This window comes from Struthio camelus, chromosome 1 (genome assembly GCF_040807025.1).
Source record: "Struthio camelus isolate bStrCam1 chromosome 1, bStrCam1.hap1, whole genome shotgun sequence".
Classification (NCBI taxonomy): Eukaryota; Metazoa; Chordata; class Aves; order Struthioniformes; family Struthionidae; genus Struthio; species Struthio camelus.
Window position 1 is genome coordinate 162166786 of NC_090942.1, and position 72089 is coordinate 162238874.

The window sequence follows — 72089 nt, forward strand, 5'->3', positions numbered from 1 at the left end:
CCTTTCTTGTTACACTTTATATCCTTTGCTAGTTCTAGCACCAACTGGGCATTAGTCTTTTCCGTCTTTTCTCAACCTGCCTAAGCGAAGTTTACATTCCCTGACTCCTGTAGCATTAGCCCATGCAGACCCTCTCAGCTACTTGTGGATACAGAGCAGGATGCGCTAAAGCACTGAGGCGCTTATTAAGGTATCCTAGTCCTCTGGTCCATAGGTTCACTGCTCCCTTGAGTGAATATTTTATTGTTACCATATATCCTTAAATCATGCTTAACTTAGGCCCCCTTACGGTAAATAGGCAAATACCAACACTTAGCATCCAAAATAGACAACACAGTGATAAATCTTTACAAAAGATAGAATGAAAAAAAAACTGCATCTATTCAGTCTGTACTAAGGTTGCATCAGAAGCTCGCTCTTTCTGTAGTTCTTTAGACTTACCGTCTCTCTCAACAAGCTATATAGGGTTCAGAGTCCATGTATTTTCTCTCTTTTGGTGGAGTGTGTTGGTTTTTATAGATAGTCTTTCCTTTGAAGCCTTCCAGGGGATCTAGGTTAGTTTTATATTTCATCCTCAAAATTTGTTTCACTTTCTCCTTCAGTAGGAAGCAGTTTGGCCAACCTCTTATTAGGATAAAGGTTCTGTCCCTTCTAGCAAATCTCTCCTTGTTCTACCATTTGTTATCTTCTAGGAGTTAATGGAGTAGTAACAAACAACTCTGTTTCAATTAATTGTAAAACTCTGACCTCCATTTGGCTTTCTTCCCTGGGAAGTGATCAGTTCATTGAGCCTTATGTTCTATACCTTTTTTCCTGTACGTTACATACCTAATACAAACATCTGCAGCCTTACTATATGCAGCTTGTAACTGGATTTTGACCAAGACTAGCCAAACAGAAGTCAAATTATTTGGGGTAAAAATCCTTTGGGGGTAACTGATCCTTTGAGACACACTATACAAGTGGCTCTCATCGTCACTTGAAATGAAGAATTGAATAATCAGAGGCACTGTTCTCCCTGAAGTCGAGAGATCAGATGAAACCTATTACAGAATCAAGCTCTAGACTGGCAAACTTCTGTTGTGATACTACGTGAAGGCTTCAAAAATTTAATTTCTGAGTCAGACATGACTTTTCTTTGTATATGCTGAAATCTACTACAGAAGATAAATGCTAGATATAAAAAAATATGTTATGTAGTTTGTGAATGAAAGGGCCTTCACCTCAACCAGGCTTCAGTATGCAGAGATAAAGATAAATTAATATGGTCCTTTTAGAAGAAAAAAAAAAAAAAAGGAAGGAAGTTGAAACTAGAACTGATACCAGAAAGATAGTAGTTCTCTAAATTCTAATCCAGGACATCAGTTTTGTCTCTCTCACAAGTAGAATTTATGGGGAATAAAAACCTCCCTCCTACAAGATTGGAGGAGAGTCTAATTCATTGTTCCAGGACCTGTGAAAACCTAAACATTTTCTAGCTGTATCTTCTAATGGTGCAGGTCCCTGGATGGGAATAACAAAAATGAAAGGAGAAATGGGCAATCTGAAATTGAAAGAGTGCAAATTAGATGCTTGGGCATTACACGAAAACAAAATGAACAGAGCTTTACTAGACATCATGAAAAAAACTTCTTTCAAGGATTGCAAGGAAAAAAGGGATATAGAAAAAGAGAGAGATGATAGATAATATAGGTAACAAAGATATCAATTGACTTATTGACTCTTGTTTATATTCAGTGGAAAAAAGATGGGAAATATAGACTCAAGGTAAAGGGTATAGGCAAAGTCAAAATCATTACTGGCAAATATCTATCTTTGCCTTAAAGGATTCATTCAGCATGAACACAAGCATTTAAGGAAGATCTGTAAGAACAATAACACATAAGAATAAGTAAACTAAGAGCTTAACTAAGCCCAATCATATAGAGTTTATTTTGGGGTTTTTTTCTTGTTTGTTTTTTTTAAGAAAAGGTTTTACATATGTCATGAATGATCCAGCTATGCTAGATCCCAAATTAAGAGCAGGTTAATGAATTAAATGACTTCAGCTTCTTTCCAGCCTTACATTTGTATGACTGTGATTTTGTTTCATAGAATTAAGGCTGAACTACATAATATATTTATTATTTCTTTTTTCTTAAATAGCTGTCCTACCAAAGTCTCCTCTCCCTAACAAACCCGTTCGGAAGAATAATGGTAGTCAGCCCATCTATACTGATTCCTGTACAACACATTATGCTCTTGTTACTCTATTCATGTATGTTAATTTTAACATATGGATTGTACTCTTTAAAGAATTTCTGTATTCTTAGCTTTAAAAAGGAGGATAGGTAAAGGATGTGCTAAAATAAAAACACTTTTTAAAGAGCTTGCTAAGAATATACGTGAAAAAAATACTGTCCTGTGAGGTAAGTTGAAAATGTAAAAATTATGGATGGCATCTATCTCACCTATTTCTTTCACCTCATTGAAAAGAGAGTTTTAGTAAAATAGTCGGGAAATAGTTAACCAGACCTTAAATGCTTGTAGCAACATAAATGAAGTAAAATATTCGTAAGTATAAAAATTTGGAGAGTGAGGAGGGTAAATTCAGAAAAATGCAAACACCTGTGATTGCTAGTGATACCACAGAAAATGATAGGTGCTTCTCTAAAAGAAGAGAACTGGATTGCATTAAGCATTATAAAAAAGTTAAGTGAAATAAAAACATTGGAAGATACTTAGGCTAAAAAAAAGTGTGTCACAAAGTTAAGGATGGGAATGGAAAACAGCAAAGGAGGAGAAAGAATGTTAGCAGTTAACAAATATTAGCATAACAAATCATGTTCTCCCTGAATCACTATGTAATGAGCTTTTGGACAACACATCAGCAGTGAATTATAAACCAGAAGAGTAGCCAGATAATGTAGTGTGAATTTTTTTCAAGGATTTTTCTCCCTCATAGAGGACACTTCGGGTAAATGCTAGAAGAGTATGGTTGGTAAGATTTCTGTGACTTAAGAAACCTAACAATGCTGGCAAAAATAGTGATAAAAGGCTAAATTAATATAATAATATTTTGGAGAAGAGTGACTCAGTCTCAAAAAAGCAACAAGGTTTAACAAGGATGCAATGCAAAGATTCACAGGGTGGGTAATACTGTCTAAATAAAAACGAGGAAGATATCAGTATCTTCTTCCAGATCATTCTAAAAGATTGCACAAAGTGAAAGGCTGGAAACAAAGGCTGCCAAAAAGAAGGATGACGTTGCAGAACGTCAGATAAGGATTTTAGCACTCAGTTTCCTGGTATTGATAAAAAGCCAGACCTCAGATATTAATTGGGATGTATCAAAGAGATATAAATAAAGCCTACAAAACCAGGTCGAAATGGAATCCCATCATTACCTTAAACAATGAGTCAACACACATAAAAGGAGTAGCGTTGCTTCTATTCAGCACTCTAATCGATTCCCAGGAATCTGACACTATAAAATATTTCAGGCTTTTCCTTCTGATTTGGAACTCAGCATTACAGTGGTAACAAGTCTTCTCCTTTCTGTCATAAGGGATACAAACTCGGTCTCCATCTACAGCAGTTTTCTTAAGAGAAAGCAAAGTTTCTCATATAACAAAGGTTAAAAGGTGCTGAGACTTTAAAACTCTGAAATATTACAAGGCAAAGGTAAAGTTACAGAGGTTGGCAACACTGATAAAATAGTTCAAGTGTGCAGCCGTTTGCTGACTAGGAACTCCAAAGGAAGAAAAATGAACCTAATAGAGTTGCAGTGGTTTATAGTATAGACATTAGAGGAGAACTGACCTTGATGAGCATTTGGGGTTAACTAGGATGAAAATAGTATACAAGGAATCAGTCGTTATTAAAATGTTTTTGTTCATTCTCTTTAGGTCAAGATATCAAAACAAAGTTACTACTTCATTAAGACTGTGATGCTGAGGAAACAGGCATTCTGCAGCAGTTTTTGCATACGTATATGTATGCATGAAGGAGATCAGACCAGACCTCATGTAGGAGACCAGAAGAAACTTTTTCTGTGGTCATTTCAGAAGGTTTGAGGTTTTGATTTTGATTAGATTTCAAAAATTCCAAGAAAGGCTCACAGGATCACACAGCCATAGAAAGGCCAATGTTGGAAGAGACCCCTGGAGATTGTCTAGTCCAACCCCCCTGCTCCAGCAGGCTCATCTAGAGCATGTTGCTCAGGATTGTGTCCAGATGATGTCTCCAAAGACTCCAGGAGGAGGAGACTCCACCTCCTCTCTGGGCGACCTGTGCCAGTGCTCTGTCACCCTCACAGGAAAGAAGTTTTCCCTCCGATTCAGAGGGAACTTCCTGTGTTGCCGTTTGTGACCGCTGCCTCTTGTCCTATCGCTAGGCACCACGGAGAAGAGTCTGGCCCCACCCTCTCGACACCCTCCCTCCAGATACTTGTACACACCGATCCTTACGCATAAGCTCTTGATCCACTCATCATCCACCCCTAGGCAGAGCTCCATACTTTCCAATTGCTCTTTCACATAAAGGGCAACTCCACCACATCGCCTTCCTGGCCTGTCCTTCCTGAAAAGCACACAGCTATCCATGACAGCATTCCAGTCAGGCGAGCTATCCCACCATGTCTCTGTAATTGCAATGAGATTGCATAGTCCTATGACCGGCCAGAGATCTCTAATTCTTCCTGTTTACTCCCTATGCTGCATGCATTGGTGTACAGGCAGTTCAGAGAGGCAATCGAGCATGCAGACTTTCCAGGAGAGGTGCAAGAGGATCCTCCATAGCCACATCTTGTAGGCACTTCCTTGGCTTCATGCACCCACTGAGGGCACTCTGACTTGAGTAGTGTTTTACTGACGACCCCATCTCTATAACTCTCCCCTTCCCCCATCTTTGCTAGTTTAAAGCCCTCCTTACCGGGCTGGCCAAGCGTTTGGAAAGACACACATGCCCCACTTAGTGAGGAGGATCTTATTTCTCCCAGTCAGTTGTCAGTCTTCAGATAGGGTCCCATGGTCACAGAAAGCAAAACCCTTTTGCCAACACCAGAGGCGCAGGCAGTTGTTAACCTCAAACATTCTAGTCCTCCTCCCAGCCTTACCCCTGACTGACAGGATTGAAGAGAAAACGACCTGAGCTCCCAGACCCCTGACCACCATCCCCACAGCTCTGAAATGCTGTTTGATGGTATCCAGTTTGCCCTTGGTGTCATTAGTGCCTACATGGAAGAACAGCAGAGGACAACAATCCCATGCATGGACAAGCCTTGGCAGTCTTTCCATGACATCTCTTATTCGAGCCCCTGGCAGGCAGCAAACCTCTCTGGACAAGAGGTCAGGTCGGCAGATAGGTGCCTCTGTCCCCTGCAGCAGGGAGTCACCCACAACAATCACTCGCCGCTTCTTCCAGGGGTTCCTGCATGGAACAGGATCTGTTGGGCCAGTTGCTTCCCTTGAAGCCATGCCCGGCTCCTCCTCAGCCTGGAGGGCACTAAACCTGTTCCTCAAAGGCAAATCTTGAGGAGGAGCAAGAGCCTTTCTCCTTCTATGAGAAATGGCCAATTTCCAGCCTTCTTCTACAGTGTTATGATGTACTGTTTCACATGGCACAGAGCCCTCCAGCAACTCCACTGCTTTGGGGGGAGGAGTCCTCAAGCAGCACAGTCTCTGAGAATACCCTGTCTATCTCTTGCTCGCCTTCTCAGACACTGTGCAGTCTACTGACTTCCTGCTGAAATTCCTTTACCTGGTGACACAGCTCATCAACAACAGCACACCTTCTGCAGGAGAGCTGACTGTCAGCCCAGGCCTCAGAGAGAGGCCCCAGGCACTCCCTGCAGCCTGACACCTGCAGAGCTGCATCTGACGTCAAAGGGTCTGTCTGGGTTGAAGTTTCAGACACCGCTGATGCAGCAACTCCAGCAGCCACTGGGGAACATGCTCTGCAGTGTGTCATGACCATACCTGAGGAAGCATACACTACTATGAGAAATGAAGATACATACCTTCTACCACCCTACTGCACAAACTGCTACCTCTAGGAACTGAACCCTAGGCCTGGCTCTTATATGGGCCTCTCCCCAGCACTGACTCACAGGGTGATTGACCTGCCCTCATCAAGGGCCACCTGGATCAAAGGCCCCAACTCCCTCTCATCAGGGGCAACCAAGAGAGCTCGTCTGCAGCAGCTACACCTAGCTAGAGCTTCCCAGGAGAAGTTAAGGCCTCCTGTAGTTGTCCTTGCCTAGCTCCCCTCTCCTGCTAGCAGCAAGCACTGACTAGCTCTTCGGAAGAAGATGTATTTGTACAGTTACTATGTGTTGAACAGTGATCATCTAAAAAAGTATTTTTTCTCTTCTGTCAGATTAACTGAATTTAACATATCTAAATAGAATTAATTTACTTCACGGAAAGTTTTTGAATATCTACTGTAGCAAATAGCAGGAAAAAAGGACATGAGGCCAAAACACCTTTGTTCCTTGCTCCTCCTTGATTCCTTGTACCAAAAACCACTCAGACAAATGCACAATAAATGCATTTTTTTCTTCTTACTCAAACAAAACAGAAAAGAAATATAATAGTTACTGTGCTTCTTTCCCACAGTACTAAACTGATGGATAAAATGCTGTTATTAAAAAAAAAATGCTCAGCATAAACCATCTTAAATGAAGCCAGTCATGAACCTACAGTGAAAGAGTGGGGTATCTTCTTACCAGGTAAAAAAACTCTTCACTTTGGGAGATTTACATTCTGAAAATACTGAGTGCGTCAGATCTGCATTTTACTATAATTATTTAGTAGACTTCTTGTTCACGATGACTGGATAATTTAAGAGATTAGCAGGTCATTTGTAACCATGGAAATCATGTTGCCTGCATATCTAATAGACTAATTTCCACATGAAGCAAGTCAGTAGTTTTGTTTATTTACTCGCTTGTTAAATGTTATTTTGAACTACTTTGTTTTCCTCAGGGGAATTGTCACTCAATTTCTGAAAAAAAACCCAAAAAAGTCAGGCTATGTCCTTATACAACTACAATAAAAGCGTGCTTTCCCATATTTTCAATACATATATATTTGATCTCATTTCTGTATCCATATTGTTTCATGATTCTTGTCTTTTACATTTTAAGCAAAGACATTAAGTGTCAAAGGTGTAAATATTTAAAGAAAATCTATAGGTTTACAGTATTCCCAATTACAAGCCTCGATATTTTAAGGGTATGGATAAATGATTGAGCAGGGGCAGCTTAATGGCAGTTCCAATTCACTATCATACATGTATTTCTTATTCTGTCCCATCTCCGATGTAAAATATTTAATTCAAATCATCTTCATTTCAGCATAGTAAAGTACTATGAAACTAAAAGTTTCCTAAAACTAGGAAGATTTTGACTTACTTCATATTCACAAGTGGGGAGTGGTTGTGTCAGGCTCTTGGCTCAGAGGAGAATAATGCAGGCTTTCAAGGATAGAGAATAAAATGTACAAATCCTGTGTAATAGAAATTCTTAAATTTTTTTTCTTTATTACACTAAAGGATTCCTACACTAAAGAGGTCTGGCATCCTAAAGTCTTTGCCTTCTACAATTACTTGATACATATTAAATTCAAAGGATCTTGAGTTTACATTTGAGATGTATAGCAGATATCTGTGATGGGTAACAAGAAGAGGTATCTTAAAAGGTCATTCAAGACAGAGACGCAAGGTGACTCACCTGTCCTCTAAAGTATTTTCTCCACTCTCATAACTCTATCATCTTCCTGATTTAGCATCAAGCTTTCCTATGAATTTCCAACACTCCCCATCAGATTAAACTCACATCATATTATGTTTCTTCTCTCTTTACCTAAAATTTGTTAATTTTTCCATACTACTTGCTTAATTTGAAGTTCATGTCATGGCCAGTTGACAGCCAGCTGTCTTCATCCTTATGAATTTCAAAGCTGTCTACAAGCTGTCATCAATCACTTGTTAAAATAATCTTCCTCTGTTGACATCTTAATTATTTTAACAGACAAATTATATAGCAATGCGAAGCTGAAATATTAAATGAAAAATGAAAAACAGGTGAAAATTAAATGAAAAATATTTTCCAGAATTTGCTTCCCAATCTTTCCTGGCTTTATAAGCACCTGGGAAATGAAACACGAACTGAAGAAAATAATAACTAGATACAAAGTTTTAACCAGAAAGAAATAGTATCAAAATTGACATATCTATACAATCAGGTAAACATTTCTAATAGGGCAATCAGAATAACGTCAATCAAGCAACTACTCTTAAACAGATTAACTAAAAATACATTACTTACTTCCCCATCGAAATCTCCATTTAAGAAGGAATAAACATCACTTTGAATGTTAAACAATATAAAATGCTTTTCAAGGACAATAGGTCATTTTTCAGTAGAGTCTCGAAAAACTTAATAGTAGACGTATTTTCATCTTTATTTTACCTGCTTTGCACTTTTTTTCTTCTAATATACAGCCAAGTGGTACCAGCTGAGATCTTGCCAGCAAACATATTGAATGCAATGACAAGCCAAATAACAAGAATAGCATTGATCTTCCTGTCTCAGGTAAATTACATTGAGGAGAAGTATTGTGGAGTATTTGTGATAGTAGTGAAGCTCACTTTTATAAACAATATTAAACAATACCCGTGAACTTTAGTTAAATAGGAATAGTTTAGGATAAATTTCATTGCACTTTTGGAAATCAATTCATCTTTCATTAGATACTCTCTGATGGTGGGAACGATCCACTCTGTATAGCTCTTTCCACAGCTATGATGGGAATCTAAACAACTAAATTAGCCCATACACCTGAGAAAGGAATCAGCTAAGTAACCCAACCTGAAAAATTTGCAGTATAGGTATCTATCTCTGAGATATTCATCCAAACCCCTTTTACAATCAGTGGAGATCTATGACAATTAGATTGACCTAGTTTAGCCACCTACAGTTGACAAATAAGAGATGATTCATGCCCTAGTCTTTCTATTGAGTATAAAGGGAATTTAGATAATAAGCTCAGATAAAGATATCTAAAACTGGCTGAGATAATTCCAGTTCCCAGCTTTGATAATGTTACAATGATCAAAATGATGCAATGTGCTCATCACATTTTTTGCTATTTCTGAGGTTACAAAACACAGCTGTGACTCGCCATGGCATCACGTCTGAGCCATGCAGGAAAACTGAATTTTTTGATGCTGCCATAGTGAATTCTGCAGGAAAGAGGAAGACTGGGCAAGTCCAGTGAGATTACAAGTTGCTCAGTGAGGTTGTGCAAATTGTGTCCTTGGAGGTTTTCAAAACCCAGCTTGACAAAGCCCTCAGGAAACTGTCCTGACTGCATACCTGACTCTGCTTTGAGCAGAAGATTGGACTAGAAACATCATGAGGTTCCTTGCAGCCTGAATGATCCTATGATCCTATAAAAGAAGATAAACAAGGTCAATCAGAGACCAAGAGATGAAGCTTTGAGAAAACATGCGTCATTTGAGTTTCTGCAAAAGTTGAATGTTTCCTTGGACAGTGGGAGAGGGCTCGCACTCAGTTTCTATTCCTCTTCTTCTCCAGCTAATACCTCTTTCTCTCCTGTCACTGTATTACTCTGAGGAAAAGATCTTTCCTCCTCGTTCTGCCTTACTTGTTCTCGCAAAGTAACCACTGCTGAATCTCTCATCTCCCAAAAGTTTCCTGTGAGGTTCTCCAACAGGCACTACTGTTCTCCCATGGAAAAAAAAAGTAATAAAAATAAAAGAGAGAGAGAGAGAATGAGGGGGATGAGATCTGGCTGATGGAACCAGAACTGGCAGGAGTTCCTACCCCACCATAGTTTCCACTGACATTCGTCTTAATATACATTTCAAAGTTTTCAGTGTGCTGTTAATATAAGGAACACAGATGAGTCACCAGTATTTTCACAATACCTGTGCCATAGAATTTGTTTATATTACTAGTTTATGTGTAATATGGATAGCAGATGATAAATAATTATGCTGCATTCTATCAGTATAAAGGAAATCTAAGTCGATTATTTCCTTACAGTTTATGCTTTTAAATAAAATGATACTCCTACCACTTGAATCTAAATTCAGCACAGGGAAAGATAAAAATTAATCTTCACATGTTTTAAGGACTATTTAAAGCTTTTAACTTTAATCATGGTGGAACCGTGATTTTCAAATTCCTCCTTAATTTGAGTTCACATATTAATAGATAACATACCTCTGTTGGACCATCTCCCACTTGTAATCGCATACATTATTTCTCTTCCCTTTTTAGTCTTACATAATATTGAGAAGCTACACGAAATATTTTAAATAGCATTTCCATCCCTGCGAAAATCAAGTCCCATGTTTTACTTTTTTCTCCAATTGAATTAGTACTGATTACACAAATTAGGAGGTGAATATGGGTTACATTACTTTAAATGATATTCCACTTATTTTTGGTAGCAAAGTTACTATCCCATGAAAAAAATCAGTTAACTCTATTTGAAAATATTTTTTTTTTCTCTTACTGCTTCTGGGATGATGCCTAACTACATTTGTAAAGATTCCCATTACCAGCATCGAGATTTTCTATGTGATTCATCTCTACGGTGGTGCCAAAAAAGCATTGATAATTTATACCTGCTTATCAGGCAATAACTTAGGTTGTAAGTTACTTAGGTATGTTAGGTTGTAACAAAGTTAATATTCTAGAAAACAAGCAAACAAAATGAGACATACTTGTTTCATCTTGCTCTATTTGACTTAGCTGACACCATTCTTTTAGTTTGTAAGGTCTTTATGGTCTTTTTATTGTATTTGCTCACAGGTTAATAGCTAGCGTAATAAAGCCATGCAGTACCACCACGATTTAATTTTAAAATTCAACTTCTCTCCTTATGCAACAAAAAATATGTGCATATATCACTATGAATATTTGTTTTAAATTTCTTAGAAAGGAATTAGTTACTTTCAGCAAAAGAATTGCATGCAAGAGATATTTTAAACCTTTGCTTAACAAAACAGCAGATTATTTAAACCCTATTCTTTATATATTCAAAAATTAATATTTTGAAATTATCAGGAAATGTATCATTCTGATGACTCATGACTTGCTTTTGTGGCCCATGTTTTCATGGACAGTCCAATGGAGAAGAGATTGTATGTGATTTTGGGTGGAATCCAAGATGAAAAACTATTTAGGGAAAGAAAAAAAATAACAAACACTAAAACACCAAAGAAATAGTGGCTATCCAAAGAAAAGAAATATGCTATCATCTGAATATACAGAGAGAGAGAGAGAGAGTCAGAGAGAGAGAGAGAGAGAGAGTGTGTGTGTGTGTATACGTGTGTGTGTCTATGTGTGTATCTATACACTTATATGGAAGGTGCATATTAAAATTTGGGAAAGCAGAAGCTCACTACCTATCTTCATTGTACTTTCTAGATAGTTATCTCTGAGGTTTTACAATGGTAATAAAACGTGTGTTCTGTTAGTACATATTATAAAATATATCAAACTGAAGCCACTCCTACGGTTTCTGCTGTCAGAGGAATAATAAAAGAGAATTAGTGAGTTCTAATAAGCAGCTAGAAATCCCATTTTTTCCTTAAAAAAAAAAATGTATATATACTCATTTTTCTATATAATCCTGACAGGCTGACCTGTTATCTACACTAAAAAAAGGGAGAGGATGTTTCTTTGATTGATTCATTTTATATTTTAATGTAGAAAGTAGCAGTAACAGCAAATGTGTGTATTAAGCAGTTCAGCTTTTCCATATGCTATCTATTGTCTTGTTTGCTAGTAATAATGACCTGAAGGAAACAACTCTGGGTTTTTTTGCATTATTTTGTATGTCATGTTGATTCTTTCATTGGTATGAGTCCTGAGATATGGATATGAACCTTAGCTGGATATCGGAATTTCTGAAATAATCTCATATACACAAAGAACTAGGCTGAATTTAAACTCGTTACACACAATTCAAGAAATAGTAACCTCCAAATAACTGTATTTTGTTTCTTTCACTGGATTCAAACTTGCTATTAAAGGCATATAGCAACTACGAAATAGAAAGAGAAATTATAGAGTCTGCAAAGATTGAAACACTGATAATTTGAGATTTAAATTACTTTTATATATACTAGGTAAATTTCAAATCAAGTTGTGATATGGATATTACATTTTTAGACATTATAAATTACCTCTTCTTGGAAAAGTACACAGAGATATCACAAGACAAAAGCAATTCCTGATTTAATCCTGAGTATTGCACTAGTTCTGGTTCAAAACATAGCTTTCAGGCTTTATATTTACCACAAGACCTGGGAAAACTTCCCAGATCTTTTCACCGCCTTGCCCTTACTCTTTCTCAATAAGCTCTGCTTTCTGCTGGAAGAAAACTTGGACACATGAACAGGAAGGAAGATGTGATACACTTTGAGAGCTGCAACCAGACAGATGAGGACTGGAAATCTAAAGAGTACAGTGAAATGCACTTGCCCCATTTTATTCGAAACTTCAAAATGTTAGTGGTGTGTGACAAAGTGTCTTGACATATTCAAATACAATCTCTTGTGGAAATGAAAGGGTTAACATGATTCACTGAAAAGGGGAAACTACATAAATATGTGGAAGCTAAGCATAATAAAATTGAAAGAGTGGAATGTGTGATTCTTAAATTAGCCTTCAAATTAAGATGGTCTTGAAAAAGTGAAAGTTGCATCCAAACATGGGAAAACATTGTAAACTGGGAATTGAAATTTAAAATCAGAAGTCAGGTAAAAAATAGGTTGAGAATCAAGATGTTAAAGCTAATAGGCTCATAATAAAATCCTTTTCAAACAGATCAAAATCAAAAGGCTTCTCAGAGAATCAGAGGGATCAGCTGATGATCGAAGTATATGAGGGACACTCAAAGAAGATTGCAGAAAAGATGTGAATTACTCGAATTGTGCTCCCTGCAAAGGCAATCCAGAAGATTCACATCAGGTTTTCATTTTGCAGGATGAATTTGAGGAACTACTTCTGATTGAAGCTTCCATAAGAGGAGTGTTAAAACAAGGTCTAAATAAAGAGAGATACTGAACAGGACTAAACAGTATTCAACAAAGACACTTACAGAACTCTGATATGCTGCTATAAGGATATTTGCTATCATGTGTAACCTATTTCTTGAGTCAATCTTGTAGCTAGAGGAATAGAGGTTGGTAATTATGACATCAATATTTAAAATGACCGTTGGTAGGAAGAAAAGTTTTGTCTGGCATCCATCAGTCAGACTGGTGAAACCCTTGTTTACAAATAGAATCAGTAAACACACAGAGAGCTACATTATATTGATAATGAGTTAATATTGCTTTTCTTAAAGGAAAGCCAGGCTTTACAAACTTATCTCTTTTTTTTTTTTAAGTGTCATTGAGTAGGTGGATAAGTATGATTCAATTATATTTCTGTTTTCAAACAACTTTCAACAAGGTCTCACACAAATAATTTTAAGTTTGGACCTTAGCTGCTCAATATATGCATCAATTTTCGGGAAACAGGGTCATTACTGAGGCAGTTATGTTTTCATATAATGTAGAATTACTCCACATAATCAAATTCAAAGCTGCCTGGAAAAGCTACCAAAGGCTTTCTCCATAGTAAGGGGTTGAGAGATAAAATGGTATATGAAATGTAAAATTGATATGTAGAGAACAATGTATACAAGCAGGACAAAAAAAATCCCACAAACCTTATTTATACCTATATAAGCATAAGCTCTAAATTAGCTATCATACAAGAAGAAATCTTCAGTCGATCTGGGCAGGTCTCTGAACAAATATGCTTAATGTGCTTCGGTAGTCAAAAAATGAACAGCATCTTGGGGAATGCTTCGATGGAATGGAAAACAGAAACTTGGACACATAACCGTAAATCTAGTTCGCTATGTGCAGAAGTTGATCTGTTATTTAAAACTAAAATGTAGTATAACTAGAAAAAGGTACGCAGAAGAATAACATATTGATTGTTTGATATATGCAGTGGCATCCATGTAGACTAGAACTCAGTTTGGAAAGGGATGACTGAAGAAGACTAGGATCAGGTTCTATAATATCTTGAAAAAGGAATGATGAATGTAATTAGGAACCACATTTTGTCTGTTTGTTTTAGCATGAGAACTGTGGACTACCCCAAAAAGTTGTCAAACAGCAGATTTACAATAAGCACATTTTTTTCCTCACACAGTGAGGAAACTATGGTTTTAAATTCTTTATTATATATGTTTTGGAGGTCAAACACGTAATCATATTCAGAAAAGGGATTCAGCAAGTCCCTCAGACGTTTAGGCCTGTAATGGATATTAAATGCATCAGTTCACATGTAATCTCCTTTTTGGGGTGTCTTTAGATAGCTGATTATCAGAAATGGAGAGTTTACTAAAAGGAGGATCACTCCATATTTGTTATGTTTCTTAACTTTTTTCCTAAGCATTACAGTGTGCTACCAAGGAAGGATGCCAAAATACATGGAACGTTGGTTTGATTCAGTAGAGCAGTGCCTGTACTATTTAATGGCAATGAAATTTATAAACTAAGGGGCATTGACAAGAAAGGAGTTAAACATAGACATCCAAGAAGGATAAAAGACATGCTTTTTTAGCCATTACATATAAGTAAAACCTGAGTACTTGAGCCGTTAAAGAATTTTGTGACTCGGACTTGTTTTTTGATTCAGAAATTTTCATTTTTATGAGGGGGGGAAAGAGGCACCTATTTTAAGGTGAGATGAACTGTTCTCCGAACATGCAAAATATTCATCATTTACTGTAAAGGAAATCTAAGGTGATTAGCATAGATTTAGACAGCTAACTTGTAAATATTTTTATTATATACAGTGAGGCCTATTCAAAGAATTTGCACTTTGGAAATGTAGTAGAGAAGATGGAGACAAAAATGATCTCAGGAGCCTACCGAAATCCAGAGAAACTAAAAGCCCCACAGACTTGCTGTGCCAGGACCCAAATACTTCAATCTTGGGAGCCAGAGCTTTGTACAGTAGCAAACTTATACAGCAGTAGAAAAAAACCAAAGAAATAAATGTCATAAATCATTTGTAGCATTGATTCTTCTGCTATCTCATATTATGAATGTCTCAGAGCTGCCAAGACACTTGCTGAGAAAGTAAAAGCAGAATACCCTGTAGCATGGTCTCTTTTTTTCCGAGTATTGCTCAGCAGATCTTGAATGATGAAAATTGGAATGACATAAAAAGGATAATGGAAGAATAAATTGTCATTTCTAAGTAAAAAAATTCCTCTGAGGTTAAAATTCCCGGAACAAAACAAAAATGAACCTCTGGAAGTTACGTTCAAACCACTTTCTATCCCTTACAAGCACTGGCTAAAGGCTTGTAAGGCTAAAATTCAATGTCCATAACATATCTGCATTAAGAAGAGGAAGAAGAAGAAGAAGAAGAAGAAGAAGAAGAAGAAAAGGAAATTATTTACTCAGTCTATGATAAGTCAAAAAAAAAGGAAGAAAAATCCAAATTGTAAAAAAGGTGTTTAGTGTCTTAATTATGATTGTTCTGAAGGTAGGGAATCATCTTCTTTCTTGCCCAGCTAAAATTGCTACCTTTATAGTGTAAAATGAAGAAATAAAAACATCCATTGCTCTTGCCACAGGCATCAGGTCACCTGAACGGCAGGAAAATGACTGTTCTCAGTATTCAATTCCAAATCATCTGGACCATTTGTACTCATAACATAGTGGTCAGCTATGCTATTCTTTAACCTTGCTTCTGATTCTTTCACTCATGCACCTTTGGAGGACTGTAAAAAAAAAAAAATTTGAAATAAGACAGAAGGCACCATAATTTTTTAAAGTGTAATAGTATTAAATTTGTTCTTTCCAACTTATGGTAAAATTCACACCTGGTGATCAACAGACTTAGCAAACACTAAAACCCTACTTTGAGTGCTATGGGTTTGGAACCGCAGTAACACATACTTTCTTATCTTGCACAGCAATACATTTTGAATTATTAGACTCAGTACATTTTATGGTATATTTCTGTATCCTGAATTCATATTCTAGAGCAGTGAATCTCTATATTCTTGAATACTGTCATTTCCAAGTGAATATAATTTAACCATTCAGCTCTGAGTGGGATAAAATTACTACTGCTATTACTAACATCATAGAATAATCCAGATTGCAAAGCACATCTGGAGGTCAGCTAGTCCAATATGCCAAGTCAAAGTAGGGCCAGCTTAGACCAGATTAGTACAATGTGATTGGGAGATGGTACAGGCAATGTTCATTTATTTCTTAGCACTTAATCAAACTAGAATTACATTTTCTGTGGCTATACCTATACTAGTAAACTAAACATGACCAAGGCATGGGTCCACACATATCGTGCAGGACTGGTCCAAAATTACCCGTGTCATTTGATAATTATCACATTGTCTAACATGGTTTTGGTTCAAGCCAGGAAGCACCCTTGTAAACAATAGCTAACTATCATCTGGAGTACTGCAGAGGCCAGGAAATGTAGATAGATGGACAGTAAGGATGACAGGCCTTTTGAGGGAGAGAATTTAGCCATGTGGACTCAAATTGTTTTGCACAGCTTGTTCTCAGGGCCACAGACCAGCCTTTGAACTTTTCTGTACACCAGCATAAATTCAGCCAGTCCAGCTGTCTGAGTGACAGGAGAATTGCTTTTTTTCCCCATTACCAAACCTAATATTCACCCATTTCATTAAGCTGGCATGGTTGTTCACATATTTGTTGATGGAGTGCATTTACTCTGGAGCTTAAACAAGATTAGTACCATTTTCTACTGCTCAAGTTGTATTCTGTGCATGTGCACGTGCGTATGTGTGAGTGCATGTGTGTGTGCGTGTTCGTATGTCTGTGTATGTGCAAACAAGTGTGTGTTTTCACTACCATCTCATACAAGACAGCATCTTCCACTTTGTGCCAAAATGACTGTGCTAGTTGATGCCATCTGAAGAAAGGACAAATCTCTACTCAGGATTGCCAAGATTCCCTGTTGCATCTTATATGAGGACAGCTTTATCCAGACACAATCCTTTGAATAACAGCACTTTTAGTAGCAAAACATTTGTAATAAATACAGGAGAAACTCAAAGCGCAGCCCTTCCACTCATATGAGAAAACAGTAGAGAAGAGATTTCCATTTTTCCAGTGCCAAGAAAACCTTCCCTCCCTGTCCTACTCTGTCTGCATCAATACTACATTGACAACATTGACACATATCATCCTAAGTTATTAGCAGAGACTGTAAACATTCAAAATAACAACTTAAAATGCATGCTTTAACTTATTTTACATCTGAGCCAGAGAAACTACTCCTAATCAAAGAATCAAAGAATCAAAGACCAGCCTGGTCTCACTAAAGAAAGCAAATGAATCATATTAGCCTCAAAATTTTCTAAGTACATTTTTGTTTTCCCCATTGGAATACTAAGGACATCTATTGTTCTGTCTCACACACTACAAACAACAAGCTTACTTCCTTTTTTAGAACTAAGATTTAAGTGTGACTGTACAAGAAGTGACTAAAAAAATATCAGTCAGGATAACCACCTGTCTCCAGAAAAGAAGGGTTAAAGCTTTAATATACCTTAACTTCCTCTTCTGAGCAATAACATCTTCCTTCCTCAAACTCAGTAGGCAGAGTAAAATAATCATGCAGACCAGATGTCCACTCTGACTTGGGAAGTTAGAGAGATAAAAATCCAAATGCACACAAGAACATATCCTCAGCTTTAGGAAAATGTAATAGAGACATCTGATAACTGAAAACAGATGTTAAAATGTCAAGTGCAACAGATGTGCAGATATAAGACAAGCTTTGAAAAAATTAGACTTTGATCCAGGTTAGGCTATAGGAATTTATATCAGTCAGGTAGAAGCTCGGATTTACTTTGAACCAGTTTGTGCCACCTTTATTGTAGTATGCTATTACTTACTACTCTTAGTGGGACTACCTCTGAAATATTAACCAGTTGATCATGAGTGGTGGTAGCATCTCTGCTCTGTATGCTCTGTGGTGTGCTCTCATAAACCTAATCTTATGAACAGCCAGCGTATTAAGTAAATTGTTTCCTGATCACACACCCACATTGTCTTCCAATGGAAGGAGTAGGGCTCAGGGGAAGAACTGAGTATGGCAAGACACCCTCACATCTCATCCTGATACATAGCCAGCGTGCATCCAGACACCGTGGAGTAGTTCCGTGTCCCACAGCTCCGATGCAGCCCATGTTTCTGATGTCTTCCATTGAAACAAGCAAACATCCCTCCTCTCCATTTAATATAAAGTCATCCGGAAATATATTTGGATAGAAAGCTCTCTTTTGACTTCAAAATCTTGACCAGAGGCTTTCCACTTACCCTTTGTAAGCTTTGTTTAACCAAAGGGAAAGTACATTTGTGATCTGTGTGTCTGTCTTTGAAGTATCAGGGCTGTATCATGCCACTAGTCGCAACCCTGAGCACCTGCTACCAGACACCTGCTATGTATCTGCAGTAACTAAAGGAAGCACTGTATTTCAGAGGTGCTCTGTAGTACTCTCTCCGCAAGAGAGTAGAAAGCTCTCATGCTGTCTTTTTACAATTGTCTATGTTCTTTTTTCATGACATAAAACACCTTTCTCTGCATTCAGACCCAGTGTCTATGTCACTCAGCAGTAATACTGATGCGATGTGGAACCAAGAGTCATCAATGGCTCTTAGTTTTCCGCTAATGCTGGTGGAGCTGTAGGCTCAGCTATGCACATTTGTGGCGTAAAAATTGCTGCAGCATGACTGTCACAGGGACCTCTTTGGGGCACAGTTCTTCTTTCATTTGCTTCAAAATCAGTAGAAGAATTCGGTTTTCCATACCTCCCAAACCTCTGCAGAGGTGGAGTCACGGTTCCACCAGGTCTCAGCTCTCTTCTCTTAGTGGCAGAGGGAGCAGCATTTCATCAGCTGGTATGTTCTCACACTCACCATCTGGATAAGGCACCTGAAACCACCACAAGTTTAAAATACAGCTTCTGTCCCCCTAAGACCAAGTCCTACACCCAGCTGAGGTCCAGATTAATAACAACAAAATATATTTCACAAGCTTTGGGCGTTTATTTCTTGCTATCATTAAATGTTGTTGTTAACTGAGAAGCACATCCATAGCTACTTTTTGGTACTAATTTGTCCTTGGTTTATACCACCGAGGACAATAGAACCCAGTCTTTCTCCTCACATTTGTTTTTTTAAATAATTGAAACTTACAGTAGATAGAACCTACTCCCTCCAGCCTTACATCACCTGATTATAATTTTTAATATTCTTTTTCTTCTGATGATAACCACTGAGAAAAAAAAAAAAAAAGATGTAGTAATCCCATTTTGCCTCATCTTCTGCTTATATTGTTCAATAAAAATGTTTTTTAGGTAAGATCTTATACTAAAGCCGATGGAAGGACTCTCTAGTGTTAATGTAGCACTTTGACACTTCAGCTCTTTGTGATCTATTGCTGAATAAAGCTCTAACCTTTAAAAGAATTTTCAATAACTGCTTTTTCTTTTGCAGAAACAATAGCCTCACGGAGTTTTGTTCTGAGTTCCAACTGTAAGATTCCCTATTGCTTTTATGGGCTTTAGAGGCTTAATAAAACAGTTTTGTTTTATTACTCAGCTCAGAATCTTCTCATCTATCCCACTCAGTTTGGCTTACACTTGGCTTATACTTCAATTTTTTTCTACCATTTTTACACTGACTTAGACATCTTGCCTTCTGATTGTACCAGAAAGGACAGTTAAGCACTGATCTGGGGACTGATAATCATGCACATTTCTAGCAGGCTATTATCACCTTGTAAATGTTATATTAATCTCTGTTTTCATGATACTATTTTTGCCTTGTTTGATAATGTAATGGAACTGCATTTAAGTAAGTGTTTAAATGCTTTCAGTTAATACCTTATTGAACATGGATGTCTCCTAGGTACTTCCACCACGTACTTCCATGAATTGCCCACCCACCCTAATAAGGAAGTTAGTGCAACCATCCTTCATTTGAAACCTCATACTGTTATTTAAACCACTCACTCTGCTCTAGTCACCATGAGAAATAAAATTACAAGAAATTAGGTTCCAAACACTTTTTTCAGGGGCCTTTCCAATGAAGTAATGCAAATATTACTATCAAACTAGAAGAGGCAGAGTTGCTCAGATCAAAGCAAGAACTGCAGCAGATGTTCATCAAGTACTTTTAGGAGCTTTGGAAAGCTCTTGCAGTTTTCCAAAGCAGCTGCTCATGTACTGAAGCAAGGCTGTGAAATGCCACGTGTCAAAACTAGTACAGCAAGTAGAAAGAAACTTTGAGGGAGGAGAGAATTGTGCTTTACAGCTTTAAGCATTTAAAAATGAAGAACCTAAGCTTAGTTAGCTGTCTGAAGTCTCGCTAAATAATCAGAAAAGAGAAATAGGTGCCTCCAGAAGAACAGGATGGATTGAAGATATTTCCTTTTAAAGCTATTTTGCTCTCTCTATTTTTCAAAAAGGTAACTTAAATCAGCGATTTAGGTAAGACAGCTATTTTGCAGATAATTGAAGTGGCACAAAGCACTTTTTTATTTTTTTCAAAAGCCAAAAGATCACTAACATTACATATTTCTCAATGACCACTGGTCTGACAGACAATTCTGTTTTAACTATCAACGAATATCGGTAATTCACATGTGTCCTTCCCACAGTGACAGTCTTCCTCAAAATAATGGCCAGGGTCAATGCCCCAAAGCAGCTATTTGTGACTATAGTTTAGTAGTTTAACATGCTAATGCAAAGACTAATGAGTTCAAATGATGTAGATATTTAAATATAAAATAAACCAATTGACTTTAAATGACACAGAAGTGAAGCAATCTATTCAAATATGATCTGATTACAAGTTCAAAAGATTTCTGGTTGTATTACATGTCCTCCTTCAGTGTATTAGTTATCAAGAAAATAATTTTTTGAAATATGTGCAGACACTAATAACTTATTTGAGGAAGTGTCTTTTGGGTGTGTTATTCTTTTATAATAAACATAACTTGTGCAATAAACATATCATCAACACTTGGAAAGTACATTAATAAACACAGAAAGAAAAATAAGGGAACATTGTCTCTTCCCTTCCTTTTTGAACCCTACAGTCTTTACAGTGGGACTCTAGGAGTTTGATAAACAGCTAGTAAATCGTATCTCTGCATCGTTTTGGTCTGTCTCTGGGCTTGTTAGTAGCCACTGTTTAAGCAGCCCCATGACAGCGTCCCAAGACATCACTCTGCTGGAACAAATAGACTTTCTGCTGCTTGACTGATAATTCAGTAGAGGCTCAATGGCACACGTGGCCATGCAAGCACCTCAAAAGTCAGTTTCTCATTCCTGCTTATTTAAGCTGGATGGTTGAATACCATTTGCTCTTCACTAAATTTGACAAGATACCTCACTGGAAACGTCATGTTTAAGGGTGTATCTACCTGGCACAATGCAATATGAAGCACAGAAAACCAGAGCAGATTTGAAACATCTAGTGCAGGTACCAGAATCCATAATTATGTGAGCATGGCTCTTCGCCTAAGCAAAAGTAGTGTTTTGTCAGCAATGCTAATAAGACTAGACAAGTGCTGTGTTTATATGTATATACTGCTCTGGGTCAGAAGCAACTAAAATGGTGTCAGAAGCAATAAGCATGCATTCATACGGTACTCTGCTTATGCAGTAGTATGCTTTTCAAATGTCACACTCAAGTGCCTCTTAATGTGGACACATCTTGCCTAAAACATCCAGTCTGCCTCTGCCGAGGATGAGGTTAGAGCACTGCACTGTCCAATATTTCAGAGATTTGGCACACACAGTGAAGGTGAACTCTTTGAAGATATCAGCTGTTATTCTCCAGTAGTAAGCTTCTACTGAATGTGTATAAACCAACCATTCAAAGTATATAACTAAGTTAAATTTTTAATCACTGTCAGCGACGGTAGAAGGGTCATCCTTGACACAAGAGCTAATGCCTGCAAAATATTAAATTACTATTTCAATGCATAGGGACATTAAAGCATTTTTCTTAAAGAGTCTCAAGGAGTATATCTAAGAAAATACAATTTACTTTTTCTTTGGCTTCATTCTCAGAGCTATACCTTTATGACTGAAACTTTTTAAAAACATTCAGGAGGATATTTACCATGGTAATTTTCAGCACAAACAGGAAAGTTTGGCAAAGCTGACGTAATAGACACAGCTTTGCACAGCAGGGAGTATCAAGCAACTCTAAAAATAGAGAGTGCTACTAGTTCTGCCTAGAATAACATGACTGAAAGAAGAATGCACATTTACACAGCTGGTTTTACATGACTGCTATTCATGCAATAAAACAAAAGGAAATTACCTTTACTGAGATTTGATTTTTTTATTAGGCACTCATTAAATAAAAATTAATTCAAAGTGTAAATGTGTATCATGAATTGTTTCTACACATACAAACTTACTCTGTTTGAAACAGCAATTGTTTCCCTGAGGTAATGTCGAGCTTCAGTGAGCTGTGGACTGTGTTAACAATCTTAAAGTTTAGCGGAGGCAGCCATATACTGATTTTTTTAAGGAAGACATAAACCTAGCGTTGTTAGTAGCATAATCCCCCTCCCCTCTTTTTTTTTTTTTTTTGGTCTTAAATCGATTTCAAAGTTATGGGTCCTCCCCGACTGGATTTGATCAGCTCTGTTCAGAAGCTGTTAGCTGAACACTGAAGTTTTATTTAGGTCAATGAAAATTTCACTGCTTCTTTCAACAGGAGAACTTTATTTCTTCCTGAAAGCTCTCTCCCCCTGCTCTCATAAATTCTCCCCCTTCTCCAAAGCCATGGACTAGTACTTCTGTTGGTTCCCCTTGTTCTAGAATTTTTCTAAGCAGAAACTGCCCAGGAAGATTCGCAGACAGTGCTTTTCATTTAATTCTTCCCTTAAATTCCAAAAATGGAATTTAATCATGTTTCCCTTGCCTGCAACTTTTCTGCTCCCTTGAGGATTTTTCCTCTTCCTTCAATATACTAGAATACTTCCTAGTATTACTACGATGGGAATCTCATTTATGTCCTCTTCTTCTCTAATTGTTTCATACATGCTGAAGTGACAAGAGATCTTTCTGCTAACAGCCGTGCATAAAAACAAGATATTTTTCTTCTAAAACTGTAGGAAAAAACAACGATCAAACAAATACTTTTTTAATGAGAATTCTTTTTATTTTTGTAAATAAAAAGCCGTGTGAATAAGCGTTTATAGCCTTGTGAACAAGAAAAAGTTAAATCATTGGTAAAGGTTGTAATTAAAAAGAACAACACATGCAGCCTGAAACTTTAGACTGCTTTACAATTACTTTTATTTAGGCAATTTACTTTTTCTTAGCTGATCATTTACTCAATGGAAAAGACTTATTGCTACAGTAAACCACAAAACTGGAGAAAAGGTTGCTATACATCTTTTTCTCCAAAAGCTGAAAGAAACTAAACTAAATTTCAGTTCATCGGTGACTACATATATGGTGGTCTTATATATCAGTTCTTGTCCTATTTATTTTTATAGATTCAGCTCAGAGTCTACCATACCTCCAAAAATAAATTAGAAAGAAAATAAAGATTTGTATGTGTGAGGCTTTTTCAGCCAATGTGTCAGATTGGCAAAATGCCCTCTCAGAAGATATAGTAGAGCTGACACATAACTGTTGCCCTTACCTTTGTTGTTACTGACATCACAGTTGGAACCCTCCTTGGAGACGTAAAAACAATTTTGATGTGACAAACTGAGAAGTTACCACCGGTATTTTACAAATACTGTAAGGTCAGAGATTTCGACATATACCGAGCCAGGTAAACCTCTGGAGGGTGTTATGGTTTAGGGGAAAAATGTTTTCATTGATTTCAAATTACAGATTTTACTGCGGCAAAACAGCAGCCCCAAAAAGCAAAATTCAAAATCCACTAGCAAAAAAAGCAACAACAACCCAAGAAGAGTTTAAAACCTAAGCTATATTTTACTACTAAGTTATATTACTTAATTTTCAGAGTGATACCTGGAAGGTAAAACAAAGATAAAGGGGAGCAATAAGAATTTCTTATTTGTTAGGATATATAAAATTGCAAAATGGTAGATGTGATTTCATGTATTTCTCTCTGATAACACAAACAAATTAAAAGATTTCTCACACCATGTTTTTTCTAAAAAGCATATAGTATCCTAAGGTCAGAAAGGGCTAACACAGGTCCTTTAGCTTTAATTCTAATTTCGTCTTTAAAAACAGAGTGATATATAAGTAATGTTTATTTGCCTGTTTGTTTGGTTGTTTGTTTGTTTGTTTGTTTTTCCCCTGAATTTCTGTAAGGATAACAATTTTAAAAAATGTTTCCCAACAGTAAAAGCCAAATTTACTTTCCTGACTGAATTTCCAAACACTGTCCTGATATTCTCTTAATTTCTTCACTGTTATTGAATAGCGCATGGCAGAATTGTGTAAGGTAGTTTACTACATAAAAATAATTTGTTCCTAAATATAGTAATTCTAAGGCTACTGTTTATCAGCAAAAGAGGTCACTGCCTGCGTAGGCATATGTTGACCTCTGGGGAAATAAACTGAGATTTCAGCAATTGCCTTTACTAATTTGACAGAAACTGAGATAAAAAAGGGGTGACGGTAATGAATGTTTTGTCCCTCACTCCAAAAGAGTGTTATCTGTACTCTGTTCTTCTAGGCAATGCCTCAGCACTGCATCAGAGCATCAGTTTTCTGACTTTCAGCCTCCTTCTTACGAATAGGAGGGTCCTCAACACTCAAGAGAAAGCACATAAGAATTTAATTGGGTCATTTTACAAGCTACTTTAAATATTTTTTGCATTAGATAGGAGTATTAAGTCCATGGATAAGATTAGCCAAGGCATTTCCTGTTGTTGTTGTTGTTATTGTTATTATTATTATCACTAAAAAGGGTCAGTTCACTAAAAACCCTTTCTTTCTCCCATTAAAGATTTTTTCTTTGTTGTAGAAAGGATTAAGAGTTCTCACCACAGAAACTAATGTGGTACATTTTCAAAAAATCACAAATACTTCATTTCTGAAAGGTTAACTTTGCTATGGTTTATTTATTTTAACGTTATATATGATACCAAAATAGGGAACTTCCACAGTCGTCATGCTCACTAGACATCGGGAAGATATTTCAATATATCCATGATGTTGTACAATCTGGTTAGACAACCATAAAGTTTGTCATAATTAAAAAAAAAAAAAACACTATGCAATATCTTTTAAAGAGACAGAATTTTTTGAAAAAAAAGAAGTCTAGAATATTTTTCAAGAGATATTGAAAAATATTTTCCTTTACAAAAGGCTTTTGCATAAAGTTTTCTCCTTTTTCCATCTTTTATTTGTTGCTTCTCTCATTTTTGCCATTGAAAAAGAGAAGAGGAAAAAAATAATTTTCTGAGAATTTTCAAGTGTACATCATGTTGTAACTGTAAATGTCGTCAAGTTGTAAGCGTTGTACAATAAAGCTCTTAACACAAGCTTTACTTTCAGAAAAGCTCTGTTAATTTTTTTTAGTTTAGAAGGCACTGATTCAAACATAAAAACTCATAATATGTTATTACGTATACCCACAATATATGTTCCACATAACTAACAAAGGTTTACATTTTTATTATTAATTATCATTAGATCTTAAGCCTAATTCAAATGGTAGATATTACCAAGTGCTTATCTATGTGTAGGAATCTTGATTTTTAAGGATAAGCTTTACACAAAGAAAAAAAAATTATCTACTATCCTCCAAGGAAATAAAGATTTTAACTGAGACTCATATGCCTATGTTTTTCCAACATCTGTTTCTGTATTACAGTACACTGTTCCTTCAAATATAAGCAATTACAAGAATTCATATATTTTCAAAATTAGCTACTAAAATAAAAATAGGCCTAAGGTATATGGAATATTTTTATATAGCCAATACTATGATGGTAGTTTCATAGATCAAGTGAAATTCTCTGAAGTATCTGTCAAAACCTGGAAAAGAACTAAAGAACTAGGAATCCTGGTCCATAGCCCAATACCCCAGACCACAAAATAAATACTAGGCTTAATTCATCCACTCTAGCAAAGGCGTTTTAGTCGTCCACATGACGGGGCTACCCAGAACTGACAGGATGTTAATCCTAAAACTGATCCCGATCTGCCAGGATGTTAATCCTAAAAGCGATCCCGAACCGCATGATGCACGATTTCCATCTGACGTCCGCATTTCCTCACGCACACGTCACTCCCTTAAAAAAAAAAAAAAAAAAAAAAAAAAGATGGTGGTGTTACGTGAGATCAGGTGTGCAGTTTTCCTTTAGCACCGCCTCGCTGCTGCGGGTGAGGGGCGGGCTGCGCGCCCGCCCGCCCTCCCGCACGGAGGAGCGCGGCGGAAGGCGGCCAGGAGCCAGCGCAGCGCCGGGCTGCTGCGGCGGGCGGGTAGCGGCCGCCGGGCGCCCCCTCGTCCCCCGCTGCGAAGCCGCTCCGCTCGCCGGGCTGCCTCGGCCGAGGAGCGCGCCGAGCCGCCACCTGCCCCCTACCTGAAATCCTCCCTTCTCTCCACCCCCCTCCACCACCTCCTCCCCCACTGTGGAAATCAGTAATAGAAAGCTGTGATACTGAACGGCACGGGGCTCATTCGTAAGCCTTGAAAATAAAATCAGAGGTATGTGTAGTGCTCCGTATATTGTAAGACTGCTCACTGCTCGCATGTTTACTTAAAAAAAAAGGCGGGGGGGGGGAATCAAATCCAAATTAATCAAGCCTCACGTAGGCCTGGCATTGGTGGATACAGTTAATTTTCATCTCCTACCAACGAGATTAGAGTTCGTGTCTCAACGGCAATTGAAAGCCCGTATTTGAAGGAAGTAATTCCCTCAGGTTCAGAAGCAGGATTTACTTAACCTACAGTGAATGAAGGAGTAGCACAGTGAATTCAGCTAATATAACAGCTTTATGCTTTTCATATATTTTTCCACTGAAATTTCCCTCCTGCTTCCGGTGTTTGACATTTTAAGGGATACATTTAGTTGAGGTTTTCGACGAGTCTCTATGGTAACAGCAAAACTGCCCAATCAAAAGACTTTACCTTCTCTGACTGCCTGCCTGTTCACTCAGCAGAAGCTGCAAAGCAGGGAAGTGAGATGCGCTGGCTCTTTTAAGCGTAATAAGGGTCTTCTGTAAAGTAGGAAGAAATGATCTTTAGATTTCAGGACTAGTAGTGATTATATTAGTTAGAGAAAGAATTAATCATTTGTCAGGGAACAATTTCAGCACTGGATAACTTTAGCTTTCAAAAATAAATGTTTTATTTTATGTTAAACTGAAAAATTGTTCTTTAAATTTTTCAGCCAACACTGGAGTACAGCAGCGGGTGTGGTGCTATTACAAAGTTCTTATATCGTAAGCACATGACTGAATAACACCTTACTGGCAAAATTTTCAGTAATAATCAGCAACCCCGGTGTCACAGCTGTAAATTAAACAAATGTGCTAATAAATTGCCTGAAGTCAGTCAGAATGAATAAAGTCAGAAAATATACACGGGATTATGCATTCCTGTTAGGAAAACATAGTAGCCTACTAAATCAATAAAAGCAATTTTAGTGAATGCACACATTTGTAGCAAGTTTGGCTTTTACATACACTTCCTTCAGATGGTATCAAATGCTCAGCAGAAATCCCCTAAAATGTAACTGGGTCGGAATATCAGCATTTCTCCTAAAATGTAACTGGGTCAGAATATCAGCATTTCACATACTAACTACTTAGTTTCATAATATATATTTTACAAACATATTTATAAAGCCTTGGGATCCCCCATTGTAAGTCCACGATATTTCAGAGTCGGGGGGCCAGACTACATTTTGCCCACATTTGTTGGCCAAGAAAGCCCTTGGGGCCATATATTTGTTAGCCGGTGATGGCAGGGTTCGAGCTGGACGATGTTAGAGGGCTCTAGCAGGGTCCCAGTTTGTTCTAGCAGGTCTCAGCAGCCTGCTTTACACAAAGAGTGAAGGCATCACAGAAGCAGATCTATTTTACTGTTCTGATCAACTGAGTGCAGACACTAACATGGTTATTCATAGCTTAACCTTTCGAAGATCGTCCATCATTAATAAAAAGTCATGCGTATGTGGAAAGACACTCATAATTAATAGTCTTTTTTGCAATGCAGAAACAAGCTGCGATGTTTTAGCATGATTAAGAAAAATTTTCTCTGGCATTTGGTACTCAGCGGACAGCTTTTAGAAAACCTGTCAGCTTGTTTCTAATGAACCCTGACCATTACCTTTAAATCAGCTGAGACTCTGTTTGGCCAGGGATGGTCAAAGTTCTTTAGGGGTAAATAGAAAGGTTAACCATGGACAAACTTGTCGTATCTCAAAGAGGTTTGAAGTCAACTATCCTGCCTTTGTATTTTTGCCTTTTCAGGAAGGACTGAGCGATCCAAATATAGGAATCCAAAAACTGAACTGAGCGAAATGTGAAATCTCAACTGAAATGTTTGTGTTTGGCTTCTATTACTAAAGGATTAGAGTTTGTACAGTTTTTAAGCAGTGGGATAGGCTGGCCAAGTTTTATGAAGACCATCTATACTAAAATGAAAACTCACATCATAATGGTAAATGTAAGGCCTAAAGGAATCACTTCTGATATACTGCAAATCTCAAGTAACTCCAGTTCACACATATAAAACCGAAATTGAGTATTCATGATGAAGAATGGTCTGCATACATACAAACCAAAAATTGAAGAAACGTTTGGTGTGCAAAAACCGTCCTACAAGCATTTAAACCACACCTCACATCCATGTAACAGTGAGACCTTAAAAAAGCTCTAAGAGGACTAAAACCCAAATTTAACTAAAAATGAAGCCATGAGCATCTATCTCAGCATTATGAGCAGATCAAAAGGCTGATTGAATTTTTTTTTAAACAGTGCAGTTTCACAAAAGGGACTCTGTAGAAGACTCACCATATTCGTTTTTCAGAATGTTTACTAAAAGGGCACATGTGAAGTAGAGTAGGTAAATGACAAATTGCTTCAGGACAGTGACAGCTTCTTAAATAGTAACATAAATGACTGGAGTAATTTTTAAGTAAATGAAACCTTTATAGATAATAAATCAGTGACAACTGATAAAAGATACCAGAAACCGAACAATATTTCTAAATTCCAGTTAACTAGCTCTATGGACAGACCAGAACTGGTCAGAAGATGTTATTGCCGCACTAAATTTTTGGCAGAAAATACTATTCTAAATTCAAGATCTATAGAATGACTTGTATATAGAGATTAAGATGTAATATAATATGAGGAGATAATGAAGGAGATAATCAAAGGCATGGTTATAATATAGAAACACACAGAACTGATGATTCTCTCATTAGAATCACCATGAGGAGCTCTCAGAAGTAAATTAACATGCAAATTATTATTAATGCTTTCCAATGAAAGCATCAATGTTTTTTGTACCTTCTTGTTTTGTTTACCTAGTGAAAAGCAATGTAATTCATAATCAAATTCAGTGTAGTAAGTTTATGATATACATACTTCATTACACTCTAGATGGTCAAATAACAGGAAGGAGTAAAGTCCATCTCAGGATTTAACATCCATTTACCTTTTGAAAGCCCTCATTTTACTAAAGGTGTTGAGACCATTTTAATACAGCACAAACTCTTTAGATTCTGTGAATTTGTTTGTAATGTTATATTATATTTGGTTTTCTTCAGCTGGGGAGGAATGATGGATGCCATCACTTATTTCTTATTAATTAGAAAAAAGAAAATATCCACCAAGTGAGACAGCAAGAGCAGCTGAAGCCAGTAATTGCTCAGGTTTCTTCAAAGCCTGTTTCAGCTGACAGGTTTTAGCACTTTCTGTGGAGTTCACCAATGGGTGCAGCATGTGCCATTTTGACTAGAGTCCTACTGCTCTTGGTTGGTTCAAACTTCAGTATATACTTAGGAAGGTAACAATATACTACTCTGTTAAATAACTCAGATTAGCTATGCAAAAAGACATAGGTCACATTAAGCATGATAGTAGCTGTGAGTTATACAATTGGAATGGAATTTAAAAGCCTACCTATAAGTTAAAGTTCTCTGTAAAATACATGTGGAGAACACAGATCTGCATCTGACTGGGCACTACTGGAAATTCAGGACTATACATGAATCCCAGATAGCCCAGGTAGGTTAAAAGTACCACAGTAAGACAGGTGAAATGGAATAGGAACATAGTATGTTAGAAAATTTAAAACCTCTGGAATAAAAACTTGGGGTATTTAAGTGTCCAGAGGCAGCTAGGCAGGACTTTTCTAAGTCACTAGTAGTAGGCACCTGACTTCTGCTTAGAGTGAAATATAGGCCTCTAAATGCCCTTTGTGAGTATCCTTCCATCCTATCCTCCCTATCTCTTTCCCTTCCTCCCTCCTTTCCATCCTTTCTTCCTTCCCTTCCTCCTTCTTTCCAAAAAAATAATGTTTTTGCACATATATTTAGTTTACTTCTGTGGCAGGAGACTCAAGCAAGAGAAGTGAGCGGGGGGAACACTCGTAATATCCACCACCTTCTGCTCCAGTTTACCATACACTAGCAGAGACAGAAGGTAAAAGAAGTTGGTAGCTCCAATGGAAAAGGTAGACAAACATAGAGAAACATTTTTTAAAAGTGGAATTAAAGTTTCTACATTACTAAAATGTCACTTGAAATGTTATTTAAAGTCATTAACACATAACACTGTGGAGAAGCCACAGAAACCAATTTACCACAGTAAGTATCTTGGACAATCTTAATTTGTACTTGTTTTGCATATACATAATAAGGGTCTTCAACAACTTTGTCACATTATAGCTTCAGTGGTAAAAAAGTCCATGTTTGAGAATGCTCTACATTGAAATCCTTGCACATGTATTTCCATTCTTCCATTCTGCCCTATTTTCTCAAGAAATCTTCTGAGAATTTCACTACCAGATCCTAATGAGGCTGTGCTGGGTGTAAATAGAAATAATTTTTTTAATATAGTATGTCCAGATTAGATCAGCTTTTCATTAAGCACATATTCCTAATGTAAAGACAATCTTTCCAAGAAGTACCAAATTTCTGCTGTAATGCATGGAAGCACTTAGGTTCATCAAAAAATGCTTTGAGATGTTTCTCCCATCTGAAGAAATGAAATATACCTAGCAGTTATAAATGGCTGCCTACTTTTAAGTGGAAAAAAAAAAAAAAACCTCCTAACCAAAACCTCACTACTCTGATACCTCTGCAACTATTCTGTCTCATGACAGGCAAATAACAAAGATAAGGGAGATATTCCTCACAGAGAAGGCTTATCAAGGCACCGGTCTAGTTTGTATAATACTGATGATAACCAATCTCAGATTCAATGTCATGTCATTTAAAATGAAAAACTTGGTTAGCCATATGCCAACAGCTAAGCTGTATATCTGTCATAGATATATAACATTTTAACAACCTCCTTGAGCAATAAAATACATTTGTTGTTGTAAATGAAGATTAAAAGCAACAGTCTCCTATATGATCATATTGGAAGTTCTGTGTCTGAATCATGATAACTCAAGGTTAAATATGCTTTTTAATGCGAGACAATTGATCACCCAGTGTTTCTTGTTGGTAGAATATTGCTCCAGTGGTCTTAAAATACAAAAAATTGGAGGCAGACTTACTTTGACAGCTTTTGACAAAAACAGAGATACTGTAAGGAGCATTATACTTTCCTTTTTTATTTTTTGTTATTGTTTTTATAGAGTCAATTTTCATAGGCTTCCCAGGTCAATCTGTCTCTTTAAGTTCTCAGTTTGCGCTGTAGATGGGGTCAAACATTCAGCTGAGACATTAGTAACCTTCTAAAATAAACGATAGTCTCCACAAGAAGTCCCACTACTTTAATAGCATGCAGTAAAAGGATTATTGCAGCATTACTGCTATAGACAAGCAAATTCTAGGTATCAACAACAGTAGAATCCTATAGAAATGGCAGCTAGTAATAAGTCATAGGGATCACAAATCAGGTAAGTAAACCCAGAAAATCCTTTCAAGGCAAGTGTTTCCTTCAGCTCTCTCGTACAGACTCTGGAACTGAGATTAGCGAAATGGCGTATTTTATTGAATCCCTAGAGCGTCATCAGTTAATAGCATTTCACAGCTATAGTACATTATCACATTACATTATACTCTTACTGTCGCCGTGCAAACTACAATACCATGAAGTGATAACACAGTGTAATGAGACATACAATTCAGTATAATATGATATACAAGAAAGTCAATGCAGCATATCTCTAAAATGACCCTCATTTAAAGGAAAATCCAATGAATATTTCTTATAAATATACAGGTCATTCATTTTCTCCTTTTTGGGGATATGTTTAATCTCTGTGCATATTTCCACTGAGAACTTTAATGTTATAGTCATAAGCAACCATATTTTGCTAAGAAAGCTGAAATCATAAAACGAAAATTATTCTATATGCAACTTTGTGAAAGGCCTTTAAAGGCCACAAATAAAGAGTTAAAGCAATCCTACAGAAGCCTCATGTCTTTTAAGTGATTGCATATGTGAACAATTAATCGTATCATGTCAAAAGAATTGAAAATCATGTTGTTTAAATAATGGATTCAACTTGACTTCCCTGCCCCCTTATCTTACTGATCTGACCTTTGAGTTCTGTCCCTGCTGCAGGATTTGATGACAGCAGTTTTCTCTAGCAAATGCATATATATCTCTGTATCTCTATATCTAGATAGACACAGATATACGTGTCTATAGCATAGGCATGTATATCTATATCTATATAGTTATATAACGTAGGGAACATAGCAGCTGCCTTCGCTGTGGTGTACAACAGCTGGCCTCATCTACCTTTCAGAAGACATATATTTTGTCAAGTTACAACTCAGCCTTAAGTTTTAAAAACCTGCTAGTTTCCACCACTCATGCTGATATGTATACTGATATCCTTATACTTTGGTTATCCTATGAGCATGTTTAGGGATAGGCTACATATTCTTCCTAACTGCTGTTGAGGACTTAAATACCACTGTAACAGCAAGAGACAGAGAGAAACTGAATGTAAGACTTTTCAAAAAAAGGCTAATAAGCAGTAATAGTGTTTCAGATAGGTTTCTTTAAACTCATTGACCCTCTCCAAACAAAAGCGTTCAAATATAACCAATTAGAGAAAGATTATACTAGCATTACATTCTTATGGAAGCACAGTTACTGGTTAAAAATGAAACCTGAAGGAGATCAGGCCCATTACAGCCCCTGCTCACCACAACTCCCCAAAAGATGGATAAAGTAGCTGATTTTGCTGTATCAAAAGGAATGATTTGCACTGTCATTTCTTCAAATGTGTAATAAGACTGTCTGCGCAACTAGCCTGAAGAATTTGATTTTCTCACACAGTGCCACTCATTTCTCTTTGGGGCCGTGTGAGTCTGCAGCATATCCTCTCCCAGGTTACACAACTAGGTGTTTGTCAGCTTCTGCCAACTGAGAAAGGAACATATAAATAGCAACAAGGAGAGAAAACCGTATACCCATTCACCGCACACTCACCCCCGTCATCCATGCAAACATAGGCACGATTTCCTTCTGCTAACACTGTTTCAGGGACAATCAGAGGGTCAGCTGCGGAATAAAGGAAATGGGATTTAGCCTGGGGACACTTTTGTCCTGAGTCTTCTAAAGATTTATTCAACATTGAAATTAAAATTCAGATTAGTTTAGAGTATGTTTCAGGGGAAAAAAAAAATCAAACTTGCACCCAGTTTTTAGCTTCTGTAAAATAAATCAACTTGAATGTGCAAAGTAACATTTTCATAGCGTTTTCTCATGTTTAACCCAGACTTTTAACAGCTCCTAAGTATCTATGTTACTAATTTGAAATCATGACATGATTTCTTAATTCTTACAGCTCTGCCAAACTTAGATAAATAGCACTAAATTTGAACTAGATTTTCTGAAACTTGCTGAGACATATTAATTCACTATTATTACTGTCAAGAGTGAAATATGCTCCTAAACATGCTACATCACTTCACAAAACTTCATACCTGAACTGGCATTCCATTACCTCAAACTAGCAAAGTTATCTGTAATTTAAAATAATCAGTAAAAATGCCTATTTTTAAAAAAATGTAAAGCTGCCTGTTCCCAATCAGAACAACCGTAGAACAGCTGAAAGCCTTCTCTGTGCCACCACCCCAGGAAATTCAGAGTGATTGTCAATGGCCTCCTCTCCTTTAATAATTATTTCTCAAAGTGAGTTAGAAATAGAATAGTATGTTAAAAAATCCATATGCAGAAAACTTCTGGATCCATCTATTGACACTTATTTGTGGGGTGAGTGGTTTGGTTAATTTTGTTTTCCTTTATAAAATTAAACTCAACGGGATAAAAAATAAACAGTTGTATAGAATTATTTCCATATTCAGGTATTGAAATTAAAATGTGTTGAAATGGAAAATTACAGAGAAAAAAAATCAGGCAGAACTTAAAGTTACTCCATGGCTCACTCACCTGACATGTATTTAATGGCTAGTGCTCTACTCTCTGGAAAAGAAGTCCTCTACCACCTCTCCTGACCTCAGCGTCATCTTTTGAAATAAAAATAAATGCAAATATGACATTATTTAAACTAAAAACAGCCACTGCCAACTATAGGCTGCCAACTAACATAACAAAAAAACAGAGGTGCACAGGATGGAAGCTAATCCTACGGTGAAAAGGTTATTTTAGCTCCCATTTTTGGGCTGTTTGCAAATAACGTCTATTTTAAAGTTTAGAAGGCTTCCTGAGCATATTGCCACTCTGGTCTGCGAACATTTCCTTTTTCTGCAGACGGTTCAGCTGCTGAGGTAAAACGGATGTCTAAAGCCTGTGTTCACTGTTTCTCAGGAGTTTTTTCCACTGTCAGTGAAACAGTGGGCAAGTTATTCCTGTCAAAATATGCTATCAAAATGTCTAGACAGTGAAAATCAGTAGTTTGTTAGAATAAGATATCCTATTTTTAACACTACTAATAGAACTGGTACAGACCAACATAGCAATGTTTACAAACATACAGATTTGTTAACAAACATATAAATAGCTCATTCATTCATTAATTAAGCTAGAAAGGGGATCACAGGGATCAACAACCCCTTTTAAACTATTACTGTCATGGTCTAGAAGAGGTCCTCTGTGGAACTGAAAATAATAACTAGCAAAGTTATCTGTAATTTAAAATAATCAGTAAAAATGCCTATTTTTAAAAAATGTGAAGCTGCCTGTTCCCAATCAGAACAACCGTAGAACAGCTGAAAGCCTTCTCTGTGCCACCACCCCAGTTGCCTAAATTGTCTTAACTGTCTTACATGAAAATGCTGTTCATTTTTTTTCTGTTCTGTCAAGCCCTCTAACATCCTCATGGAACAGAAAAAGTTTTCTTTAGCTTTGACTGTTCTTTGTTTCTCCCACAGGATTAATCCTCAGAGATGAATGTGGCCAGAGGCCCTGGTATAGAAGGCATAGTTATTACTCTGGCAGGTTGTTAAAGTCTTTTATTTGAAATCTAACATGCTCTCTGCTGTTACAAGGAAAACCGTTCAGCATCCTTGTAGTATTTCTTCCGTTCCAGTTTCCTGGCATATAGCTCTTTTCTAGGGACTTCTAGGGGCTAGTGTCTTTGCTAAAAAAAGGCCATTTTATGTTTGCAATATGATCTTTCTGCCTGGAGTGATGCTGAAAAAGGGATATGATATATGCTGCAACATTCTAATAATGCTAACTGGTTTTATTCTTCTTTATATGTATATTGCGGTAAGGATTTTGCTCTGCGTTTCTGTCTCCTTTGGAGGAACTCCCAATGTATTTCCCAAAGGCAACCTAGGAGACTGATAGCTATATTCCAGAGCAAACATACAGATGTAGGAAAGAAAGACAAAGGATGAGACTGTAGAAATATAAATAAAATATTAGGAGCAGATCATCTTCTTCTACAGTAGCAGAGTTCCCAATGAATTTTTTAGAACTGAAGTTTTTTTCCACCAGAGAATTTGGTCCTTTCTGTTCGAAAGTATTTGTTCATTAACTCTCAGGCTTAGAGCACCTGTCCAACATCGTTCTCATAGAGACTAAAAAATTACGGAACATTGTTATTTGTAAGAGGTTAAGCAAGGGGCTAATACTTGTGAGCATTCACATCCGTGAATATAAAGTTATTTTAATATGAAAAATCAAAAGTCAATCAACAGGATTATTCCCTCAACTTTCACAGAGAGAGCAGGACAACCTTTTTTATCTGCTCAGGGAAGGATAGCCGGTAGCCTCTACGTTTTAAACTAAGTCTCATTCATCTGTCTTTACTGTACTCCCTTTCATGAAAGTGGTAAAAATCCTACTGACAAAGTGTAAACAGAAATCTTAATATATAAACCATTATTTATTTCCAGCACTTATACAAAACAAAGATGTTCCGTTGTAAGCTGCAGAGTCCTTTATCAGGATGAATGACAGCAGTTCTGAAAAGAGCGGAACCTGTCTTTGTTTGCCTGTCCGTAGCTGAAGTAATGGCACAGAACATTAAACCAATGTCTCTTAAGAGACCAAATACATTTTCTTTCAGGATTAATGGTCCACTGCTAGTCTGAAGAAGATTAAAACTAGAAGCGAAGAGACAGGAGAGTCTCGGGTAGCCCCACAGTTCATTTCTATGGAACTTGTTAGTGAACAGAGCCAAAAAGTCAAGCATTTGAGTAAACAGTTCAACATGAAATTACTTACTGAATGCTATCAGACGTTATGGTCAAATACATCTGCTGCACAGTTAGGCAGTAGATAGAGTGATTTAGCACTGCATACAAATCACTGGGATCCTGTGTGTTGGTACCAACTGAAAGGCTGGCAGCAGTAAGAAGAATGCCAATCACTGGGTGTCACTTCTTCATTTACATCACATTGGTATTCAGACAGTGGCAAGCAACCCCAAAAGTGAATTTATTGCTACGAAAAGTCAATATTTTACAATAAGTGTAGGAATTCTGAAGCACTGATTTAAGACGACTTTGGGCAGAGCATTTACCACTTTATACACACGTATATTGCTATTCATTGCCACGGATACCTACAAACAGAGTAATTCTGTGAAGCTTCTTAAATTTAAACACTTGATCTTTTTCAAAGTAAACTGCCAGTGTTTAGTTTAGTTAGTAAAACTGAGTTATTAGAGACCTCCTTGACTTCTCTAGAACAATTATTTACTGTACATGGTTCAGTTATCTCTCTCTTTTTAATTTTCTTGAAACAACATTTCATTAGGGTTTTTTGCCCTGAAATGTGCCATCGAGCAGTCAAGTCAAACCATCCTATTTTCTTTTGAAATATGAGGCTTGTAAATAACTACCCTTCTTAAAAATACAGGTGTAGTAAGCCAATAGAATGTGAAGGAAATAACTCTCAGATTTTCTTTTCAGTTTCTTTGTAGTATATGAAAAAAACACTGATTGAAATTAAAACTTCAGTATCCCTTGAGTACTTTTTAATTATCAAAACAGAGAAACATTCCACTAAACACAAACACACAAATTACATACAGACACTCCCTTTCTCATCAGTGTATTTTTTTCTTTTGGAAGTACAAAATTTTCTAGGCTTGGCATTTCTGTAACTCAGACTTTACCAGATCACATGATCATGAGAATTCACCCATGCTGAGTTGTCCTTATTTATGTAATTATCTCTGCTGTCCTATCAAACTGGATAAACTGAGCCTTCTTATCCCTCTCATACAAATAGACTGGCTATATTTAGCTGAGTCTTTACAAATTGATGACAATATTTGAGGCATGAAAATATATACTTTTGCATGGTATTTGGGAAAAAAATCTTTATCAAAGGTACAAATCTATACAGTAAAATTTGAATTCTATCCTATAGAAATGTTTCCTACCTGACACAGGTTTTTGTCTCCATCGCAACATACTTTTCAGTAAATATTTCTGGAGCTGCAATATAGCAACAGTAAAAGACAGCGAGAAGTCTTGTTTTCGTTAAAGCAAAGTTCTGCAATTTGTGAGAGGGTATATTCATTTTGGACAAAGAAGGGAGCATTTCTCAGCAACCAATAATGGTAGCTCACAAGTCTGATTATGTCAGTGCTGGCTCCTAGAAAAGACCAAGCAATATAATTGATCTTGTAACATTTAAAGGCTCTTCACTTCAAGCGTATTTTATTGCTGCCTGGCTACAATTATGTTGACCAGAAGTGAGGCCGGCGCTGGGGTTCAGAACTCTGAGGAAAATCAGTTCAGCATGCAACCACTTCACTCCTAATGGCAGAAGTTGCATGGGAAATTAATTTTCAGGATCGCATTAAGTCAGACTGCAGAAACTATTGTGGGATTCACTTGGATAAAATTGCTCTAGCTGCTGGAAAGATGAGTGTCAGTAATGATATTTATTAAACAAAATGAATAACGTTTGGAAGCCATGGAAACCAGAGCACTAAAATTGGGTAGATGCACTAAGTGCAAAAGGCCACCAAGAGCTTTTAAGACAATCAAAGGATTTAAAGTACAAGGGCAGATTAGATGAATTCATAAGCAGTTTTATCCGTCTTCCTCTGATAGAAGAAAGCAAAGTGAAATTAACACAGAAAATACCAAAATGTGTAATCAAGGAAACAAACCTCCAACCCTGCTTTAGGAGAACATTTCCATTCTTTTAATATGAGCCTCAGTCAATGTTCCATTCTTTATATGATTGAAAGACTACATTTTATAATATAGATAAACTGTAATGCAGGATAAGGAAAAACAATACAACAGCAACAGAGAAGTGCATGAAAATACCCAGGCTACAATAAGAATTTGCAAGGAACGCATAGGAGTAAAAGAAATATACAGAGCTAGATCGTATAGATGTTAATCATTCAGTAAAGCAAATGGTATTTGATAGAAATAAAATTTTAAAAGATAATAGAATAAAAAAAAAGATATACCAAGCCATCTGGCTCTGAGTGACAATTTTTCTTTTGGTTTTCATTTGTCTTTGGAAGAGTACTACATTCTAAATATTCCAAAAACTCACTTCCACGTACCTTTACAAAGTATTACTAGTTCAATTGATTACAGTGGGACTATTCCCAATGTGCACAGTTAAGCCTTTAAGATTAAAAGTGAGAGAAAGGCAGAAGGAAGAAATAAAAAGCCTGGTAGCTATATTTTTAAAAGGCCAGCAAAGGCCACCGCTTCTGAAATGCAGCAAGTAAAGCACAATATTTTTTATTTTCTATTCTGCTTAAATAATCCTTTAGTATACGAAGATAATACACTATTTCACAATAGTTAATTAAACAATTTAACAACACATATCCTTTCTACAATACAAGAGGAATAAATGAACAAGTGCATGCACCTAGATTTTCTTAAAACAATGGCCCACTTGTTCAGCATATCTTAACTTGGAAATGAGATGTCAATTTCCTTGGGGGCATTTTTCATTATTTTATAGGCAATATAGCACTCAAATTATTGTATTATTAGTCATATTATTTATAGGGATAATGTTTGTATGTACTATATCTTAAAAAATATGTGTTTAGATTCAAGCTTACCAACCAATGTGACTAAAGAAAATAAGGAACTTACAGTTTTAAAAAAATAATTAGTCTATTCATATTTCTTCTATAGTGAAGGAGCAAAAAAATCATGTTACTTCCAGCATGAGCACTCAAGTTAAAATACCATCTACCTGTGTTTCATTTGAGGCCATATTACATTATAAGGTGCAAATACAGTGAGAGCTAATCAAGCATACCTAGTATCTAAAGCAGCTGACGGCTCTCTAAGATATTAGAAGTGGTTCATTTTACCCATTAGTGGGAGCATCATAAGGGTGAGAATGTCCTTTAGTACTCAACTTCCATAAATAGGCCATCTGTTTTCCATTAGATTGATATGAATAAGAACTGATATAAAGCCAGACCGTTTTTCATTTGTTAACCAGAACATCCTTTACTGTCCCTAGAGTTAGTCAGTTCACCTTCACTGACACAACATACCCATGTTTATATGGCATATCCCATTTCCTGGAACATCTATATTGAGCAACATAATCAGGACTGCACTGTAAACAGTTCTGTTCAAATCTGAGCAAGAATGAGTGTATTTTGTACATGCACATAGGGAAGAGAGTGGTGTCTTCAGCTGAGATATCCAATATTTGATTAAAAAGAAAAGAAGGAAGGATATTCTGAATGATAAGATCCCACCTCTCCGAACAGCTTGTCTCTGAGATTTTCAGATCCTGAAGGATTATTTGGGTGGGTAAGACTAGCTAAGACATTTCTTTTTCCTTCCATATCTTTCATAACATGACAACACGGAGATGGCAATATTCAAAAGAGATACCTGTCCCATTCCAGTTAGATAAGGGAACATACCTTGCCATCAGAGTTGCATGAGTGCCCTTCCGCTCTACAGAGAAGCCTATGCTCGCATGGTGTTACAGATTTGCGGTATTATTTCTCCTTGCTTCACTCCAGGGAAGCTATAGTATTGCCTCCATGAAGAATGTTCAGAATAAACTTGTTCATATTATTTGAGTGCCTTTTTGTACCCTGAAAATACAGGCAGGTTCAGGTAAGGACAATAGCTCTAAAAACCTCTAAAGAATACAAAAGACATAATACAAGTTATGATTTGTTTAAGTTTCTACCTGAAGTCATTTTTGAAAACTTTCTGCTTTGTCAGTTGGTACAGGAATTGAACAGGTGCTCTTTTTATCGTGGTGGTGGTGGGTTCCCCTCCTCCCTGCATATATTATATAATTAATTTATGCTCTGAAGAAAAACAAAATTCTAAGCTGATTTGATACTTCCCATGATTAATGAGAAACTATTATGTAAAAGACACATGTCACTAACCTTTTAAATCTTCTGTGATGGTTCGCATAAAATAAAGCCATTATCCCAATCAGGTCAGGATTTTTTTCCCTTAATGTTATCTTTTTAAGGGATCGAGAAGTCTGCTGAACAATTGTTTTCTATAAAAATTCCATCCCTGCAAGACACGGAGGGAGAGAGAGAGAGATCAGAGGCCACGGAGAAGGAAAAAGAGGAGATGGGGGGAATCAGAACCGAAGAAGTAAAGAAGTGGGTGTTTCTTCCTTATTTATGAAGAGGTATGACCTTTCTGCCGAGGAAGGAGAACCCTCCTGAAGTAATGAGTGAATTAACTAATTTTGTCATTTGTTTTAGCCACAAGCCAGCAACGTGGCCTCAGTATCTTTTTACTGTGGCCAGATTGCAAAGCCTTCATCTGATTTATTCTGTGGTACGCTCTGAAGACTGGCACCTGCCCTTGTGACAATGAAGCCTGATTATTGTCATTCTCTGCTCTCAAGCTTGCAGCTTGCCCGGAGTGCTGTAACATGATTGTTGAGAGGTTTAGACAAACCTGATCCTAATGCCTGCACTCTTTGCTCTTCATACTATTTGTCTGAATATTATTTGAGATTTGTTACTGTAAAATCAAAGTCCATACTTCAGCCCTCTGTAAAACCAGCGCTGTGTAGAATAAAGGGATAGTTTGTCTTTCCTTTCATCACTAAAGCGAACAGCCACTACCTTTTCTAATTCCCCTCCCCACCTTGGAAGAAGGTCTGCCTTCCTTCTAGGACCCTTTTGGATGAGACAGCCCCCAGACACAGCATGCAGCCTTAAACATTGTCTGACGGGAAGCAGCTGAAGTCATTATTATACATGCCTTCCAATTTATATTTCAATATGGAACTGATAAACTTCATGGGGCAGCTCTTCAGCTGATATAAGTCATCATAGCATCTTTAGTTTCAAGGAACCTGTTTAATTTTACAGTAGAGGAGATGGCTCTTCTGCTGTTTACCATATTTAGTACTGCTATTCAGCAACTCAAGTACTGCTTTTGAAGCTCTGATTGAAATTACTGCTCATTACAGTCTCTGCCATTTTTTTTAAATACAATCATCCACATAAAATGCACAAACATTTTATGTGCTCCAATATTATTACATGTTAAGTTTTTTCTCCAGTGAGATTTCATAATATGGCCTGATTCATCTCACTCCATATGTTTTAGCTATCTGATTGGCCAGCTCTCTTAACTATTCTCCATTTCACCGAGCAGTATTTTTCTCTATTTTTTGAGTAGTATTTGTCTCCTCATTCCTGTCACCTTCTAAGCTTAGGAAAATCAATTCAAGAATATTGAATTATGCCCATCTTATTTTTTAAGATAAAGCCAATATTTTCTCCAGAATGGTGTCATGTAGTGTGTGAACCACCTCTGCTAACTTTGCCAACTGAAGTTCAGATGCCCAGTCTAATTAAATCATCCGGCTCCTACTGTCACCAAAGAAAGGAGATAAGTTGACATAAATCACCTTTCAGGGCCTTCCACTCTCCACTGATTCTAAAGGATGAAAAGATCTAGACAAAGGCAACATTTTCAAAAGCAGCAAGGGGATGGATTTAATGTCTCTACTGTTGTCCAGCAGTAAGCTGGTTAGTGCATTTAATTAGGAGGCTTTTATTCTTTATTTTGCCTACTGCACCTTTCCAAAGCAGCTCAGCTTTGTACTCCATTGTGTAGAAGTACTCCATTTTGTGTAGAAGACATTAATATAAATTGGAGGAGGTGGTATACACTACCTCATTTAACAGCCCTAATCTCTCAGCCGCTATATTGCTCTCATTTTTATTAGTTTGGCCTTAGGTAGTACTTAAGTGTGCCAAGCAAAATGAAAGAATTTCATCCAAGCAGCATTTAAGCCTTATCACAATACTCTGTAGCCTGTTCTTCTACCATGTTTCCCTAGAAGGCAGGAAATGCGGGTTCCTGTCACCTCAAGGAGAAGAGGACAAGTTGGTGTGTCCTCTGTCATGACTGCCACATCCTCCCGCCCAACAGAAAAATGCAATATAACATTCTGTGAATCAAGCATTTTTCTAAACTGAGGCCATATGGCAAATTCATTGCAAGCTACAGAGTAACCAAAAACATTATCTTTATGAATATACATTTAAAAATACACTAAAAGAATGGATCCATATCTTACATCTCTTTGTCATTGATGAAAATCTCTGCTGCTATTTACTAGAAGTAAAATTCATTCCTGCTGGAAGGAGAGGCACAAGATTCACTCCACTTCAGTTGCCTCATTATAACTTCTTCTGTGAAAGTCACCCAGCCCACCACATTTCTCACCAGAAGAAATGCCAAATAGCTCCTCAGGAAGCCTAACCGTGGGGTCTGACCATAGTTGTGAACACAGCTGACCGAAAGCTGCTGCTTCAGGGGAAATGGAAGATGGATCTCTGGCAGAGGAACGTTCACCCTGTGCACATGCAGGGTGAACCGCAATGCTGGCCAGCAGATCTTGCTACTGCAAGCATTACTCCTTGTCTACAGGAACGGTCCCAGAAGTGAAGTCTCATTCTGGCTTGCTAAGGCTGGCTGACTGAGACTTGGGGAGCTGAAAGGCCATTGATATGCAGGCTTTTAGCTTCATGAGAGTTAATACCTCTTAATCATTTCATTCTGCATGGACCAACAAGCACAGCTTATACCCTTTGGCTGGATTTTATTTCATGTATTTATTTTTTTCTTTTATTTTATTATTACAAGTCCCAGTACATCATAAACAGAAGCAAAAGTTTGGGTTTTTTTAAAACTTTTCTTCTTAGCTAGGTTGCCAATTCTGCATGTAGCTAGAGTCACAAATGAGATCGAAGTACACTCTCCAGAACAACAACATAAAATGTAAATAAATCCTTAAAAAATAAATTCAGTGACTGCTGGCAAAGTTGACCCATTGATTAGCAACATCATCTTTCTAATTCTACTTTTTACTTGTTTTCAGATGGCCTTTTTTCACTGTAAAATGCTTGTATCAAAAGAGTGCAGATTTTGATAGACGGTAGAAACTCTATGCTACAAGAGATATTATTACTTTTATAAACTAGTTTTTTTCAAAGAAAACAAAATAGGTAAGTTCTTTTTGACACTGAAAATATAGCCAGTACAAAAAGAAATCTCTAACTTCAGAGCATACCAGCTAGAGGCCTAGTCTCATTTGGTGAAAAATCAGCACCATTACCACTGCATGGGCCCGTAACTGTAGATTGAACTCATTTTCTCTCTCTTCTAGTGTAGTATATTTGTCAAACAGTAGGAGAAAATACAGCTAAATTTCTAATCCATGGAGAAGGTATAAAGAATGCAGAATGATAATACCTTACTACAGTTCTAGGACTAATTATTTAATCTTCTGGCCATACATAATCATAAATTTTATTATAATTAATTTAGATAATTTAATACTATACTTCCTTCTGTATGTCCTTCCCGTATTATGTAAAGATAAGTATGGGAAATACAAAACCAGAAACTATTAAGTTAAATTCTGCAAATACAATTAGTCTAGTAATAATACCTTGCCTTTGTATAACGTCTCTCCTTAGATAAGCACCACATATATTATCTCCTATGGTCATAGACCTAGAACAACAAAATATTAAATCAGTTCTGTTGTCATGTAATTCAATAGCAAAGTCCCTGTACATATCCAACAGAAGAGAAAAAACTAGGATAGAAAGAATATTTATCCTGCGTACCTTGAATCCTACTTACCTTGTAATGGTATGGCAGGAACTACTCTTATGCCTGCAGTGCGCTGAATTTGCCATGGCAAAATAGAAAGTTTGTATCAATTACAAGGTACAGGGAACTCCATACAGTGCATTACAGTATCAAGGCTTCAGCATTTTACTGTGTAGGATAATTAAACATGACTTTTTAAAATAACATTTCTGGACTTAAGAATTTTATAGGCAGGTTTAATGAGAACAGCAAGTAAAAACTGCAGTGATGCTATGAAGAAAACTGTGTCTTTCCTCTACCATAAATTCTAATTTTAGATAGCAAATTATGAGACAACTCTCCAAATCCTCAACACAAAGACTCTTTTTCCAAGAAGACACCTTTTAGAGACTTCGTAGTCTTGCTTCCATCAGAGACACCCAACAGCTTCTTTTTATAATCCCTCCACAGGGGTTCCCTGCTTTTTTCTGCTTTGTCCCTACTCGTGTCTATGCCAAGAAACAGCAATGCAAGCTCTTGCTCCTTTCTTATGAAAGAGAAAGGAGGTAATTTGTGCCTGCACCACACTCCCTCGCTGACATTGCTCTCAGTCTTAAAGGACTTAGCTATGCATCTGAAAACTATTTCAAACAGCAATGTCCTAGGCACGGACTGGAACGGGAAGAAGGCTCATTGACCTTCCGTCTGCCTTTGACCAGCAAACACACCTTGTTAGGAACCGTCAATAAGACTTTTTCCATAGATCTTATGAAATATAATGCTTTCAGTTACTTTGTACCTCCTATGACCAAAGAGATTAATTCAGAACAAATATGAAGGAAAGAGTGCCACCTGCTGTGATAGCAGCAATATTCCCTCCAATCCACGTGTGCAGGAGACCTCCCTAAGCTGAAATGGAAGCAGGATAAATTGCTTAATAGTTAACAATTATTAGGGGGCAACAGAAATTATCACTTGCAAATGCCATTACTGTGGAGGTATTTTTTAATTAAGTTAAAGGGTTTTCTGTTACATTTTCACTGAGATATTAGACATGGTCTTGTTCTCCATTAGAGCTTAGTGTACATATCTTTTTTTCTGCTCCTTCCTTTGTTTTGGCAGACGCTGAAACTAAACTTCTAATATGGCATCTAAGCAGAGTGGCATAAAATATGTATGTCCCTGTGTTTTGATCCGTCTTTAACTTTATGCTGTCACAAAGCCATTCTACATATTTAGAGATTTTCTTCCACACTACTAGTTCTGTCTTCATGAAAGAAAATTGATTTTTCTCATCCTAACACATGAACTAGAATAAATCTCTTGCCCCATTGCCCGACAGTTTACAGTACCATCGACTACAACTTTAAAGGTGTTAGAGACAGGGGTGTTAAAATGAGCGTGAGCATAATGAAGCAATTTGATTATTATAGAACCAAAAAACCTACTGTTCTGCTGATAACAAGCTACAGGCATTCATTCTCTGCTGCATTTACCCTACATTGTCCACCCAAATAGGTATAAATTTTTTTTGCTCTTTGAAAATAATGTTTAGAAATCTCTCTGATTGTAAATGGCATCCCATCAGGATTTTACAGCTGTATGCTCATCTTGAAGCAAGATGGAAGCCCCTGTTTATTTCTGCATTCACTTCTTTTGAAGATACTTCACTTGGAAGTGCAATACTGAAAAACGGCTACATGCCTGAGGTTTTTACTGTAAGTTTACGGAGAGGAATTCTGTTCTGGTGATGACCTATGATCCATTACTTGATGGAAGATATGCAGTGGTTTGTGCAAAATGTACTGGTGGTTTCAGATAACTTGTTATGGGAAAGATGTTAACATCACCTGTTTACTGACTAAATCTATCCTTTTATCCAGATATCTTAGGAAACTATTCTAACACTGAATTCTATGGATGTTGAACCACTGTTCCCTACAAGTGGACACAGACGTTACGTATGTAACACATACTGCACACAGTATTTACTATCCCAATAAATCTGTTCCTGTACAGGGATAAAAACTTGCTGCATTGCTAGTACTGTGCTGCAGATGAATGAAGTACCTTATTTCCAGTGATATCAAGTGAGGTATTCACTCAGTAAGACTTGCATCTATTTTTGAAATGTAAATTTTATGTAGTGAGGCAGTACAAAACTGTAGGCCTCACTTTCTGAAGCAAATGAGTCATTTATGTGGTTCCTGTAAGACATAGCTGGCCTAAAATTCATTTTGGCAACCACTACATGTAGAAATTGAAATGACAGACCAAGCAGCTTCTGCTGAAGCAAATACCAGGCAAAGGGAACAAGTGAGGAGAAAGACATCTTTACTGTTACAGCAGGATCTGGATTATTCTACATTTATAGAGGGACCAGTGAACCAACCTGAGAAGAATTTTAAAGAATAATTTAAAATTATGCCCGTATTGTGCACTTTTCTGACCAAATCAAGGAATTGATATCCTTTCTATAAAATGACTTATATTCTCTCTGCTGATACGAAGATAGGGATACTTTTCACAGAAGTTAATCGTGTGTTGTTTATGATGCATCCTTTTCTAAATCAATTCCTAATTAAGGTAAATTCTTAGATTTGTGCAATTTTCTGTAGTGCTTTAGAAGTATAATGCTACAGACTAAATTGATTTGACTAATAAGCTTTATAATTAGCTTATTTTGTAAGTGATAGGATTGCTAGAACTTCATAAACTAAAAAATAGTACTAAGATCTAATATCACATGAGCCATCACATGAGCCAAACCTACAAAACTTAGATTGCTTTAATATTAGTAGGTTTGGCCTTAAAATAATGTTCTGATTTTAATAAAATACTATTTTAAATTATTCTGTATCTAACCAACATTAGTATGACTTAGAAAATATTATGATACAATATAAATAAGCTACTCTTGCAAAATTCTCTCATTTTTTTTTTTCTCTCTTTTAAGCACTAAATTTTGGATTGTTTCACAAAGAAGAACTATTCTTGTGCAAAACTCTTCCTTCATTCCTCACAACCCAAAACCCACAGTCAATCTTGTTAACCTGTCTTTGTGCTACATGCAAAATTATTTAGGAAATCTAAGGAATCAGGAAGAAAGTAATGTTGATTCATTCGATGGGTATAGTTTCATAGTTATTTTTCTTACTTTAACTCACCAGATGGAGAGAATTCTTTGTGTTAATATTGTCTCAGTACCAAGCGACAATCTCATGTCTGCGTCCATTTTACCTTCTTTGCATAACTATTCCACTAGTGCATAGCAGCCTGTACTCAGTGACCAAAAAGATCTGCAAGCTAAAAGACACTTTGATGAGACCAACATGATTCTACAGTTTGAAAAGTGTAAGGAATGGAGTAGGGACCCTCAAGGGACACCCACAACTTCAACATTTTTTCTGCAGTTTTTTCAACTAGACAACTTTATGAAATAAAATAAGACATATCTCCATAAGACAAAAAACATATAAGCCAGTGTATTGATTCTTTGCTTTATGCTAGTTCATAAGGAAGAATGAAATTCTAAAAACGATCACAGTTCAGCTGGAAGTGCCCAGCTGAAACCTGATTGATCTCAGTGGGGCTCCACTGCAAATATGTAATTGGAGAATTGTATCCATCAAATGTAGTCTAGATCTGTATACAGATACACACTGAAATCCTTACCACTTTTTGCAGAAGTATCTAAAATAGTTTTCTAATAATAAAAATAACTGTTTGGCAAATTGACATCATATATTAATAAGCTTATTATATTACAGTGTAATATTATTTATAGGTTTCCACCTAGATATCAAAACACTAGCTAATGAGACTGACTCATCTCTTTAGCATATGTTTGCTGCTCAAATCACATAAGACCTTACTATAATTTCCAATTCTGTAAAGGGAAGAGGAGGTCAATTTTCTTGCGGTGAGTAGTATCCAAATGGGATTTGCCTTCCCTTAGAGAACCAGTACAGACCTTAAGAAAACTACCATGTGTTTCTTGACCCTAGACATCTATGGCATTTTAATTTGACTTATTTATACATTATTCCATCTTCCTAGTATAACATAAACTAGCAATTGCATATTTAAGTCATAATGCATATCCATATATGCAGAATGTCCATACATTTGTTAATTCAGAGTTTCATTGAAGATTTTGTGTGAAGTGGTGTGTCCTTCCCCAGGGCATGGTCATGACACGCCGCAGAGCACGTTCCCCAGTGGCTGCTGGAGGTGCTGCATCGGTTGTGTCTGAGGCTTCAACCCAGACAGACCCTCAGACAGCAGGTGCAGCTCTCCAGGTGTCAGGCTGCAGGGAGTGCCTGGGGCCTCTCCGCGAGGCCTGGGCTGACAGACAGCTCTCCTGTGTGAGGTGTGCTGTGGTTGACCAGTTGCGTCACCAGATAAAGGAGTTACGGGAGGAGGTTAGTAGGCTGCGTAGCATCCGAGAGGATGAGCGGGAGATTGACAGGGCGTTCTGGGAGACTGTGCAGCTCCAGGAGTCCCCTGCCCCCACTGCAGCGGAGCTGTCAGACGGCTCAGTACCGTGTGTAAAGGTGCATCATAACACTGTTGAAGAGGGCTGGAAGCTGGTGACCTCTCGTAGAAGGAGAAAGGCTCTTGCTCCTCCTCAAGAATTGCCTGTGAAGAACAAGTTTAGCACCCTCCAAGCTGAGAAGGAGCTGGGTATGACTCCAAGGGAGGCAACTGGCCTGGCAGACCCTGTGCCGTGCGGGAACCCCCGGAAGAAGCGGCGAGTGATTGTTGTGGGTGACTCCCTGCTGCAGGGGACAGAGGCACCTATCTGCCAACCTGACCTCTTGTCCAGAGAGGTTTGCTGCCTGCCAGGGGCTCGAATAAGGGATGTTGTGGAAAGACTGCCAAGGCTTGTCCACGCATGGGACTACTACCCTCTGCTGATCTTCCATGTGGGTGCTAATGACACGAAAGGCAAATTGGAAACCATCAAACAGGACTTCAGAGCTGTGGGAATGGTGGTGAAGGGTCTGGGAGCCCAGGTCGTTTTCTCCTCAATCTTGCCTGTGAGGGGGAAGGATGGGAGGAGGAGTAGACGAGTTTTCCAAGTTAACAGCTGGCTGCGCCGCTGGTGTTGGCAACAGGGCTTTGGTTTCTATGACCATGGGACCCTGTTTGAAGATCAACAGCTGATGGGGAGCGATGGGATCCACCTTACCAAGCGGGGCACGCATGTCTTTGCCAACAGACTGGCCAGCCTGGTAAGGAGGGCTTTAAACTAGGCAAGATGGGGGAAGGGGAGTGGTATAGTGGCAGGGGAGTCAGTAAAACACCGCTCAAGTCAGGATTCCTCCAGCGGGTGCATACAGCCAGGGGAGACAGCATGGGACATGGCTGTGGAGGATCCTCTTGCACCTCTCCTGGGAAGCTTGCATGCTTGACTGGCTCTCTGAAATGCCTGCACACCAATGCACACAGCACGGGGAATAAGCAGGAAGAGTTAGAGATCTGTGTGCGGTCGCAGGGCCATGATCTCATTGCAGTTCCAGAGACATGGTGGGATAGTTCACATGACTGGGATGCTGTCATGGATGGCTATGTGCTTTTTAGGAAAGACAGGCCAGGAAGGCGAGGTGGTGGAGTTGCTCTTTATGTGAGGGAGCAACTAGAATGTATGGAGCTCTGCTTCGGGGTGGATGAAGAGCAAGTTGAGAGCCTATGGGTAAGGATTAAAGGGCAGGCTAACATGGGTGACACTGTTGTGGGGGTCTACTACAGGCCACCTGATCAGGAGGAAGTCATCGATGAGGCCTTCTACAGACAGCTGGAAGTAGCCTCACGATCACAGGCCCTGGTTCTCATGGGGGACTTCAACCACCCTGACATCTGTTGGGAAGACAGCACAGCTAGGCACAAACAGTCCAGGAGGTTCCTGCAGAGGATTGATGATAATTTCTTGACTCAGGTGGTGGAGACGCCAACGAGGAGAGGTGCAATGCTAGACCTTGTACTAATGAACAGAGAGGGTCTAGTTGGAGAGGTGAAGGTTGGGGGCAGCCTTGGCTGCAGTGACCATGAGATGGTGGAGTTCAGGATCCTACGAGGAGGGAGCAGGGCAATGAGTAGGATTGCAACGCTGGACTTGAGGAGAGCTGACTTTGACCTCTTGAGGGACCTACTTAGGGGAATCTCCTGGGGTAGGGCCCTGGAAGGAAGAGGGGTCCAAGAAAGCTGGTTAATATTCAAGCGTCACCTCCCTCCAGGCTCAAGATCAGTGCATCCCTCTGAGGAAGAAGTCCAGCAAAGCGGGCAGGAGAGCTGCATGGCTGAGCAAGGAACTCCTGGCCAAACTCCAGCAGAAGAAGGAAGTGTACAGAATGTGGACAAGGGGACAGGCCACTTGGGAGGAATACAGGGACGTTGTCAGAGTGTGCAGGGATGCGACAAGGAAGGCTAAGGCCCATTTGGAATTAAATCTGGCAAGGGATGTCAAGGACAACAAGAAGGGCTTCTTCAAATACTTCAGTAGCAAAAGGAAGACTAGGGAAAACGTGGGTCCGCTGCTGAATGGGGCGGGTGTCCTGGTGGCGAAGGATACAGAGAAGGCAGAGTTATTGAATGCTGCCTTTGCTTCCGTCTTCACTGCTAAGGCCAGTCCTGGGGAATTCCAGACCTTGGGGACAAGAGAGGAAGGCTGGAGAAAGGAAGACTTTCCCTTGGTTGAGGAGGATCGGCTTAGTGGTCATTTAGGCAAACCTGACACCCACAGATCCATGGGCCCTGATGGGATGCACCCACGAGTGCTGAGGGAGCTGGCAGATGTGATTGATAGGCCACTCTCCATCATCTTGGAAAGGTCCTGGAGAACAGGAGAGGTGCCTGAGGACTGGAAGAAAGCCAATGTCACGCCAGTCTTCAAGAAGGGCAAGAAGGAGGAGCCAGGGAACTACAGGCCTGTCAGCCTCACCTCCATCCCTCGAAAGGTGATGGAATGGCTCATCCCGGAGGCCATCTCTAAGCATGTGGAGGACCAGAAGGTGATCCGGAGTAGTCAGCATGGATTCACCAAAGGGAAATCATGCTTGACCAACCTGAGAATCTTCTATGATGGGATGACTGGCTGGGTAGATGAGGGGAGAGCAGTGGATGTGGTCTACCTGGACTTCAGCAAGGCTTTTGACATTGTGTCCCATCACATCCTCCTAGGTAAGCTCAGGAAGTGTGGGCTAGATGAGTGGACAGTGAGATGGATTGAGGAGTGGCTGGATGGCCGAGCTCAGAGGGTTGTGGTGAATGGCGCAGAGTCAAGTTGGAGGCCTGTGGCTAGTGGTGTCCCCCTGGGATCAGTCCTGAGTCCAGTCTTGTTCAATGTAGTCATCAATGACCTGGAGGAAGGGACAGAGTGCACTTTCAACAGGTTTGCTGATGATGCTACAAAACTGGGAGGAGTGGCTGACACACCAGAAGGCTGTGCTGCCATTCAGAGGGACCTGGACAGGCTGGAGAGCTGGGCGGAGAGGAACCTCCTGAAGTTCAACAAAGGCAAGTGCAAGGTCCTGCACCTAGGGAGAAATAATCCCATGCAGCAGGACAGGCTGGGGGTTGACCTGCTGGGAAGTAGCTCTGCAGAGAAGGACCTGGGAGTGCTGGTGGACAAGTTGACCATGAGCCAGTATTGTGCCCTTGTGGCCAGGAGGGCCAATGGGATCCTGGGGTGCATTAGGCAGAGTGTTGCCAGCAGGTGGAGGGAGGTGATCCTGCCCCTCTCCTCAACCCTGGGGAGGCCTCACCTCAGTGGACACAGCCCTGCTGTGTCCAGTTCTGGGCTCCCCAGGACAAGAGAGACATGGCACTCCTGGAGAGAGTCCAGCGGAGGGCTACCAAGATGATTAGAGGGCTGGAGCACCTCTCCTCTGAAGAAAGACTGCAAGAGCTGGGCCTGTTCAGCCTGGAGAAGAGAAGGCTGAGAGGCGATCTCATCAACGCATATAAGTATCTGAAGGGGGAGTGTCAAGAGGATGAGGCCAGCCTCTTCTCCGTGGTGCCCAGCAACAGGACAAGAGGCAATGGGCAGAAACTGAACTACAGGAAGTTCCACCTGAACCTGAGAAAAAACTTCTTCCCTGTGAGGGTGACAGAGCATTGGAACAGGTTGCCCAGAGAGGTGGTGGAGTCTCCTTCGCTGGAGATATTCCAAACCCGTCTGGATGTGATCCTGGGCAATATGCTCTAGGTGACCCTTCTTGAGCAGGGAGGTTGGACTAGATGATCTCCAGAGGTCCCTTCCAACCTAAACGATTCTGTGATTCTGTGATTCTGTGATTCTGTGATTCAGTGATTTTGGTGTTCAAAATATTTCCCATACAGTTTCAGTTTTAGTGAACCAAAGACGTACACCTACAGACTTGATTTGTGAATGATCCCAATGAGTTCTATGTACATAACTCAGGTCTGCAAACCAAGTCCCATTTTCAAACTTCAGTGCATAGAGCAATGAAGAACTGATTTAAACAATGTTTATTCAGCAGCATTTCTGAAAATCAGCCCTCTTACTGTGGTATTTGCATTTGAATTTTGTTCAATTTTGCTTAATGCTCTGAGGCATTCTAATGTGAATATTTTGGCTTCAGCTTTTACCTCTTCTGATTGTGAAGACAACATCCATGCATAAGTGCCAGTAGAACATTATAGCTCTGAAGTTTCATAAAGATAATTTAAATGGCTATTTTATTGTCTTTGTAGAAACACCAACCCACTGTGCTTTGTAAATTCTCTTAGTTTAAAAGGATGTGCTGTACAAGTGAATTTCAAGTTTAAAAAAACATAAGTACCCACTGATTTAGCTGATCCTATCCTAATACCTCCAGTGCAATGTACTCAAATTAACTGTGCAACAGTCAAGGAATAAGTTCCTGGAAGCTTGTTAAGATAAGGTTTGAAATGATAATTTTTTAAAATTCTACTGGGATACCACCAGCACACTGTGAAAATTTAGATCATAGATCGTACTCTGCCTCCTTCCTAAAATAAAAAGGCTAACCAACCAGCATCTTCCATCTCCTCTGGATCAAGGCATGCAGCCCTATCACACACAGTCGTGCACAAGTGCCTTCTGATTTTACAGGCTGCTCTGACTCACACAAACACCCGCACAGGATTACCTCACCTACCTTTAGTTGTGCACATGTCTACATCTGACCGAAGTGTTGTAGGTTCCCTTCATAGTCAGTGGAAGGAATCAAATACTTTTCAGGACATGACTAATCTCCTCCTTAAAGCAAATGTCTGAAATAGGTCAAATAAGCCATGTCCTAAATATGTGTTTCTTCTCCCTGGTGGGTCACTGCTTCAGATGTAGATATCTACCAGTTAGGTATCTATATTTGATCACACTAATCCCACCTGTAACAACAATTAGTGTTTGACCTTTAGGTATTGTGCCTTCTGGTGAACTGTGTAATTGCTAGGGACCCTGCTGCAGCCTCCTTTTAATAAGGCATTAAGTCTATTATTAATTACACCAGGTGCTAAGTGTCTTTTCTGAGAAAGAGAAAAACCTAGCAGCCAGAGCAGAAAAGAGAAGAGAAACAGAGTCATGTAAAAAGTTTGGAGAGACTGGGGAGGTGTACTCTTTACCTGGACATAAAATCAAACGGCAATAAACGCTAATTTAATCACTTGTCCTAGCTGATGAACATCCAGATGAGACCTTAAAGGCTAAAAGGCAGGGCATGCCCTTTCTGAACTGATCTGCAAAGCTATTACTGTCTTCTCAAGCTTATTACTCTCACAGGTCCACTTCTATCATGACACATGTCAGATGCTACTCAAGCAGGATCCTTCTAGGTGTAAAAGAGAAAGGGTTGTTGACAGGGCATTCTCAGAGAAGTCTCCTTGTTCTGAAAAACCCAAATCTAATGCCCTTGAGGGCATACTGCAAGACATATCTTTTTCAGAGAGCTGCTGAAGCGGCACACTTGAGTCAAGGGTGATGGATAGTGAAAATGGAGAAACTTTCATCTTCATTATTTGTGTGCTAAAAGGTGACTGAATATTATGAAATGTTGTAGATTGCCATTAATTTCAACATACTGATTGACTGGGTTTTTTTTAAATACTTATCAAGAACACTCTAATGTATTAAATGGAAGTCTTTTGTCACTTACAACTTTAAATCAGTGATAACTATAAAACCTCCTGGAAGACCAGGGCTGGAGTATTGGTATAGGAAAATAAAATATATAGTTCCCACATGACAAAAAATGTGTTACTAACATATCATGCAGCCTAATAGGGCAAACTAACATGTTTTTTTTACTGTGTATTTCATTTTCTCTCCTTTGCCTGTCTTTTGTTCCTGCAAACACTTACATGTATACTTAACTACACAGAGTCTAACCTAAGTCTCTAAAGCTATGCTTGCTTTACTAAACTAGAAACATTACCATGTTCCCATGTGTGAGTGTATGACTTAGCCCTACTCGATTTCCGTATCTGGGGAGGGGAGGAGGAAGCTAACATGAGCGTTACCTTTTCCACAGGTGCACACAGGCACACACGCGCACATGCACACATGGTGGCATCCAGAGGAAGAAAGCCTTGCTCTGTGTCTGCACGGTCACTAGGTACTCTAAGCAGCTACTCATCCGTATACTGTAGAAAGGAGGGCACCTAGCAGGTGAGGGTGGACACAGCCTAAAACTGTTTTTGTGACCACAGTTAAGCACGTGTTTTCAACATTTTCAAAACTGGGAGTTTAGTCTGTGAGAGCTAGGCTATTTAAGCCTGCAGACCTATTAATATTTTTTTCCGCTTTTGCCCTAAATTTTAAATGGGGATCACAATTTTTTTTTTTCTGGTAGAGTTAGTGCCTAACACATTGTGAGTTACTGTAAGGGAATAATAGCAGCTTTCAACTGCAGATACCTATAAAGATTTTCTTTAGAAGGTTCACTTTTCCCCTTAGCAAAAGAATCTTCCCGGAGGATTAGAGCGGGGTTTTGGAAAAGGATCTTTGTGACAAGGCAAATGAAAGAAATTAGGGAAGGTATCAGGGTAGACGACAACATGTTTAAGATGTTGCTGCCTAAAAACAAATGGTACACAATGTGCATCTGTGGATAGATACTATCCATGCTTCTCTAATTTATGCTACCAGTATATTTGAAAAACATTCATGTATGAAACAAAATGAATTTGTACAGCCACAATGCCGTTTTAAGTAGTCTGTCCTTCTGATCAGTTATTCTTCCTTCTAAAGTAACATCTGTGAAAGAAAAGACCTCATTCAGGTAGGACTTCTATTTCAGCTGTCACCATACTTCCATGATGCCTCTGTTCCCTTCAGCATACTGATCTAACAGGTAACAAGCTTAGTCCTGCACTCACTGCATTAAATGTCATATATTCCTTCTGCTCTGTTCATGCACAAGGATTTGGAGGATGACAGGAAGAGAGGAGAAGTAGGTAAGGCAGAAACATTCAACAAAACATTTAAATTATCTAAAATAAGTATTAGAAACTAGTAGGAAATTGTGAAATCCTCCCAATTTGATCCCTGATAAAAGCAAGAGTTGGGATGGAGAGAGGATGTTTTGATTTGGTTTTTTGTTTTGTTTTGTTTCAGGTACTAATATTTTGTCTGCAGCTTCATTTGGATCCATTTCTACAAGATATCATTGTAAGGTAGAGGGAGATTTTTTTCAAATATAGTAAGAAATATTCAAATTAACTGCTTCAAAGTAATACAAGGGGGACAGAAGAAACCTTTTTCATTTAATATTGCAGTACTGCTGATCCATTTTTGCTGGAATTTTCCTAGAGTAGACATCTGGCATGGGACATATCAGCCTGAATAGTTTCAATATGCAATTATAAGGAATTCAAAACATAGTCTCAAAGGGAAAAGTTTTGGTCAACCTTAGCTAAAAGCATTTAGTGGAACTAAAATAATAAAAATCTGTAAAATTAAAATCTGTATAGCATATAGTTGAATAAACCTGTATGGTTTCATCGAAGCCTATTCATGTGTACATAATTGGAGTACTTAGTTAGAAAACTGTCTTTAAAAAAAATTTAAGCAAAAGGCTTGAAAAGAGAAAACTGTGAAAGCTGTCACTTTTTAGAGCAGAGCATATCTGCTCCTCCTAAATTTATTTTCAGAGTTCAAAAGACAATCTTTGGTTAATTATCTGTCAAATGCAGTACTTTTGTTTGAATTCTAGGCATCTTTACTTGCTTGAAAAATACTTCTTTATCCTTAATGGCGTCTCTAAACTTAATTATTTTTGTGTCATTTTGTAATACACTACATAAAAGGATTCAATAATAAAAAAAGAATTTTTCATTTATCTTAGGAGTCAAAAGCTTTTCCAGTTTTAACACAGGGGTGTTACAAGCTGATTTACACTGGAGGAAATTTCTCTCCAAACTTTTACTAATTGTTTTAACAATTCAGAATAAGGATCTGGAACCATAATATATACATCAAGCTCAAGGCAATATGAATCTATTTCATTGAACCATTTCCAGGTCTCCTCACCAGGATACAGAGCTACCTGCTTTAGTTCATGCATCTATGAACACTTTCACCTAGTAAGGAGCAGTAAAAGCAATATGAACTCACTTCATGGAAGTTATGATCATTTTTGAAATCTTCATGAAAATCAACAGCTGGTCTTACAAAACTGAAAAGAGTTACAGTCTTGCAAAAGCAGTTGCAAAAGAGCTGAAGACAGGCAGTCTTCAGCTTCCCCTGTGTCTACTTCTGTGTATTTAAACTTCCACGCTGATCACATGTATGTAGGTTTTGGGACCTTCCTTTAAACCTGTTCTGAAATAGTAGCTACTCAAACCAACAAATGTCACCTTTTACCCAGGCAAACTTAATATTGGTTAGAAAAATACAAACCTGCTGAATGAAACCCAGAAGACTTGTTTGGAATGACACAGATAATCCATCAATTTACAATACCCTGCTCGGTAGCAGAAGCTGGTTACTTCTAGGACCCAGGATAATGTGTTTTCACAAAACATTGGGACAGTCTCCAAGGACAGACTAAAATGCCCCAGCAGCATTATCATTTTAAGCAGAAAAACACTGCTAAAAGCAATCAGCTGACTTGCCCACATCTGAAGTCTCTAGGCAACAATCATTACATTTTTTTTTATCCTGGAATAGGAAGAAAGGCTATGAAAAGTGGAGTTTGTTGTTTTGGTTTTGTTCAGTTTTATCAGATAGATACTTATGAAATATTTCTACTCTGAAATAAAAACCTAAATGTCTCTTGCAAATCCTCAGCACTTTTACTCAGCTAATATCAAGGGTCTTGAACTGAAAGAAATAGGATGACTTCTCCCCAAAAGGGGAAACGCTGACAGAAAAAGCTATTTACTAGGACTACAGTGAACCGGTACATTATACTGTGTAGAAAATGAATTTTAATTTTCTCAAAATTGTTTAGTAGGTGTTTGTTCAGCCAAGTAATTCTCTTGGCTAATAGCTTTTTGGCAGATTTTACCATTATAGATATATTGGAATTCAGATTCTGCAATAAAAATATAAATGTCTTTTAAAGCAATTTTGCTACAGATGTAACTATTATAGCATTGATTAAGGTCCCTTAATCAATTGGGAGGGTCCCTTAAGATTTAAAATGGATCCAAAATATTCAAGATATGGTTCTAAAAAAAAGCCGTTAGGCATTTTCCATCTCATACATTGATATTTAAATATTTCATGGCAGCCTCCACATTTTACACAAGTACATTATATTTTCAAGGTTCTATTAAATCATCTGTGAAACCTCCTCATGGGAGGTTTTGCTGAATCTTAACTACTGAAAACTAGGAAATAACTGCTGCCAAACTTTCATCTTTGTATAAACACAAAGAGAAATGATTGATTATGCTGACATTATCATTCTTATCAGCTTTTAAATATAAAATCTTTCACACCCACCCACCCACCCACACACTCACACACACACAGAGGTATATTTTATATATATATATATATTTAAGTGTATATGTGCATATATATAATATGTATATGTGCATTTGTGTGTGTGTGTGTGTGTGTGTGTGTGTGTGTGTGTGTGTGTGTGTAGACAGACAGATACATAAGTATGTTCTTAGACATCAGCATAGCTGAAAAGCTTTCATACTGGCCTCTTGATTTTTGAAGGCTAATTTTACAGAACTTTCTTCAAAATTTTGTGTGTAGGGGAAGGGATTTGTTTTTTCTCCCAGAGATCAATTCCACAATCACAGTGTGTGCTTTTGCTTCCATCTTCAAATTCTCTTTTGCTTATATATTCAGACTTCATCTCACCTTAAAGTAGACACCTAACATGGGCAACATAGGCCAGGCAAATGCTAAATGTGCCTAAGGTGATTAGCTCCGATGTGGACTTTTGTGTTATGTATGTTTAAAGTTAGATGAGATTAATATTTTGCTGAAACAGATTTTTTAGTTTCTCGGATCCTATTAAGAGGAAGCATTTCTTCCTGTGATTTGCTGCTGCATAAATGATTACAGAAGTCATTGTTCTGACCTTCAAGATACAACAGATTGTGTGTATACTTCATGTACATAACCCCATGCATTGATTTTCCACAGTAAAATTAAAGCATCCGAGATGTTTTCATTTTATGTGTTAAATTAGAGTGCTACTTTTTTTTTCAGCTGTATTTTACTGATAGCTATATCAACAGGAATTTGGAATGTATGGTTTGTTTAAGCAAGTAGGAATACCCTGCTTTTCATAGGAATTCAAGCTATACATATATCTATTTCAGGAAAATAGTCTTTACAAACTGCACAAAATGGAAAACATTTTTTGCTTTTACTAAACTTTTAAATATTTATTCATTTTTCCCATCTTCTTCTCCCTTCCCCATATATTTCTGATTAAATGTAAATCATTCAGTAACTATAAAAGGCTTTGAGGTCAAGTGCTCTCTGTTCGTATGTTTCTTCATAAAATTGCTGATCTGGACACATTTGGGATATTAATGTGCGTTTTCCTTCCATGTACATTAAATGAGTGGTCTTTTCTCCTACCAGTTTTTTTTTTATATTGTTTGCCTCAAAAGATTTAGCTTCTTTAACACTATTTCTTGAATACTTTCCTCCTTTACAACTTTTTTTCCTCACACACATTTTCACCCGTAAAAAGTCTCAAACAATATTTCACTGTTTTCCCATTTCAGTAGCACAGTTAAATTTCAGTCAATCTGTTTTCATGAATTATTGCTTACCAAGGGAACAGAAAATCAGTCACTAACTCCTGAAATCACTCAAGTTATGTAATGCAATTTTTTTTAACTGAGAGACATAAAGAATTTCAAGACATGGATGCCCTACCAAAAATCTCTCTAAACTTTTGTAAGTTTTTGTAATTTCCCTAGTGATCACTACTGTAACCTTGATTGACTTTGGGCAACTCACTTCAAATCAGTTTCAGTTTCTCTGCCAGTGGAATGGAAATAACAGTGCCTCCCTTCCTTGGAAATCATTTTAGGAACAATACATTAAAAGTCCTTTATCAGCCAAGAAACAACAACCAATAGTAATAATTTATTATTAAAAGTGATAGCTGTCCTCCCAACAAATTGATATAAAAAGTCAAAATATGACTTTTTTTCCAAATAAAATATAATTTTTCAGCAGTTTTAATTTGGAAATTTCAATATGTTTTCCAGTCTGGCAATAAGTTTTCTTGCCTGGAACTTCCTGGAACTCTTATAGCACCTCTTAGTAATTGTTTTTCAGGTATGTTGAGTATTCAATGATGTCACTTTTGGAATAGTTTCAATGCCCAGAGTTACACTTCCTTGAATAATATGCTCATAATCCATCATGACAATTCAGTCTGAAGGTCCTCACGTATATCTTTAGTGAAATATCTCCAGTTTATAAGTAGAGGCAATCCCAAAAAGCCCCTTCACTTTCTCCTGCTGCAAACTGACCAAGTTTGGCAAGTTGATATTGTTCACCATGAGAAACCTCACCTGAAATGAGGAATTCTATTCATTTTTTCTTCCAAAAAGTTCTGACAAAGTTGTTTAGAAATTTGTATATTCTATAACCCTTCTCTCATCTCCCTTGACACTGTCCAGTCTAAGTCCGTAAAAGGCTACTAAAAATCTTCAACAAAAAAAAGTTATCAGAATTGTCTACTTGAATTCCCCATTTACAGAGTTCTAGTGTCAGATGCTATTAAAACATTAGCACCTGTGGGAAAATGAAGTGGAGGAAAACCTTACCAGTTGACCCTAGTGTCACGGTTATAAGCAAAGGATTAGCTGCCTATTGCTGCCATGTTTCGGCTATGAATGGCAGAAGAAGTCTGGTTTCTACAGAGCTTTCCTACAAAACTTAGTCTTTTCCTACCATTAAGTGAAGCTCATCCGGAACTTTGTATATCTAGAATTACTCATGGAAAATGACAGTCATGCATCCTAACTTGGAGCATCTACCTTAAGGGACTAAGGCTAACACACTCTGTCCCAGCTTTAGACACTTAAAAGCTATCCATCTAAAGAAGTCTAGGCAGCTGCTATAGCAGGGGGTGGGGAAGGGAATCTGAAGTGATTCATCTGAAAATATCTTGAATATTTATCTTCGGGTAGGGGGTAACTAGATTAGACTGAGGCCAGATGGAGCATACCTAAAGTTATGTGCTTAGCTACTTCAGTCAAGGCATTCTGAGTCATCCTCTGAATCACCCTGTTCTTCAACATTGGCTATATACAGTACATAGACAAAGTAACTTAAAATTAAATACTTATCTTTAAATATGTGAAGTTATGGAAGATATATCCAGACTTGAGTTATCTCTTGTAGGTGTCATTTAATCATGTTGGTTAAATGACTAGATTTAGTGGTACAAATAGATAACTAAGTACTTCTGAGATTTAGTTTCAACAGCAATTCCTTTCCTATATCAAGTCACGCCTTTCCTTCTGATGTGCATGGGCTTTTGCCCACTTTCCCATAAAGGCTACATCTTTGACTGCCTCCTGAAGGAAGAATGTGCCTCTTAGAGCACAGGCAATTAAAAGCTTTGTTGCATGTATGTGAGGTCTCTAATAGATTTGCACATTCCAGAAAGAGGACATGTGAAAGGAGGTTTGAACCTGACAGCAATAGCTGTAACTCCAGCGCTATAGTGACTAAAAACAATCCATAGAAACATACAGGACTCAGTATACCATTCAGTGTGACTGCGCAGTGCAGTCCTGTGACACTGATTCTTGAACTGTTTTTGTAAGATGTACTTTGAATACTGCTAATAATTGCCTATTTTCATATATTATTTATTGCTGACTTTATTTTAGCATTTCATAAAACACATATTTTGGCCATTGTGTGCATTTCTGACAAAGAAGGAGAAAAATTCAGTCATGAGTGCTATCAGCTTTTTAAAACAGCTAGTTAGTGGCACTTCCTTATGTAGGACAACACAAATCATCTTTTTGATTATATTGTGGTAGTAATCCATTCTGAAAAACATGAAATTCACCTTAGCACCACCGCATCAAAGAGACTGTAAACTGGGTATGCTACAGAGGTTTGCATTTTTTTTTCCTTTTGTTAGAATGGCATTTCTAATATGCAAGAACTGCATCCCTGCATCCCAGAACTGAGATCAGATAAATCGTTATGAAAGCAAAGACTTTCTCTTTAGATTGGCCAAGGTTTATAAACGTTAAAACTGTTTGAAACACAGCTAGGCATTAATTTAAAAAAGAAGTAAATCACCGAGTCTAGGAAAATAAGATCAATGCAGCTTGAAAGTTAAATATGTAGATGACTGATCATATAGCTATATTAAATGTAATTATTATTAATAAGTTAGATCTACTTTTTATAATGAATGTCATATATAGTTAATTACAAACACAAATCATAAAACTTGGAATGATAATATTAGATTGTTCATTAGCCTGTTAAATTCATTGACCTCATCAGATCTCTCACTTACCTGGGTGCATGTCTATTTTGGTAAGCATTCTTTCGTTACCTCCCATAGTATTAGGAAAACTAGAAACTGTTAAAAATTAAAAGAAGTCTCTTTGTGCATAGAAGAAACAACAATTTACAGAGAATAATTTTACTGGGGAAAAAAACAGCTCTGCACTTATTAAGCATAAAAATAGACTTCTGATAAGATTTTTTGACCATTCTCAGATGGTCGTATGTTTGTGTCTGGGGCAGTATTAAGTTCAATGTTTGCTACAAAAAGCATGCATAGGAAAAGACGAGTAAATTGCTCTATTGGCTCTTTCTACTTCAGTTTAAAGATGTTTAGAAAATGCTTCATGTTATGAACAGTAGAGATCAGAGGTATCAAAGTGTTTTAATACAATAGGCCTTTTTTCCCTGGGAGGTTGACGTTCACTTCTGATTTATGACACACATTAAATTAGTTTGGAAGTGGTCTCAATTTATTCCCTTATCTATATATGTCCAGATCCCAAAACCACTAAGTAATTTTGTGTGACTGGCAATCTTTACTCCAGAGAAATTCTGGATGGGAAAAGCACATTGCAGGTCACTACTGGCCTGAGCTGTCAGAACTCAATAGAGAAAGCTCATAGCGTTTGCTTCTACTTAGCATGAGTCTAAGCAGAAACCTTAGTCCCCTACTCACCCGAATCCACCACAGAACTTATGCCCATGAGCATATTTTCCCTCTTTTAAAGTCTTTCGGAATTCCAATTTCAGTAAAGTTGTGATAACATAATAAGAACAAATAACTTTAAGACATATTCCAAATAGCAGCATATTTCTGTCCCCTTCCCCCCACCCCTGCTTTTTCTTTTTTTTTTTAACTTTCGAGATTGGCATAGAATATATTCTTCTATTCACAAAATAAATATGGTGGACGTCATTTAGTGTTGCAGTGAGATTGTTTTGTTATCTTTATCCTTGGTTATAGCTGTTGTACCTTTATGGTATCTGTAGTCTTCCAAGGTCTTTTTCATTTTCCAGTAATGGGAAGACATGTTCTGTGGTTTTGCAGGTTTTCTCTTGCAAGGTTATGGCTAGAGATAGCTCAGGAAAGCAGAGTTTGCTATCTGCCTTGCCTCTGAATAGAAGTGATTATTCTGTTGGCTCCAGATGCTTGTTGGATTCCTTAAAAAGTACTTATGTCTATTCCAAGACTAGCATTTTTGTAAAAAATCTATGAAATAAAACTTAGAATTTTTCCAGCTCTGTCATTGCTTTCTTCTTCAGGGGTAAATTGGCCTGCAAGATCTCAGACTTCTGTAACTGCTCAGCTATCTGTAAGAGGTCTGGATAGGCTAAGTGAACAGAAAGGACTTTAAGTATTTTTACTAAAATCTGAAATTGAAATGTACAGGTCAATCCCCAACTTTGATTTATCTACAAGAGATCCTTAGTTGTGCAGAAAGTATAAGATTCAGGGAATGTGATGATTTTTCTGCTTTAGGCTTTTTTCCCCAAAATTTTCATTTCTGTTATTATTCAAAAGTATTCATTTCTATCATTTTTATGATTTAGATGATTTAGGCATTTCTGTCAACACTGCTACAGCATGGAGCTGCGTAAGTATTAGCAACAGAAAGAAATGTTATGGGAAGGAGCAGGCGGCAACACAAATGAGGAGAAAGCTCATGAACTTGAAAGATTTAGTATCTGGATCCCTTCAAATATTAGCAAATATACCATAAAAAAGTAAGAAAGTAGACAAGAAGAAAACAATATGGGTCCATGGAAATTTGATATAGTGCCACAATAGTTACTGATTATTTGATGTGAAATTTTAGTGAAAGCTATAAGGTTGAAAGTTATCAGTGTTAAGCTATGCTCCTCATACAGTGTCTGTCCTGATACCTGAGATATTTTGAAAATAATTCTCTTGACTTAAATCTTTAAGTTCAACTAATTTTAAATTTTAACTGCTTACCAGTTTAAAGTTCAGCCAGACTTTTGGTCTGATTAACTGAATGATACCAGTGGAAATTAGGAATCTTTTAAAAGCTTGGCCCAGGTCTAGTCTTCTGTAGATCCTGCTCATCCCTTCAGAAAGGTATGTCTATTTTAAGTGTTTGCCAGTATAAAAGTTGCTAATCTCCACTTGACTGGCAGAGCTTTTCTTTCCTTCAAGTGGATCTGTTAATCTTATTACACAGGTGAAGAAGCCATTGCCAGAGAAGAAGGGGTTTCAGAAAATCCATATTTCAATGCAGCAGCTTAAACAGTGTGTTCAAAGCAGCTGCTGAGTGAGGAGCCTTTCTCTTTACAAGGTGCTGTTGACTGGCAGACAACACTGTCTTTCTCTTTATTTTATGGCTATGATCAACCCTTGCCCTTGAGTATGTTTTAGGTGTATAAAATATTGTATTCTCTCAGTAAAGAGTATTATAAATCAAATTAAGCTGGTCTGCAGTCAACTTATGACTTGTCTCTTTTCTTCTACCAGAAAGGACACATGCAGCAGCTAATTTATGCAAAATTGTGATTGGATATAGTGTATGTGACTATAAGGAAACCCTAGTCAAGATTCTCCTTTGGAGATTTTGGAGCTAAAAACGTAATCTCAGAAGGATCTGGTTTGGTCACTTGTTTAGGCTTTATCACAAACCGACAACAGAGCAGGAGGTGTACTAATGTAGCAAATACTTGTTTCACTCTCTTCACTTGAAACTGAGGTTATAATAAAAGCATTGTAAAGGATGAAGGCTTTGGTGAATACTGAGTGTGAGAAATCTGAATCTGTATGTAAGAAAGATCTCCTTTTTTTTATTGTAAAAGGGTCAAAAGACTTGTAAAGCACCTCGTGTTGCCTTAGCAATTGCAAAAAGCTCTCCAGAGACCTGACTTCCTTTTCAGTAGCAAAAACTTGTTATACATTTTTTCTAGGGAGAGACTGATTATCTTAAATCCCATTATTTTTGAAATTCCACCTGTAGGTCCCACTGCTATTTCATCTTTTCTTCTTTAGAGGCAAAAATCAACAAACAATAAAAATAAATGATATGGTCAATACAAAGTAGCATATTAGTCTGCATCTTTGTGAATCATAAGATACACAATTTTTTAAAAAACATTTCATTATTGACAGAGTAGATAGGTATATAGTGTGATACTTAACCTCCACTGTTCGAGTATCTTGAGGGATTCCCATATTTTTAAAAAGAAATTTACAGCTGTCTTCAGTGCTTGTTCTTTCTCATAGACTGTGTTCTGATTGCTTTGCCCTTAGAAAGAACTATCCCTTGGTCCGCCAGCATCCGTAATAATAAACACAGCCACAAGTTTATTTGGGAGGACAGCTGCTGAAAAGCTCATGTTGCCACTGACATGCACTCTGTGTATTGAAAAATAGCTCCAGCAAGCAGAAGTAGGTCTGAAGGAAGGCAGCCCCCCGCCACGGGGTGACGCAAAAGAAGGAACTCGCAATTCACCTGGATGGAGGAACAGTAACTGCCAAGAAGCTGCACACTGGGAATATTTTATGCAATGGCAAGGAGGATAGTCCATGGCAAAATGTCTCCTGCAGAGTTACTTTAAAGTAACAGTTTCCCTTCCCTATCCATACAGTTCATGGACCAAATAATTGTGTTTTGCAGCACTCATACAGAAACAGAACTGCTAAAGTACCTAGAGAGAGACTGTTGTAACTCCGCCTTTGCCCGTTTGCAAGCAAAGATGGGCACAGAAAACAACTTTGTCTATACAAAAAGCATGTCTATATAGTTGTCCACACCATGTAAATGACTATACTTATCAAGTAAGAGACATACACACTAATAATAAAAGTGCAGCACTGTGGGAATGTCCCTGATTTTGTAGGTGCCTTTGAAATGCTCTGTAGGTTTCTTTTGCGAAAGGAATCTGTGAGTACTGTAGATCTTCACAAGAAGCTCTGATTCTTAACTCTAATACTTCTAAGAGGTTTGAGCTTACAGGCAGGATTTATGTGAACTACAAAAATTAAAACAGAAGATATATAACTGTAAGAACATATCATTTAAAGTACAAACCCTGATGTTTTCTGAGCTTTTTTATATCTCTTTCATTCTTGAAGTATTTCATATTAAATAAAGATTTCCTGAACATATATATTTTTTAGCTTTTGTATGATTTTCCTGGCAAGGCTACATGCTGAAAATTGCTAACTTCAAAGCCTTTCTTAGAAATATACAAGAAAACAGTGAATAAAAATAATACTCTGAAGTGTTCCATAGAACACTTCATAATGAAGAGTTAGATATATTGCACCAGGCTACTTGGAAGCCAAAATTTTCATGGGACATAAATGCTGTCATATCTTTCAGTAATTACTAGAAGTTCCCAACGTAAATTACAATAAATATGAGAAGGCACTCAAAGAGAGTTCAGAAAGAGATACCGAGGTTGTGATATTTTTAATCTGATACTTAATAAAAAGGCAATTCTAAAATATAATTAAGATGATACAAAATACTGCCATGAGGAAAGGTTGCTGAGATTCAGTGCCTGTGTTCTGCAGAGGCGAGAAGATCATTTCCCACAAAAATCTTCCTAAAAATGATTTAACACGATAAGTTTCATTCACCGTGCTATATCTGACATGTATGTGGCATCAGAAATATTGTTTCACACATTTGTAGAGTTTTTGGGAAACCTTCTCTGGGACATTTCCTGGAATTTAAATCCTCAATTATAAAAACTTAATACTCTTTAAATATATATTTTTAATGCAAATATGAAAAATACCTTAGGAAAAAAGTGTATGATCTTGTAATATTTATACCTCGTACATACTTTTTATATTTTTATTCTATATGTGGGTTATTAACCATCTCCAGTGACTTATGACCTGCATTTGTCAAAATGCACTTCATTCATATTTCATACCACCCACCTTCACACCATTGCAAAAGAGGAGTCAATGGAGCTGGGGGACTACCGTTCCAGAGAGCCTGTTCTCAAGCAAACAGGCCTGAAGAAGGTTGTTCGGAGAATGATCACATCAACTACTGAAGCGAGGCCTGCAGACTGCCCCTGCAGGGTTTGTGCTGGAAGGCAGCTGAGTAGCCGGTGGTACTGCCATGGCATGGTCCCTAGGGGCAAAAGCACCCATACAGAATTTTGGCTGTGTGTAACCATGTAACCCTGTATTGCCCACTATTGCCATTGCCAGTAGCAGGCCACAAGGTTGCCAAGTTCACAGGGCCTCAGGGCTGAGGTTTCACAGGCCTGCTGTCTCAACTTTCCTTGACCAGCCTGTAACTTTGTTTTAGTCTGCTTAGCTGTAACAGCATTTGCTCCAATTGACCAGGTCTCTATGGCTAATTTGTTTTACCTTTGTTTACTCTTGTATGGCACCACCATAATTCTATATAGAGAGCAGTAACAAGCAGTTATTCTATGTAGAATGAACTATTTATGAGTTTAACACAATGGCACATTGTAGAGAAATACAGGCCTGATACAATATCAGATGCCTTGAGAAGTAGAGATGCAGGAGGTGGCATAGAGGGATACATTTCATGGGACAAGAAAAGGGGGACAGGCTTGGCACTGGAAACCCCACAGTTATAAAAATTCACCCATGATCAGTCAAAAAAAAAATGCAGACCTGGAAGTGGACAAAATGGTTTTTAGGGGTAAGGAGAAGAGCAAGGAAATTGTATCTAGTGTATATAAAAGGCACCGTATATATTAAATTCAGATGTAACATGGAGCTGTAGACCAAGGAAGAAAGAAAAGTTGTAAAAGTTTGTTAGCAAGCATATGAAAACGACCCTGGGTGGATCCTAAGGTGCTGAAGAATAAGCCATCCTCGTGAAGATCATATTGCTCCCAGTGAAGGACTCGAAATGCCGGCAACTCATGGTAACACCCTCCCACCGCCAACACTAGAGTGAAACCACCCTCAGGACCCAGAGGAGCAGGGGAAGGGCAAGTATAAGGCCAGGAAAAGAGATAGAAACTCAGTATGTGTATAACAGTTTTAACTGCATTATTATTTTTTTCTTTTTCTGTAACAATTAGATCTGGACTAATAATGATTAGCAATAAATTCTTGACTTTAATTATATACATCATGTACTTCCTTTTTGCCTATGAACAAGATTTTGAGCATAACCCTAGAGACCCATTAACCACGATGATAAACAGGAAGAATAGTCTGATCACCCTCATTTAGAGGCGCAATAGCTGTTCCTTTAATTCTGAATTACCTCTGCCTTTGACTACCTGGTAGATGTGCAAGTTTTTTTCTCCAGAACTGGTATGTGTAGGTTTTTCCCTTTCATATGTTACCGAAATGGAAAACATTGGACACCAGTCCATCCTTCTATATTTCTAATAAACTAGCCACAAATATGAGAAACATAATTTAGGGTGACAATGAAATGAATTTCTTTGTCTTGTTTGTTTTCTCTTGGTTTGAGCACGAATTGAAAGTCAGATGAAATCCTCCAGGATAATGATCCTTCTCAAGGGCAAAATTCACTATACTTACTTGAAGATCGAGAAATTATGCTTGAAAAAGCACCGAATGAATTTCAACAGCAAGTCCCAGAGCACGACTACAGCCCCTGTGCTATCACGATCTAAATCTATAACCCAAGCTGCTATTGGACTATGAGTTCCATGGCACTTTAAAAGTTTTTCTTTTTCTTTTCCTTCCTGTGAACCTACAAGTCAAAGTGCGTCCTCTTCCTTCCTTCCTTTCTCTTTATAGGCCCAACACCAGTTGTGAAGCAGCATGATAAAATATATGCTAGCACTGGTGTTCAAATGCAAATTTGCTAAATAAATATAGCATGCTGTAAGAACGGAGATAGTGCTCCAATAAAATAGATCCTGAAAAGTTCTAGGTAGGACTTACTAAGTGAAACTGGAAAGAAAGAGAGAGAGCTTTTGAGCTCAGGTTGTATTTCTTATTCTAATAAAGCTCTGCCATAAATGGCAATATTCCCTATTACAACCCTCTAACTTAGCTACTGTGACTGTTTCTCTTGACTGACTGCACTGGAACCCCAAATCCAGCAGCCCTAGACAGCAAGCAGTCTGAAATAGTCATCCTAGTCTTGAACTTTGATCAATAGTAGATTGGTTATAAGTAACAACTAATCAGACTCCAAAGTGACTGCCTTTGAGATTCTTGCAATTATCACTGATAGATAAATGTCTCTAAGTTTAATAACATTGAAGGGCATTAAGCACACTGAAAACTGTGAAGAAATATATGCTTTTACCGTGTTATTGTCTCAATAACTTTACAGAACACAGTTTCTAAGAGTCTGTCATAGACGTCGTCTAGAATAACTGCCCTTAAGTAAGTTATCAAAGAGTAATAATTATTTTCTCACCAGTGCCATATGTTACACTTCGAACTATCCACAAAGCAGCAGGCTGGAAATAGACAGTTATAAATATCCTGCAGAGTATCTCATTCCACTGTTGTCTCTCTAAATGAAGGACAGAGCTCTTATAATTGGGGAAAGTAACCTCTAGAAAAAGAAGCAAAACATGTCTCTGCAGGTAACTCCGACCTCTTTATTCAATCACTGAAATGAGGTAATAAAACCTTCAAAGCACCTTTGCACCTAGCAACCACAGCATCAGCTTCTATAAGAAAACTACAACCTTTAAAATGTGCAGTTTTATATATGGACAAATTAGCACGAAATGAAGCTTGTGAAAGAGATGGTACTGACTTGAAAGATACAGTAATTTTTAATATAAGCTTATTACATCAGCTCCGTAACACTGGACCTTCTAAAACGACTCCCTTTTTCTATGCAGATAACAGCAGAAAAATACAAACCAGTTCCTTTTGCACAGAAGAGCAGTCACCTCTGAACTAGAAGAGCAGCCATATCGTTCCACTGAGGTAAGGAGAAATCAAGGGCAGAAATGTTTTGCTTTTACCAAAACAAACAAGAAAGTATCTCAAACAATGAGATAGCCATCTATATCTATGCCCTGATGTAGCCAGTGAAGGTGAGCTTTATACGCCCTTCTTGAGGTTTGTCTTAGATAGTGTTCTGAGGTTAAAACTAGCTGTAATTTCTCTCCACTAGGATTTTACATGCAGATCATAATCTTGATTTAGTTACCTTCATGTAAAAACATCCCTATTTTTGCAGGAAATAAATAGCCTAAAGTAACATTTTCCATTTACAAGAGATGCTCTTAGGTCTTTAGTAGCCATACAGAAAAACTAGGACCTTGTCTTCATCTAACAGACATAGATTATATTAAACCACTCACCATTTCATAACTGAAATCAAAATGGGTTAGAATAAACAATAGTTACCTGCATGCACACAGCCCCTTATTTAGCGTCTGGAAAAGTCAGGTATGGTGTAGTGTAACAATAATTGTACTTGAGAACTTGTATTGAGAACTTCGTATTCAATAGGATAAGTCATTGTGTTTATCCTCACATTTATCGTTTCAAGAACTTTATGTCTATTTAGCATAATAATCAAATTATAAGTATTTCTTTTTGTCATCTAAGGTGAGAATAGATATATCACATCTTTGTTTCGTTATATCTTTCTCCATTTGGCTGATGCTGTCAAGTGTCAATCTCCGCAATTTAGACAGAAAAGTTTGCCCCAGAAAGTCCATGAGACACTAAGAAAATATTTGTACATCAGATAAAACAAAATAGGCTTCCATCAAAAGGCAAAAGGGTTCCTAACAAAGAGGTTTTAAAGGCATTCGTTTCCTGATTGCTATGAGCATTCCAAAATGAGGATTATTATATTAATAGAATTTCAAACAATTTGCAGCTATTTGATAGACACTAGAGGGTTTTTAAAGAGGTAAGCAGATATAGATGAGCTGAGATGGGTATGAGCCAGATGCACAGAATTTCTGCTTAGAGGGATCTTGTGGAAGGCTTCAGGGCTAGCAAGCGCCTAGGGGGCTTAAGCTACTTAATAGGTTCAAAGAGCCCAAACTGAAAAATATATGTTATGAAAGTCCCTAAGTGCTTGCTGAAGCCTGAAGTATTTCTCAGATTTGGCTCCACTCAACTGCAGTGCCTTTCTAGGCAGAATGATGTTAACCTGAGTTCAAGCTGTTTGCAGATACCACAAAATCATGTGTCAGGCTTCCAAGAAAGGACTTCCAGCCCTCTCCTCTCTCTGACAACAGGCACTTGCTGCATGATGGCACTGAGAAGCAAAATGGGACACGTAGAGGTGGCAGGCAAAGCACAAAAGTCTGGGAGCACCTGCAATGTGTCAGTTGGTAGCCACCTAGTTGCACCTTAATGCCAGATTTACAGAGAATGCATAAATAGGTAGCTATCCTTCAATTTTTACAGCACAGTAGTTATCAAGAATTTTTTATGGCATTTACCTGGTACCTGGCAATTTTCTGAGCCTTTTTAGCTTG

The 72089-nt window shown here is 37.8% G+C and overlaps 1 long non-coding RNA gene across 1 annotated transcript; it reads left to right on the top strand.

The window, feature by feature from the left end:
* The first annotated feature begins 26436 nt into the window (after positions 1-26436).
* LOC138065811 (uncharacterized) lies at positions 26437-43950 on the top strand. The gene is made up of 3 exons (XR_011138879.1): positions 26437-26763; positions 41127-41294; positions 41371-43950. It is a non-coding gene; the product is annotated as an uncharacterized lncRNA (long non-coding RNA).
* The last annotated feature ends 28139 nt before the right edge of the window (positions 43951-72089 follow it).